This window comes from Podarcis filfolensis (assembly GCF_964270895.1).
Source record: "Podarcis filfolensis genome assembly, chromosome: 2".
Lineage (NCBI taxonomy): Eukaryota > Metazoa > Chordata > Lepidosauria > Squamata > Lacertidae > Podarcis > Podarcis filfolensis.
The window spans coordinates 118,399,360-118,469,998 of record NC_139605.1 but is presented as its reverse complement, the minus strand read 5'-3'; the positions used below and the strand labels follow the sequence as shown (position 1 = coordinate 118,469,998).

At 44.9% G+C, this 70,639-nt stretch overlaps 3 protein-coding genes and 1 pseudogene across 5 annotated transcripts in view; 3 read left to right on the top strand and 1 right to left on the bottom strand.

Annotated features, from left to right (window-relative positions):
• LOC310755878 (keratin, type II cytoskeletal cochleal-like) overlaps positions 1–10,561 on the top strand; it is a 13,395-nt gene extending 2,834 nt beyond the window's left edge. The window contains exons 2-9 of the mRNA XM_083599282.1: positions 1,399–1,613; positions 1,980–2,040; positions 2,930–3,025; positions 4,370–4,534; positions 5,509–5,634; positions 6,139–6,359; positions 8,971–9,005; positions 9,867–10,561. Of these exons, the coding sequence (XP_083455408.1) occupies positions 1,399–1,613; positions 1,980–2,040; positions 2,930–3,025; positions 4,370–4,534; positions 5,509–5,634; positions 6,139–6,359; positions 8,971–9,005; positions 9,867–10,156 (1,209 nt within the window). The 3' untranslated portion in view covers positions 10,157–10,561. The remainder of the gene's footprint in view (positions 1–1,398; positions 1,614–1,979; positions 2,041–2,929; positions 3,026–4,369; positions 4,535–5,508; positions 5,635–6,138; positions 6,360–8,970; positions 9,006–9,866) is intronic.
• A 3,987-nt stretch (positions 10,562–14,548) lies between these two features.
• Positions 14,549–25,368, bottom strand: ETAA1 (ETAA1 activator of ATR kinase). Of its 2 annotated transcripts, none has more exons than XM_083599195.1 (6): positions 25,119–25,368; positions 22,124–22,261; positions 21,022–21,098; positions 19,267–19,385; positions 16,429–18,434; positions 14,549–15,301 (listed from the first exon to the last, which is right to left on the bottom strand). In XM_083599195.1, exons 1-6 carry the CDS (start codon positions 25,258–25,260, stop codon positions 15,189–15,191), a joined length of 2,595 nt encoding a protein of 864 aa, XP_083455321.1. In that variant the 5' UTR covers positions 25,261–25,368; the 3' UTR covers positions 14,549–15,188. The 2 variants fall into 2 exon arrangements, with proteins under 2 accessions (XP_083455321.1, XP_083455320.1); XM_083599194.1 differs by having other exon boundaries at positions 24,971–25,347.
• Positions 25,369–35,980: 10,612 nt separating this feature from the next.
• LOC310755889 (keratin, type II cytoskeletal 75-like) lies at positions 35,981–52,608 on the top strand. Its single transcript, XM_083599295.1, has 9 exons — positions 35,981–36,515; positions 40,056–40,264; positions 44,212–44,272; positions 44,741–44,836; positions 46,002–46,166; positions 47,415–47,540; positions 47,802–48,022; positions 49,815–49,849; positions 50,318–52,608. Exons 1-9 carry the CDS (start codon positions 36,078–36,080, stop codon positions 50,542–50,544), a joined length of 1,578 nt encoding a protein of 525 aa, XP_083455421.1. The 5' UTR covers positions 35,981–36,077; the 3' UTR covers positions 50,545–52,608.
• A 92-nt stretch (positions 52,609–52,700) lies between these two features.
• On the top strand, positions 52,701–64,641 carry LOC310758144 (keratin, type II cytoskeletal 75-like; annotated as a pseudogene). The gene is made up of 10 exons (XR_014552295.1): positions 52,701–52,750; positions 54,520–54,835; positions 56,161–56,366; positions 57,966–58,026; positions 58,474–58,569; positions 59,672–59,836; positions 61,085–61,210; positions 61,418–61,638; positions 63,432–63,466; positions 63,935–64,641. The product of XR_014552295.1 is annotated as a keratin, type II cytoskeletal 75-like (transcript).
• Positions 64,642–70,639: the final 5,998 nt, after the last annotated feature.

Sequence of the window (70,639 nt, the reverse complement as noted above, 5' to 3'; positions counted from 1 at the left end):
ACTTTGTGGTTATTTTTGTGCTAGGCTTAACATCCTTTAAGAGTTACCTAATTTGTACTTAACTGGCTTTTTGTTGTTTCGATTTTGGAATTGGTTGTTTTATGTGCCATACATTTGTAAGCTTCCTAGAAATTGAATTGTCCTGTAAGGCAACTCCAGAAACCAACAAATGAACAACATAAATAAAATGGAACGTAAGTCTTGTTACCTGAACGATTTGCAGGAAACTAGCTTGTAACTCCTGCTGTTGTGCATGATCTAGGATGTCCTTCCAATCAACTGCAGTAAATACCTCCAGTATTTAGGCTTAGAATAATGCTTTAAAGTGGGACCCAAACTGTTGAAATTAATGGCCCAAATTAATGTCACCTTCCCAGCCCTTCTTTCTTCCTCAGCAGCAGAAACACACAAATACCAACACTGAACAAACATATGTCCCCCCCCCCATTCTTCATGTGAATATACCTAGGCAATAATAGAATTTAAACATGAGATACAGGAAGGGAACACAATTTAGAAGGGCCAATGTGGGAATCTGTTTCTTCAAGGGTCCTTCAATGGTGTGTTGCTGGCTTGGTAAAAGCAAGCAAGGAAGGAAGGTCCTCATTACGAGACTAACCCAGGCATGGGCAAACTTGGCCCTCCAGATGTTTTGGGACTACAGTTCCCATCATCCCTGACCACTGGTCCTGTTAACTAGGGTTGATGGGAGTTGTAGTCCCAAAATGGCTGGAGGGCCGAGTTTGCCCATGCCTGGACTAACCCAATAATATGTCAGGACTCACCTGTAAGGAGAGACTCCCACTTAGGAAAATTGGAAGCTGCCTTGTATTGTGTCAGGACAGTGGCCTATCTACCTTAATATTGTCTACACTGACTGGCCGTGGCTCCCTGGGGTATCAGATGAGGGGCATGCCCTTTCCTACCTTAAGATGCCAGGGATTGAACCAGTAAACCATCTGCGTGCAGAGCAGTTACTCAGCCACAGAGCGATGGCCCTTGCCAGTTTGTGAAACACTTGCTTAGCATCCCCATTGGAGTGTGACTTTTGTTTAGTTGTTTAGTCGTGTCCAACTCTTCGTGACCACCAGGCACTCCTGTCTTCCACTTCCTCCCGCAGCTTGGTCAAACTCATGCTTGTAGCTTCGAGAATACTGTCCAAACATCTTGTCCTCTGTCGTCCCCTTCTCCTTGTGCCCTCCATCTTTCCCAACATCAGGGTCTTTTCCAGGGAGTCTTCTCTTCTCCTGAGGTGGCCAAAGTATTGGAGCCTCAGCTTCAGGATCTGTCCTTCCAGTGAGCACTCAGGGCTGATTTCCTTCAGAATGGATAGGTTTGATCTTCTTGCAGTCCACTTTTAGAAATGGTTAATGATGCCGTAGGTCTTTCTGCTTCCAGGTGCGTTTCCTTGAACAACAGAACAAAGTGCTGGAAACAAAATGGACATTGCTTCAGGAGCAGGGCCAGAAAACGATCCGAAACAACATTGAGCCCCTTTTTGAAGCTTACATCAACAATCTGAGGAAACAGCTGAGCTGCCTGGAGAGTAACAAAGGAAGACTGGCTGGAGAACTGAGCAACATGCAGAACCTAGTTGAGGACTTCAAGCAGAAGTAAACCTCTCTCTCCCTCTCAGTTTGTTTTCTATGTCTTCCTTCTCTTCTACACCTCCTCCCCTTTCTGCTAAAGCCACAATTCACACAAGCAAACAGCTTAACAGCAACTTCAAATGCAACACGCACCATGTGGCAGTCTGTGCATGCACAGCATAACATCTGTCATGTGGTTTGACCACATGGTGGATTTCAACAGGCTTGGTTTACAGGCCCTCCAGGTCTTTTCTTTGCCAGTCGTGGTGCAAATTGGCCCTTTGTGATCAAGAATAACCTCTTAGATACCATCAGCGCCATTCCAAACTTCTTTAAGCATTGCAGCCATCTCTTAATTGTTTTTCCTCTCTGTCTGTCCTGCCCAAACAGATATGAAGATGAGATCAACAGGCGTACAACTGCAGAAAATGAGTTTGTCACCCTCAAGAAGGTGAGTGTCTGTAGATAGCCCATGGGAAAATAGTTTTGCTATGAGGGGTAGTAATCCTTTGCTATCGTATCCCACAAACCCTGCAGACAACTAAGTTTAAAATATGTTTCTACAAAGAAAGCTGTAATCATTCACAGTTGCTAGGCCACAGTCCTTTGTTTTTAAGAGACACATGTAAGTGTGTGTGTGTTGTTGTCCACAAAATGGACATATCACTCATTATTAGTGATGTAACTGGCATTAGCCAATAGGTGCCCGCCACAGTCATGCATCTGTACCCCACAGAGCACACTCATGGTAGTAAGTAATCAATTTAGGAGCTGGATCACCCTCTCTTATGCTTTAACTTTAGACTGTCTAGTTCAGGGGTGAGCAACCCGCGGCTCCGGAGCTGCATGTGGCTCTTTTACACCTTTGCCGCGGCTCCGGGGTGGATACTAGTGAGGGGAGGAGGCGCATTGTGTGCCCTGACACTCCCCACTGTGGTGGGCGCTGTACTGGCTGTGACGTCGCATGGGGGCGGTGCGTGCGTTAGTCACGCACCGTCCCGACATCACCTTCCCGCCCGCCCGCTACATTGTAAGGGGCATGTACGCTGGTCACTGCATGGAAAGGGGGCACGTACGCTGGTCACTGTTTTGAAGGGGAGTGAAGAGCACACACACACACAAAGGTAACTTGTTAATTTAACGTTTATTTCTGTGAGGAGGAGTAATTCTGAGGGGTCAAACAAAGAAATAATAATAAAAGTGACAAAAAAGTTATTTTTATAATGACGAGTTTTGCGGCTCCCAGGTTTTTTTTTCTTCAGAAATGGGTCCAAGTGGCTCTTTTTGTCTTAAAGGTTGCAGACCCCTGGTCTAGTTCAACAATATCTTCTTTTTTTCAGGATGTGGATACTGCCTACATGAACAAAGTAGAGCTGGAAGCCAGGGCAGATTCCTTCAATGATGAACTCAACTTCCTCAAAGCACTGTATGAAGCGGTAAGGATCACACCTATTCACTTTAGCTGAAGTGTCCTGTGCTGTACGGTTATTAAACGTGGACTGCCAAAGAGGCCATCTAGCCATCTGCCTTGCTATTCAGCTAGAAAAAGAGCCCCGTTTCAGAACCTCCCGTGGATAATAAGGACAAAATGAAGGTTTATCCATGGGCTTTTGTTGTCTCTCAACTAGAGCTGCCATCCATTTTGCCTAAAGTGTAATTTTGAAGCAAACTCTAAAGATTCGGGTTGGGTGAAAAACAACTTTGAAAGAAAGCGATTTCAAAGGAAGCAAAAGAGAGAGAAAGGGAATACTAGCAAAGTTTATCAGAAGGAATGAGATTTACCTTTACATAAATAACTTGCTATTAGGCTTCAACTGCTAAGGTAAAAAATAAAAGAAACACCTGATGGTATTTTTCTGGAAAATTACAAGTTTAAAAAATAAATAAATGAGAGTGAATTTCTTAAAGGGGTCCTCTTTCCAACATCTTTATATGCTAGAGGTAAAAGTATTACTCCTGTGAAAGGGCAAAAAATGTTGGAAGGGACTATAGGATCACGCCTTTAGCCCCACCCCCCAATGATATGAGGGTTTGTCCTCCCAGCCCTGCCTCAACATTACTCACACATTGAGGGAAGATCTGAAGGGGGGGTGTCTGAAAACACATAGGGAGTCCCCATGAGTCAGAACTTTGGAGTGCACAGAGTTCCAGCTCACAGGAACAGCCTGTGTGCAGCTCCCCCACTTCAGAGCTGGATCACATTGGGATCCAGGAGAAGCAATGGCAGGGCAAGTGCATTCAGTCCCACTATTAATCATGCAGAACACAGAACACCTGAACCCAGAGGTGTGTTGTGCTCATGGTGCTTCACTTCTTGGCAAGAAATGTATGGTGATGTTACGATCCTTTGTGAATTCCATGAGAAACTCATCTTCTTCCCAGCATACCATAGCACTAGTCTGTCCTGCTAAGTTTGAATGGGTAATGGAATTTTAAGGGAACAGAGAGAGCTACGTTGAAAGTCCAGGAATTATAGGGTGGGGTTTGAGTGTCCTGTACAGCGCCTTCTTTTAATTGCCTATGAATAATCATGGCTCCAATCCCTGCAATTCGTGTGTTCTATCTTCTTATGTTTTAAAAACCTATTTTCATTTTGAAAAAGAAAAAGAAAACAGGTGTTTTGGAAGCAGAATGAGCTATGTGTATGCAAGTTTGCTTGCTTGCGTAACTCCTTACAGCTGAAGGATTCGTTTGGGGCACAGTTTGGGCTGGGAATTTGCAGAGGATGCAGAATTCAGTATTATATGGCTTTGATTGAGATGTTGCTGCCTCAACTACAGGAACTTGCACAGATGCAGACACAAGTCTCTGACACTTCCGTGATTCTTTCAATGGACAACAACCGCAGCCTGGATCTCGACAGCATCATTGCTGAAGTCAAAGCTCAGTATGAAGACATTGCAAACAAGAGCAGGGTGGAGGCTGAATCCTGGTACCAAAGCAAGGTAAAACATCATAAAGGAACTAGAGAAGGGTGACTTTCCTGATGGTTCATGGCTTAGAAAATAAGCCAAGTTGCTTCTTCCCCTTATTTCTGAAATGACTAGGCTTATTTTCAAAAGCCACTGAAAAATTGCTTCCGAACCACCCCTTCTTCCTCACTAGTCTCCCAAACTCTTCCCTTTCCTTTAAACTAGATTTACTTGGCCAGGGAACCAACAGCATACTCAGGTCTTAGGGAAGGAGGGAGAGCTGATGTCTCCCTCCCTACTTCAGTGTGCTGGTAGAATGCCAGAAGAAAGGCCACCATGGCCCATGGAAATGTATTTTACCCAATGAGTATTGCAGTAATAGCATATCTAGCATATACTCATGCACCGGGCTTTTTTGTGACAGTACTCACCATTACAAGGTACCAACACCACTTCTTTGCTGCCCATCGCAGCCATTTTATGCTGGTAAAGGTAAAGGTAAGGGACCCCTGACAGTTAAGTCCAGTTGCGAACGAACCTGAGGTTGCGGCGCTCATCTGGCTTTACTGGGAGAGGGAGTCGCCGTTTGTCCGCAGACAGTTTTTCCGAGTCATGTGGCCAGCATGACTAAGCCGCTTCTGGCGAACCAGAGCAGCACACAGAAATGCCGTTTACCTTCCCGCTGGAGCGGTACCTATTTATCTACTTGCACTTTGATGTGCTTTTGAACTGCTAGGTGGGCAGGAGGAGGGACCGAGCAACGGGAGCTCACCCCGTCACAGGGATTCGAACTGCTGACCCTCCGATCGGCAAGCCCTAGGTTCTGTGGTTTAGACCACAGCACCACCCGAGATTTTATGCTGGTACTCAGAGCATTGATCAATATTTGAGTACCGGCACCTGATTTTTTTAAAATAAAAAAACACCCCATATGTATAGAAAATAAGAATGGGTGCTCCAAATGGAATTAACCTAATGTTGCTGTGTTTGCTTTCTGCCTATATTAGTATGAGGAACTCCAGGCTACTGCCGGAAGACACGGTGATGACCTTCGCAACACCAAGCATGAGATTTCTGAACTCACCCGACAAATCCAGAGGCTGCGCGCTGAAATTGACAATGTGAAGAAGCAGGTATGGCCTTGCTGGAAAAGATGAAATGTGAAAATGTGTTTAGAATTCTTTAAAGGAGAACCTTAAATGTGTTGGGGGGTTCTTCCTCCAAGGGATACAAGAGAGAATTTCCATAGGAGAACTTTGGTCCAATACATAACTTTTTACCTAGGCTTTCCCTGACTCATAAGATCGGGTCTTGTTAATCCCTGTATTTATCTGCTTTTATAATGCAATTTTACATTGTATTTTATCTCTGTTTTTATAATACTGTTTTGTAGTTTTTATGTTATATTTTTGCATCTCGCTTGGAGATTTTTAAATATTAAGTGGTGTAGGTATGCGTTTAAGTAAATAAATAAAATAGAGGGAGGAGAGTTGCTCAATATCATCTCATAATCATGCAAAATGGCTGATTATTTATTTAGTGCAGTCAGTATCAATGGTGGTTTATGGAGTAACATAAGGAAACAAGGAGCTTACCATTTAAGCTAACCAGTCTTTTCTCTCCCTACCTGCAAACAGTGTGCCAATCTTCAGGCAGCCATTGCGGAAGCAGAAGAGCGGGGCGAGCTGGCTCTCAAGGATGCAAGGCAAAAGCTTGCTGAGCTTGAGGATGCTCTTCAGAGAGCCAAGCAAGACATGGCCAGGCAGCTGAAGGACTACCAGGAACTGATGAGTGTCAAGCTAGCCCTAGATATTGAGATTGCCACCTACAGAAAGCTTCTGGAAGGAGAGGAATGCCGGTCAGTGAGATACAATCTTTGCAACCTTGTACACATCCCATCCTTTCTCCAATGTTGATAAATCTAAGATGACATATCCAATGTGGGGCATTCCAGATGCTGCTGGACTCCAGCTCCCATCAAGCCTGACCATCGGCCATGCAGGCAGGGACTAATGGGAATAGGACAACATCAGAAAGGCACCACGTTGGCTACCTCTGCTAATGATCACTGCGTACAGAAGGGAGAGGTGATAGCTCTTCATCTAAACCCGGGCTTTCCAAACTTGAGTCTCCAGCTGGTTTTGGAATACAGTTCCCCTCATCCTTGACCACTGGTCCTGCTAGCTAGGGATTGTGGGAGTGTAGTCCAAAAACAGCTGGAGACCTGAGTTTGGGAAACCCTGATCTAGACCAAGCGTGGGGGACCTTAGGCCATCCAGATGTTGCTAAACTACAGCTCCCATCATTCCTTCTCATTGGCCATGCTCATTGACTGATGGGGGTGTGGTAGAAGTTCAGCAACATCTGGAGGGCCAAGGGCTCTCTACACCTGGTCTCAGTAAAGAACTACCACCTCTGTCAGAACACAGAGCTGATAGTTGTTCCCTAGTCCTACTTCCGATCTACCATTATACCATTCTGGTTGTGACGTAATTAAAGGATATTAAATATCCTTGAGTAATCTTAAGTGCCTGTCTGTCTTGGAGCCCAAATGAGGGATAACTTGTCCTCAGTCAACAATAAAGTATTGTCTGGTGTGCTGCTCCAGTGGTTTTCCCATGTACAGCTACCAATGTCACATGGAACAGTCAAGCTTCCCAATTTTACTGTCTGGTGGGAATATCATAGAACAATGGTTTTCAACCAGTGTGCCTTGGCACCCCGGGGTGCCTTGAATGATGGTCAGGGGTGCCGTGGGCAACACTGGCCTCTGTCCCTCTTTCCTCCTTTTCTTATGTGTACAAACACAGATATCAGTCCGCTATTGATTGCACCCCATATGAAATGCTTTACAAAAAGAAGCCATATGTAAAACATTTCAAAATTTTTGGTTCAGAGGTATGGGTGCACACTTTGCAGAACAACAAACTGAGCAAACGTGGTGAACATGGTATTTTTCTGGGTTATGAAAAAGGTTCCTATCATGTGTTAATCACTGACACAAAGGCGATTAGGCTGACCAGAAGTATGGATTGTAATCCAAAATGGGACAGAGTTGGCCTTTTTCAATGTCATCCCATTTCAGATGGTGATGGTGCAAAAGCAGTTAAGAAAGAGGCAGATTCTGTTGTTGCTGATGATAATGCTGATGCCAACATAGATTCTGATGATGACACAGATTATCCAAGTCCAAAAGCCTCTCTTAAACAATCAGATGAGTCTGACACTGATTCAGACACAGCACCTTCATTTACATTAGGTCGTCATTCTCCCATCTCTGCCTCCAAAAGTCTTGTGCAGCTGTTTGTTGCAGCGGCCCTGGCTACAAGCTCCCCAGGCGAATGGTGCCTCTGGGGCTGGCCAGGGGGTGCTGGTTGCCAGGAGCTGAGGCGGCCTCGGAGTAAGCAAGCAAGCGGGTGAGGGAGCCCAGCCAGCCAGTCTGCCAGCCCTTGCTGTTGGGAATGGATGGACAAATGGGAGGCTGTGCTGGCCTTGGTTGTGCTTCCTGTGTGCAATGCCTGCCTGGGAGCTGGGTGGCTGGCAGCAAAGGGAAGCCTCTCTGCCATGCAGGCCTGGCTGTGCCTGCTGCTGCTGCCACCGCTTCCTCCCAGTGTGAGAAAGGTGCTGGCCTCATGTTCACTGCTAAGGCTGGGGGCAGCCTCTTCCCAGGTCCCTGTGGGGCAGCAGGAAAAGGCACTTCTCTTTGGGGCAGCAGCAGCAGCAGCTCAGAGACCAGGGGTGCTGGCAGCTGCTTCTTGGGGAGAAGGGGAGAGGAGGCTAAAGGAACTCTCCACAAGGGAGGATATTAGAAAAGGGGTGAGGGGGCTGCAGGGCAAGAGGTGACATAACTGAGCTACTGAGGCTCTGAGTGCATTTCCCCACAGGGGAGCCGCAGAAAGAATGTAGTTGCTCAAGGGAGCTGTGGACTCAAAAAGGCTGAAAAATGGTTGTGGAAGACCAGAGGAAGTTGTGCACACTGCTTTACATGCCACCTAAGGGAGCTTGCAGGGATGTGGGTGGTGCTGTGGGTTAAACCACAGAGCCTAGGACTTGCTGATCAGAAGTTCGGAGGTTCGAATCCCTGCGGCGGGGTGAGCTCCCGTTGCTCGGTCCCTGCTCCTGCCAACCTAGCAGTTCAAAAGCACGTCAAAGTGCAAGCAGATAAATAGGTGGGAAGGTAAACAGCATTTCTGTGTGCTGCTCTGGTTCGCCTGAAGCGGCTTAGTCATGCTGGCCACATGACTCGGAAGCTGTACACCGGCTCCCTCAGCCAATAAAGTGAGATGAGCGTCGCAACCCCCGAGTTGGCCACGAATGGACCTAATGGTCAGGGGTCCCTTCACCTTTACCTTTAAGGGGGCTTGCAGATTTCATCACAATGAACTGCACAATTCTGCTTCTTTTCAAACTTGCTCCAGTCGTTCCGTCTGGGCTTGAATCCTTACCACCCTCTTTTTGTTTTCTGACAGCCTGGCTAGTGATGGAGCAGGAACAGTGAACATCTGTAAGTATCCTGGGGAAATGTTTATAGCTTTGCACGTTGGGGAAAGGATGAAATAAATGATGCCTTGTTTCAGTTCACATTTGGAGGGCTGCACATAATGCTTCCACTCACCCATCTCACCATACCTCCTCTGTGCCCACATTTGTACACTGTAAAGCCCTGAATAGCTATGCCTATCCATTTGCACAGTTGCTGTTCTGATGCAACATCTTGGGTTTTCTCTGCTGGTGCAATGCTGCAGCTCTCAAAGCTGCTTAGCTTTAATGGGTTGTTCCCAAACGTTGCATACAACTCAGTGTTTTTTGCCCTATTCATTTTGTGCATCTGGAAGTTAGCCGTTCATAGGGATAGATAAGAAACTCAATTCATTTAATATTTAAAAATGAAGCTACCTAATTCATACTTTATAAACAATACTCAAAGCAAAACTCAGTCACCTTTCAAAATCTGTACTTTTCCTACTTTTGCAATGCAGTTCTCCAGCCAAGTAACATGTGCAGAAATGCATATTCCAGGGGAAAGTGTGCACAGAAATGCATATACATACTAGTGAAAGTAGCATGCAGAAATGCATCCCATTGCAGAAATATGCTTTGCAAAAAATGTCAGTATTAGGCAAAATTGCATGCAAAAGTGGAGAAATTCACAATGAAATGCTGGTGTATTTTCACTAGCACTTTTTTTTAAAAAATGCAAACTGATGTGGAAATGTGGAGTACTGAATTTAAGATTGGAAGAATGAGAAAATGATAGAGCCAGAATGGACAGATTTGCCCATTCCTACCCATTCATTCAACCCAGACACAGACAGACTGATGTGCTCTCAATGAGTCCTGATGACGTGTCCTTTCCCTTTCATAGCTGTTGTCTCTTCAACCATCGGACGTAGCGGTGTGGCCGCTGTTGGCAGCGGTCTTGGCTATGGAGGCGGATGCAACGTTGGCTATGGAGGCGGAAGCAGCCTCAGCCTGGGAGGAGGTAGCGGTTTTGGAGTAGGAGGAGGCTGTGTGGGCCTTGGGAGTGGACTTGGTGCTGGAGGAAGCAGCTTCAGCTCTGGGAGTGGAAGAGGCGTCGGAGGAGTGAGTCTCGGAGGCGGCAGCTGCTCTAGCATGAAATTTGTTTCCTCTTCTCAAAAATCCTACAGATCCTAAAGCTCAAACTTCCTTGTAGCCTTTGAAAACAAAAATGTAACTTGTGAACCATGTCTCACCTAGGCCTCCCTCTTGAAAGTACATACTCCTATTGTGAGTGGCTTGTTCAATACCATCCCTTTGTTTTATCACATTTGGGGGGAAATGTAAAACTCTACTTTTCAGATGATCTGTGTTGTAATGGGCTCTCTGCCACTGACAGAGTTTGCACCAATTTTTAATCTTGCTTCACCTCTCCACTTCATTGTTCATCCTTTCCAATCAGAATTCTAAAGTTTCAAATTTTGTATAAACCAGATCACCGTTTTCTGATTCTTGCTTTAATTCTTTGATGCCTGACTTCACTTTTTTGGGTTTGTGTGTGTGTTATTGTGTTCAATAAAATGCATATTGTAATTTATAAAATTTTCTAGTCCTTTTGAATATACATCAGTTATCTCAAATAACTTGAGCACTTGCACAACAGGTTGAAAGTTTCTGAAGTGCTTTACATTTCACTATTCTGGACAACAGTTCTGGGAAAGAGGCCAGTATTAGAGATGTTGCAGGTGTTGGTGTGGGGGGGAGGGAAGGGGTTAAGGTTGAGGCAAAAGTGGCTTTCCTAAGACTATCTGTTGGATGAGTTTATAAAAAAATTAACTAGGTGCTTCCTGGAATGAATGCAATTTCCATTCTGACCCGTGTTCATCACAATCAGCAGTTTCTGGCCCAGTGCAGTTAAATTCCCACTAAATGCTACATTGTCACTGTCTTCTATTGAATGTAAGTCATTTAATTTACTCCAATCTAAAGAAAATGTCAAAAACAACATTAAAAAGTCTATGTATCATTTGTGGGCTTAGAAAAAGGATGTGAACGAATACCAATCATATTCACTTATCTTTTCCTGACCACAAATACACAAACTGCAACAATTTCCACTTCCTTTTCTATTTTTGCTGGAGTTCTGACATCCCTATTTTTTAGCTCCTCTTGGCTGCTAAGCCAGCCTTCTGCAACGTGGTGCCCGCCAGATGCTGTTGGACGACATCTCCTATCATTCCTGATTATTGGCCACGCAGGCTGTGGTTGATAGGAGTTATAGTCTACTCTAAAACATCTGGAGGTCACAAAATTGGCGAAGGCTAGGCTAACCAGCCCTATAATAAAATAGATAGGGAGGGCTATCACATTTCAACCCAAATCTTTTAGATTTACACCTGGACTATTATATGGAGCAAAATGATTGAGGCAGCAGAAGGCTTATTCACAATGCCACATAAATTATTTTGCTTAAAATTATTCATCATTAAATTAAATTCTTGAATACAAGGTTGTAGCCTTTCAGACCTTTCCCATTGGTTGGGTCTGCGTTGCTCCCGAGGGGGGAGGAAGGAGTCAAGAGACACCAAGGTTTGGTTCAGAGAAAGAGTCTTTATTTCTGCTTTCTGGAGCAGCAGAAGGCACTGCGTGAATCGGTTCACAGCAAGCATACTTAAGAGAAGTTACACAGAGCTTATATCCCCTCCAGGTCCCCCTTCCCTCCTCCCCAGGAATCATGAGTTTATACACGTAAGTTTACATCCTTGAGCATGAACAGATATTCCTGTTCCTGTACTCTTATCTTACCCCCAGGTGTGGGGGCTGACAGGCCTGTCTTACAAGGTCTGTGCGTCAGTGTGGTCAGGATGTAAGATAAGACCCAGATGTGCCATCCCGGGTCCACTCGGAACTGACAAGGCCATCCACTAAGTCTTATCTTTGGAATGAGAGAGGAGAAGGCTTTGTTTATACAGCTGGGTTAGCTCAAGCTAATGGATTTTAGCTAATGGATCCATGAAATTAGGGAATTTTGGGGGAGTTTTGGGGCCTGGTGCAGGAGTTTGTACAGACAGGTTTGGGTAACCTGTTCCTTCAAGGTGGCCAACAGATTGTTAAAAACTAGGGTTGTATCCAAACTAAGTTGTTTCATTCGCACAAGGACTTCTACCTGCACAAGATAACCCCTCTGTCTCCTCTCCCCATGAGTCAATGAGCCCCATAAATCTTCTCTAGAAGGTTGGGGGGGCCTCCAGATTTGAGTTTTGTATATGTAATCGTAAGAATCCTTTCCCCAGCTAGCAGTAGGGAGATGGCAGAGAAGCCATACTCTGTAACCACCTACGTGCCCTTAAGTTATACTATGAATACGAGGATCCCTGAAAGGGTACAAGCTTCCCCCCCATTTCTTCCCCCATCAACATTATTCCTCACTAATGAATTGCTGTAGAGCTTGAGATCACTAAGGATTCTTCTCACCCATCTACGCTAGGTTCCTATGTGCAGAACAGCTTGCACCAGGTCAGGGTAAATCATTAGCCAGAGGCTAGAACTCACAAGTACTAAACCACAGGTAGGGAGCCTGCAGACCAGGGGTGTCAAACTCAAATTCATCGGGGGCCGCATCAGCAGTTTGGCCACCCTCAAAGGGCCAGTTGTATCTGTAGGACTATGGCATGCACTCAATATAAAAACAAGTGGAGGTTTCCTGTGTAGAACGGCCGGCGCCGCTAGAGGGCAGATGTTCTCTGGCTTGTAGGCTGCCGCGCATGCGCTGAAGAGGCGGCTTTCTTGTGTCAAAAAAAAAAAAAGCGAGAATAAAAGGTGAAGGCTGGCAGCCGGCGGCGGCTACACGGGCCACATGACGAGGTCTGGCGGGCCGGATTCGGCCCGCAGGCCTTGTGTTTGACACCCGTGCTGTAGACCCTCAAGCTGCTGGTGGACTCCACCTCCCATCAGCCCCAGCTGGTGAGGGGTAGTCAGCCAATGATCAAAGATGCAGGGTGCTGCAGTCCAGCATCATCTAGTGGGCCACCGGCTCCCCACCAGTGCATTGGCTGTCAAGCGTAGTCGTTCGCCATCCTGAGTAGGCACTGCTCAGCTTCAGAAGACAAGTGCAAGGGGGCCCAGCCCATTTGGACAACTGTCTCAGCTCCACAGGCCATTGCTAAGAGGCCTCCAACATCCTTTGCCTTCTGCATCCCCACTCAACCCGTAGAAATGAAATGAGACCACCACTTTCTTTGTGAAGCTAACATCACATAAGCCAGCCATGTCCAACTTGAAGTTGACTGTGATCATGGTCCAATATAAAAACTGGCAGTGATCTACCACCCAGGGATGGGTGCAGGGTGGGCATGCGTGCGGGGCTGCTTCCCCAACACTGGCTGCTTCCTCCAATGGGGCAAGGATGGGCATGTGTGCAGTGTCAAAGCAGCCCTTCCCACTAGAGGATCTCTGGAGGAGGCGGTGGCTGCTCAGGCACATCTCCAGTGAAGGCAGGTGGCGATCGACCAGAATTCATGCCAGGATCTACTGGCTGAGTACGGTTGACATCTTGTACATCTGACATAAGCCAATGAAAAAGCCATGGAGGTGCCGGATAATTCTGTGTCCAGGACAGCTGTCTACAAGGGCGGCTGTCTACCAGTTCCATCTGGTATGCTGGCTGAAACCCTACCTGCCTGCACTCTCTCACCAGAGGGTTATCTCCCACTTGGGACTACTGCAATGCACTCTACGTGGGGCTACCTTTGAAGGTGACTTGGAAACTACAACTAATCCAGAATGTGGTAGCTAGACTGGTGGCTGGAAGTGGCTGTCGGGACCATACAACACCAGTCTTGAAATACCTACATTGGCTCCCAGTATGTTTCTGAGCACAATTTAAAATTTGGTGCTGACCTTTAAAGCCCTAGATGGCCTCGGCCCAGTATACCTGAAGGAGCATCTCCACCCCCATTGTTCAGCCCAGACACTGAGGTCCAGCTCCGAGGGTCTTCTGGCGGTTCCCTCACTGAGAATTAAAGTCACAGGGAACCAGGCAGAGGGCCTGCTCAGCAGTGGCACCCTTCCTGTGAAATGCCCTCCCATCAGGTGTCAAGGAGATGAATAACTATATAACCTTTAGAAGATATCTGAAGGCAGCCCTATATAGGGAAGCTTTTTAATATGTAATGTTTTATTATGTTTTTAAGTATGTTGGAAGCCTCAGAGAGCGGCTGGAGCAACCCAGTCAAATGGGCTGGGTATCAATAATAAAATTATTATTATTACTGCTATAAAACATTTTGTTGCTAACAGACTTTGCTGTCGATATAGGGAACCTATGGGCCTCCAGATGTAGGGCTCCAACTCCCATCAGCCCCAGGCAGCATGGCCAATGGTGAGGGATGATGGGGATGATGATGGCCAATGGTGAGGGATGTTTTTGGATTACATCTGGAGGCCCATAATTTCCCCAGCTGGGCTGTAAGAGTTCATCTATTGGAGCTCACCACATAATGCAGGTAGCACAACTTCCTGGCAGGGAATATGATGCTGATTCTTTATATGAAGCATTTCCCACTTATGGATCCGAAAAGAGCAACGTGATAGAAGCAGTTGCCATTTTTAATCACATTTTACAAAGTATACGTAATTTACAAAGATAAATAAATCTTAGAAAACTTTCCTTCGTTGTACTGTCTGTTCACAAAATAAAAAAATCACTTCCCCCTATACTGCTGTGGCAACCCAAAAATTAAAATGGTCTTGAGCTGTGAATAGATGTCTAGGCTAAACATGGCAGTTTTTCATTTATTCTATGGCTACATGCCACTAACAATGCCAACAAAAGCCCTGGAATAAATGGCATAGGAGTTGCTTTGTATTGGGAAAGGGTTCGCAACCAGATTGCTATTCAATTCAAATACCTTGAGACACTGGACTTTTCACATATTCCCAGATAAAAACTGTCACATCTTTGACATGGCACAGCTGATGCCAAGCTTCTTGTTAAGCAAAGTAACTGAGTACCAGCAAAACCATTCACATATGTAAATAATAGTGTTTCAAAACTCAAAACAAAATAGAGCAGCTCCTTGCCTGTCAGTTATCGGTATTTCTTTTAAGAATCTAGACAGAGCAAGGTGAAAAAAATAGGCAGAAGGACAGAATAATAATGTCTGCTTAGTGTCTTTGATTATTCTCCTGCCCATCTTCTGCCAACTCCTCCATTTCCAAATCTGCCAGCTCAGGTAGGTGCTGTATTTTTGAGCAATGCCTGCATTTTCCATTTTCTCCGCTCAAGAGCTTCTTGCTTTTTCCTTGCAATTTCTTCCTGAGAACACTTTCTGCTTTTCTGTTCTGCAAAAGTAGACATGCATTAGTAACTGAATTATTAAGCGTCATGATCTGAAGGTAGTAAAGTTTGTCTTTCAATGCATTAATGCAACAAATACAAAGCCCGTTGCGTCGATGTCCATTGAGCAAAGTGAAGGTTGATGGTTCTAATGCATTTGTAAGTCAGCTCTTCAATTAGATCATAAATTACAGAAACAGAGTTGGAAGGGACCATGAGGATCATCTAGTCCAACCCCTGCAATGCAGGAATCTTTCACCCAATGTGCGGCTCAAAACCATGACCCTGATATTAATTCTCATGCTCTTCCAATTGAATGATTAGGAATCGGAATCCAAGGTACTGTCCAATACCAGAAAAGGGAATAGTGAAAACTGGGAAGAGAAACTTTTCTGGATTTTACAAAAGTATGGATCACGTATAATGTGAGTTTTAAATAAATATGATAACAAAAGTTGATGGGGGAGAAGACATAACCAGAAGTTGCAAGACTGGGACACGATAACCTAGCAAAACATTTATTTGCATCAGTAACCCACAATAGTACAAAAATTCCTTCCAGTAGCACCTTAGAGACCAACTAAGTTTGTTATTGGTATGAGCTTTTGTGTGCATGCACACTTCTGCAGATACACTGAAACAGAAGTCACCAGACCTTTATATATAGTGAGAGGGTGGGGAGGGGTATTACTCAGAAGGGTGATGGGAATGGGTGATTGGCTGATAGGCGTGGTAAACCAGTTGACGTAAACCTGAGTAATACCCCTCCCCACCCTCTCACTATATATAAGGGTCTGGTGACTTCTGTTTCATATTCTGATCTGTTGTCTAGAAATAAACCATAGTTAACTTGCCAGGGGTAGGTTTGGATATACAAACAAACCATAGTTGGCTCAATGTTTTGTGTGAACCAAGTCGCTGAGCTTCAAAAAACCAAAGAATTTCAGAAATCTTACGTCTCTTTGATGGATATCACGTGTCGACACGTGAGCAGGGGAATAAGGAAATAATTTTGAAATCTTGTTTTTCAGGACTGCCTAAAAAGACATCAGCTGACCCTGAAAACCTTTCCAGTCATTTATGCTTAAAATGAAATCTAAACTAACAGTCAGCTTGCTATTCTGAAACCTACCTGTTTCAGACTGGGAGAAACACTCAGAGAGGTGCCTCTTAAAGACTGGCTTTGTGTTCAGGTTCTTCACTGTCTGAAGCAGGACATTTGGTGGGTTCTTGCTTTCCCCCAACGCTACATTTGTTCTTGAAAGGTTGCCTGCATTTACATTTTTATGGTCCATTCCTAGGTCTTGGGAACTATAGCTCTTCCTGAACGCATACTTTGATTTCTCAGCTGGCACTTGATTAATACTGCCACTATTTTGTACTTTGCTTACATGGCACAGGTCCTTCTGCCACCGTATATTATTAACACTCAGACACATATTTGAGAGAGTAGTTGAGTCAGTTACAGAAGTGAAACAGTCTCCAGGCACTGAACTTGACCTATTGAGTTTCCCTGGAACACTGTTTATGTTGTTCGTGTTACACTGTGCCCATCTGTGCTTGTCAGAAGTATTTGAACAGCTCTCGTTCATACGTAGTGTTGTAGCTGTAGCAGGAGCATGGAACGAGAAGGTTTTCCTACCCATACGGCTCTTTTGAGGCTGTGGGACGTTAGAAAGTTCTTGCGTGGGTCCTGAGAGGCAAGAACCAACCTCTAACTTGGAAGCATTTCCTATCACCAATTTAGCTTTTTCATTCTCTTTCACCGCAACTTGGCTCAGACTAGTTTTTTCTACATCCCCACAGACTTGATAAAGCAAGTCATCGTCATCAGCATCATCACAACTTGTGCCCCAAAGACTATCGGAATCACAAAACAATTCTAAAACTTGATCCGAGAACCTAGGCTCGTTCCAATCATCAAATGAAAACACATTCCTCTTTGTCACTTCCATCTGCTTTAGATGACCTGTGCTGGCTTGCTTAGCCACTTTCCTTAGGTCGTGAGGCCTTGTATTGGCAGAAACCGTAGATGACTGATGGCATATACTGTGCATACCATTTCTGTATTTTTCAGTCCGTAATGCAGGGGCATCAGAATGTACTGAAAAAGCAGCTTTTTTTTCAGAAGAACTGGTGCCAGTGGCAGGTTTTAGTTGAGTAAAACCTTCCCATATACTCTCCTTTTCAGGTTTCACTGAAGCAGAAATTTTGTTTTGCCTTTTAGAAACGGAATTTAGTTTATTGGGTTTTAAATTATAATCGTCATGCAGAACACCCTTTGCCTTTCCTATCTTAACACTTTGCTTTTCCACAGCATGTGATCCTGGAACACTGTTAGAGGAATTTAAAACTGCACAATGGGCACCGTAAGGTCTCTCAGAATCTATAGTTCCTTCCTTTGTTTCACTGGTTTCGTTAGAAGTATGAGCTAAAGTATTTTGTGGAACATCGATCACTTCAGGGTTCTGAGTAATTTGCATTAGAAATGAATCATCTGGCAGCAAATCGGCACCCCAGTCATCAAAATCATCACCAACAATCCCATCAAGCTTATTTGAGACAACAGATTCTATCTCAGAAGAGACTGCACTTGGAACTGTTTGTTCAGAAGCCATTTTAGCTTTTTCAGCAGGCAAGTGTTCCATAGATCTCGTAGCAGGTGATGAATCTTGTCTCTGATGTGCATCTTCAATCACAGATTCAGGAGCAGCTGTGAATTCATCTGGAGGGCACCCTTCCTCCAGCAAACTATCGTTCAATGAGCAATCTGATAGCCCTTCGCTCAGCTGACCACTACATTGCTGGGTAGGGCCATCAAAGAGAGCATTGAGTGATCCTTCAACATCAAGATCTATGGACTTCTGGCTGCTGTTTTCACAGTGCTCAACTGTCCCAGCACTCTTCTTAACTTCTCCAAAGGGCAAGACATCATCAGTTTGGGGATGCTCTCCAAGGAAGTGCTGCTGATTTTCCATCTGTGCTTCATCTTGATGTTCAACTGATATCATTGCCTCTGATAAAATGTGGGTATTATGGCATGGAGCACTTTGATCCTGGATTGCATCAGTCATGCTTTTATCAAATTGCTTTGCCAACTTCATAAGCTCCTCTTCTCTGTTTCTCAACTGAAGTCCTCTAGGAGAATGAGCAGAAGGTGAAAATGCATTAGGAACACAATGCATTTTTAAATGGCTTGCTTGTTTTATAGCTATAAGAAAACATACAGTGTAACTCAAATGAGGCACATTTTTTTACTCTTCAGTTCATTATTTTACCCCACTTTTCTAAGGGTATTCAAAGCAGCTTACAAATAAAAGCACAGGATTACAAAATGAAATCAATCAACAAATCACCATCAAACAACCTAAAACTACAGTATCAGATAAGCAAATGAAAGTAATTAAACTAAGACAGCAACAATTAAGTCAATAGAAGATAATTTCAAACCTACATTCTATTAAAAATGGCCTCAAACTATAAGGTTTTCACTAATTGTCCAAGAGCTTGAAGTTCAATAAAGTTCAATGTGACTTACTCCTAACTAAGCATGCACAGTGGTACCTTGGGTTAAGAACTTAATTCCTTCCGGAGGTCCGTTCTTAACCTGAGACTGTTCTTAACCTGAAGCACCACTTTAGCTAATGGGGCCTCCTGCTGCCGCCATGCCACCAGAGCACGATTTCTGTTCTCATCCTGAAGCAAAGTTCTTAACCTGAGGTACTATTTCTGGGTTAGCGGAGTCTGTAACCTGAAGCGTCTGTAACCCGAGGTACCACTGTACTGTAATGCAGTCTAATAGCAGATATAGAGGAAGGACAGTAGATCTTCACCAGCAGAGTGTTTCATAATCATGGAGCTACCACTGTGAAGAGGGAAATCAATCTATTTTAGGTTACAAACTTTATATCTATAAGTTTTGTGGATTTAATTACCATTCTGAAAGAATTCATTTTGGAATAAAACACACCTTGCGCCATTTACTTTTGTTCTACATCGTACTTTTGGCATTCCAGGAGTACATGGAATTGCATCATCACCAATCCAAAACCCAAGAAGAGATCCTTCAGAGCAGGCAGGTTTTTCATCCTGAACAGTAAGAATCAAATATGTGAACACCCTGGATGTTATTAAAAGTGAGTATCAATCAATTGTACCAGCTTTCAAAACTATTTTTAAAAGCATTTATTTATTTATTACAACATTCATATTCTGCTTTTCTCATCAAAAAGTAGAAATAGTAACAGCAGTAATAACAATACTATTAACATAATCCAGGCATTACCACCAATACCGTTAATACAAACTTAATTTTATTTGTATGCCTTCTTTTCGTAGTTCAAACCACACTCAAGGGACTTACATGGAAAAAAATTACATAGTTATAAACATAACAGAAGTAGTCACAATTAATCAAAACATCAAAAGTACACAACTAAATTAAACAATTTCCGCTTAAATCATAATAAGATCTAAAATAAAGATACAAAACTTAATATTGACAACAGCAACCACCACCCCCAGCAAAACCCTCTAAATAATATCCTAGTCCAAGAGACACAGCCAACAACAGAAAAATACCAAGGGCAAAATTTCAAAATGACTGCAGAGTACGTCCATAAAACAGAGATTTAACTACCCCACTCCAAAATCCTCCTTAAAAAGCCACATCCCTGCTGCCAACTGAAAACCAAGCAATGACGTGGACAGGTGGGTCTCTCTATGGAGGATGCTGCATAACTTAGGAGCCACAGTTGGGGGGAAAATACTGTTATACTTCAGGTTGAAACTGGGGTAGAAGAGTAGGAAGAGAACACCATCAGTTCTTGAGCACAAAGTGCAGTGAGTAGGCATTGATGCCAAGGTCTACAACGCTGCAGAGGGCTTGGTGCCACTCTCTGGAGCCTTCTGGTCCTTCTCCTTCTTGCTCTAACTGCCTGTTCATGTCCCGTTTCTATGAGCATGCAAGGAATGACAAGAGTGAGGAGATGGAACAGCATCCTCTGCTTGCCTTGTACTCTTGCTCTGGGTAATTAGGCAGATTTGAGTTTGAAGAGAGGGCAGTCATGTTTCATGGCCCATGCAACTCTTTCCTTGTAGTCTGATGGTACTATTGGGCTGTATCCCACTAAGTTCTACTCAGAGTAAACCCAGTGAAATTAATGGATCCAAGTTAGCGATTTCCATTAATTCCAATGGCTTTATTCTGACTATGACCAATGCTGGATACAACCCACTCCCTTTAATACTGAAGTCAGGTTGTGGCTGCTGACAGGGTTAAAGAAACACTATGCTTTGGGGGAAAACAAAGATGAAAAAACAAACCGAAGAGGGCACCCCACATCACAAGCCCAACTGAGAACCAAGCATGAGTAGGAACCACAGAATGCTGATTGTTAATGACCTGTTTTGAGGGAATACCTGGCTAGAACTCCAAACAAAGAGTCCTCCTTGTTAAGAAAGAGAAAGCACTGCAATGGTTGGTTGCAGGTCTCACTTGTATCTCCTAAAGTGAAAAGGTACATGCTAATATTAACGATAACATCAGTTAACTCTACACTACTTGAATTTGTAGATATGGTTTACTTTTATCCAAGTTTCCTTTCTAACTATACAGACATTAGAATTTCTCAAGAAGAAACTCCTTTCACAATGAAGGCTGTTTCTGCAAAAGAAAGAAAATGGATTGGGACTATGCAGCTTTACCTTAGGAAGTAATACTTACATGGGGAGCAATCCGATTAACAATTTCTGAAATCTCTACCGTATGCCCGCTAACCAACTGCTTCTTTTGTCCATTGCCTGAAAAACAAAACAAAAACCTTTCTAGCAACTGCTAATCACTAGACGATGGAGATTTCCGTAACTTAGAAGCAGACTAGCCCCTGCAAATATTTAAGTGTATGGCTTCCTACACATTATAGTGTGATGGCAGTAAAAAAAATTAAAACAATGTGCTCCAGAGTTGGAATAGGAAATCAAAGTTGGTAAATCTTCTCTTCCATTTTTCAGTCACAAGATCTCTAAGGCGGTTTACAAATACTATACAAAATATCAATCCAATCCACAATTAAAATGCCATTTGACAAGAATCAGCATTGAGAGAGTGGAATGCCCTGTTTGGAAAGTACACTGGAGACCAGCAGACACTTTGATGGCGGATACACTGCAACATTTTGTTGCAGTCTCACTTGCATCTCCTAAAAATCAAGCACAGTGGTATCTCGGGATGCGAACGGGATCCGTTCTGGAGCCCCATTCGCATCCCGAACAGAACGCAAGACGCGACAGCGCTTGCGCGGGTTGCGTTTCGTTGCTTCCGCGCATGCGTATGATGTCATTTCGGCCGTCTGCACATGCGCAAGTGGCGCAACCCGGAAGTAAAGCGCTCCGTTACTTCCGGGTCACTGCGGAGCGCAACCTGAAAGTTTTCAACCTGAAGCGTATTTATCCAGAGATAAGTATACTTAAGTATCTAGATACTTGAAGAGGGAAAGAGACATGTTTTCTTTATTTTTAATTAGCACCCAGATACCAGCCCTATAGCGCCCTAGTGAAAGAACTTACAGAGTGAGTTCTACAACCAGGGAACCAGCACAAAGATAGTCCAACTCCTTGATGCTACTCACTTCCCCTCTGAAGTTAGGGGTGCCAACAGCAGGCCATCAGCTGAAGTTTTTAATGATTAGACAAGTGCATACAGAAACAGGTGACCCTTCAGACAAACTGGCACTTGACCATTTAGGTCTCTCACCAAATATTCCCAAATGATTAAATACTGATATAAATAAGGCAGCCGTGAAATAAGAATGATAATAAGTAGATACCTAGCTTATATGCACTTGGTGACTGAGGATCCCAGAAGATTTCTTGCTGTACATCAGTTTCATTTGAAGGAGAACTAAATATAGGCAAACGTGAACTGGCAGGCAGCTTTCGTTTCGGAGTCTTATATGAACTTGTTTCTGTGTGAATACATGCACAAACAAAAATACTTCTGTAGAAATAAGCAAAACTGTTACACGCGATTTCTGTACCCTAATGAAGCAGTTCAAGATGTGAAACTGATTGAAGCAGATTTACCAATACAGTGGTGCCCCGCAAGACGAATGCCTCGCAAGACGGAAAACCCACTAGACGAAAGGGTTTTCCGTTTTGGAGGTGCTTCGCAAAACGAATTTCCTATGGGCTTGCTTCGCAAGACGAAAATGTTTTGCGAGTTCCTGTGGGGTTCCCCCCCCCCTTTTCCCCAAGCCGCTAAGCCGCTTATCAGCTGATCCGCTAAGCCGCTTATCAGCTGATCCGCTAAGCTGCTTATCAGCTGAGCCGCTAAGCCGCTGAGCCGCTTATCAGCTGATCCGCTAAGCCCGCTAAGCCGCTAATAGCGCTAATCTGCTAATGGGCTTGCTTCGCAAGACGAAAAAACCGCAAGACGAAGAGACTCGCGGAACGGATTCTTTTCGTCTTGCGAGGCACCACTGTACAGGCAATATTTATCAACACAGGAAATTGTCTTAGATAAAGTCAGAACAATGGTCCATCTAGCCGAGTACTGACTACACCGAGTACACTGAGCGCCAGCTCTCCAGGGTTTCAGATACAAGTCTTTCCCAGCTCTACCTGAAGATACTGGGATTGAACCTGGGATCTCTTGCTCAGCGACACAGGTGTTCTACCACTGAACTACAGTAGGGTTCAATCAGTTTTCTTCTGCCCCATCCTAAATGTCTGATTGAGGACCAATCACATTGGCTTCCCTGGAGCTCTACATAACTGCAGAAGCTATTTGCCATTTTGAAAGAACAGAAGTGCAGCCCAGATTCTTAGAAGATGTTAACTTTCTAAGCCCAAGTCCAGGAATACTACACTTCCCGCTCTACAATTCTCTGATTCTAAAATGCAGACCAGGCAGTGGGGACTGGATGGACTTTTTTCAGCCCAAGGAAGGGTAGCCTTCCAAGGACTACATGGCAATGGAAAGCTGGGTCAGAGGCAAAGATATATGCATGTTTGTACAGCGGGCTGCAATCTATTCACATAAAACCAGTGAATTATCCTGCAGGTCTAGTAACATTAAAGGTAAAGGTAAAGGTACCCCTTAAGGCTCAACCTTTGCACGAGAATGTGATGAGAGGAGTAGTCTCTTGACAAGTACGCTGGTGTCTACCTCCATGGCAACATGGACAACTATTGCACCTGTGGGGGCAAGGGTTCTAATGGCAATATACCAACACAGCTGCCACAATCAATCAATAGGACACCAGCTATTCTTCTTTTTTCTCTTCTCTCTTACTGTAGCATATTGCAATGCTTGCTTTTTAAAACACTGGTTCTCAAGCTTTTCATGAACCACTTGAAAATTGCTGGGGGTCTTGTAAAACCTCCTAATAAAGTTGTTGTTCAGCATATCAAAGCACATATGCAACTCCTATTTTTTTAGCTTTTTGTTCTTCAGCGCTTGCTTCAGTTTTTAAGAACCAAGATGTTTATGAACTTTAGCTTGGGAGGGTCTGCCACTTTCCCAAGAGAGCCATTTGTGGGTCAATGGGCCCCTTGCAATTGAGGGCAGCAACAGGCAACTATGAATTTCGAATTAAAACTGATCTGCAAGTGTCCCTTAGCATTTGCACGAGATTTTTATTATTATTATTATTATTATTCTAGGTGCCAGGAAGCGCTCTTTCCTTCGGGCACATAGGCTCTTCTGCATGGGTTCTACGTATTAACGTGCAAAGAGTGCTGCAGCCTCTTAAAAGACTTACAAAACTACTGCAGCACAGACCAGCCTTTCCCAACTGGCTTCAGGCTCCTGCTTCCGTTACAACCAGCAAGCAAACCGGGGGCCTTGTATAATGCAAAACATCTGGAGGGCACCCGGCTGGTAAAGGCTAGCAGGTGTCGTAGTGAATTTGTTCTGTGAACTGCCCTGAGAGTGAGTGAGTGTGGGTGTATGTGGGTGTACATATGGGTGGGTGTACATATGTGGGTGGGTGTGGCTATGGGTGGGTGTATGCGTGTGTGTGTGTATATATATATATATGTGTGTGTGTGTGGATGGGTGGGTGCCTATGGGTGCGTTTATATATATATATATATATATATATATATATATATATGGGGGGGCTGTGTGTGTATATATATATATATATATATATATATATATATACAGTGGTACCTCGGGATGCGAACGGGATCCGTTCTGGAGCCCTGTTCACATCCCGAACGGAACACAAGACGCAATGGTGCGCCTGCGCATGCCGCGTTTCGCCACTTCCATGCATGCGCGTGACGTCATTTTGAGCGTCTGCGCATGCGGTGCAACACGCTCCGTTACTTCCGGGTTGCCACGGAGCGCAACTCAAATGCGCTCAACCCGAAGCACATTCAACTCGAGGTATGACTGTGCATACTGTATATATATATATGTATGTATGTATGTATACTTACATACCCATACACATATATATGTAGGGAAGTCTTTTAAGGCACAAGCCCCTTGCTGGCTTTCGCCTTAAACAACACACACGGCTGTCCCTCCCCGAGTTATACAATGAGGCTAATATTATTTTTCCCCCAGCCCGTGAGGAATGCACGTGCCAGGATGGGACCGGGACCTTTGGCAGAGAAACAGTAAGAGACCCTTCCGGGGGATGCTCTGCCTACGTGCTGCTTACTCGGGAGTAAACTCCCGCTCAGCCAAGGGCGGCTCGCGCGCCCATCAGAGGCGGAGGCGACGCCGAGGCAGGCGGGACCCGCCGAGGAGGTCGGTGCCTCGGGGGACCCGCGGGGACAAGGGGCGCTCGTCCCCCCACGGAGCCTCACCCTCGGAGCCGCGGGGACTCTCTCCATCCTGGGCGCCCTCGGCGGGTCTCCGCCGCCTGCTGCTGCTCCGCTTCACGGGGCTCCGGAGGCGAAAATCCTCCCCTTCCGCTCTGGCCGCCGCCTTCCGCCGCTTAGCCGCCATATAAGATCCCCGCGGCGGCGGCGGCGGCAGCGGCGCTTCCCTCAGCGAAGCGCGCCCAAAACTCACGGCGCCGCCATTTTGGCCGGCGTCACTAGCCGGCGCTGATTGGCCGACGCCGGCTCTCCGGGAGCCGCAATTGGTCAAGACTTAAGCTAAGGGGATTGGAGGAAGAGGAGCGATCAAGCGTTCGGATGTGCGCGCGGCGGATGTCGCATCCAGTAGGGAGGCAGCTCTTTTTTTTAAAGGGGCCACGCTCCTCTCACTGAACCCTGCGGGATGTGGGGTGGGGTCAGCCTCGAAGGCTTTAAGGGAGGGGCTCAGACACAGGTTAATAGATGCCACGTCTCTCTTGGAGTGGAGCTTCCATGTGCAAGTGCAGTGTACCGTGCCCTCCTGGTGGTGCAGCAATGAAACTGCTAGTACATTTCCAAAGCGAAGCAGGGTCAGTATGGTTTCACACTGAATGGGGGACCACATATTGAGATTCTTGCACTGCAAGTGGTTCGATAATTAATAATAATAATAATAATAATAATAATAATAATAATAATAATAATAATTGAAATATACTCAGAGTCGCAAAGTGATTTCATGCTCTTTATTCAGCTCATAGTGGTGAGGAGGAATGAATGAAAGTCCCCTCAAAGCATCTGCTTTATATACATTATTTACACAATGGGCTGCACATGATTGGCTAATTCCGGAATTCTACTGTAAGCCAATCAGGTTGTGGATTCACTTCTATCTGGAGCATGATTGGGTGGTTCCTGCCAACCAATCATACTGCTGCATTGTTCTAGGACCAATCAGACTGCTGCCTTTTGGATCCTATTGTTCTAGGACCAATCAGACTGCTGCAGTTTGGATCCTATTCAACTCAGTACATAACAATAATAATAAATTTATTTATACCCCGTCCATCTGGCTGGGCTTCCCCAGCCACTCTGTGCGGCTTCCCAAAAAATATGAAAATACTGTAATACATCAGACATTAAAAGCTTCCCTAAACAGGGCTGCCTTCAGATGTCTTCTAAAAGTCTGGTAGTAGTTGTTCTCTTTGATATCTGGTGGGAGGGCGTTCCACAGGGCGGGTGCCACTACCGAGAAGGCCCTCTGCCTGTTTCCCTGTAACTTGGCTTCTCGCAGTGAGGGAGGCCAGAAGGTCCTCGGAGCTGGACCTTAGTGTCCGGGCAGAACGATGGGGGTGGAGATGCTCCTTCAGATATACTGGACCAAGGCCGTTTAGGGCTTTAAAGGTCAGCACCAACACTTTGAATTGTGCTTGGAAACGTACTGGGAGCCAATGTAGGTCTTTCAAGACCCGTGTTATGTGGTCTCGGCGGCCGCTCCCAGTCACTGGTCTAGCTGCCGCTTTCTGAATTAGTTGTAGTTTCTGGGTCACATTCAAAGGTAGCCCCACGTACAACGTATTGCAGTAGTCCAAGCGGGAGATAACTAGATGACTCTTGGAGTCCCTTCTAACTTTACAATTCTATGATTCTATGTCCGGGTGAATAACAAGTGGGGCTGCCCACCCCGAGGCCAGGAGAGGCGACGGGGGCTGCGGATCCCAACATTGATCTTTCTCCTTTCAGTGACAGGGTCACTGACCAGAAGTTTGCTTCTTTTTTAAAACCAGCCACCCTCCCCTGCTTACAAAACAGTCCTAAGCTTTGCATTATATCAAACACTGTTTTAAGCAAGTGCAGCTGAGTTTAATAGAGCCCCCCTGGCAAATATGCATTAAAGAAAATGCCTTCATTTTCTGCAGCTCAACCCCTGAAATCTGTGGTTTAGGCTGCGCTTCTGTACAAACCTGTTGAACTCAATGAGTTGGTTTCTGAGTAGCCTTTCAGGGTTAAGGATGCTCTACTCTGTGTAGGGACACGGGTGGTGCTGTGGGTTAAACCACAGAGCCTAGGACTTGCCGATCAGAAGGTCGCCGGTTCGAATCCCTGTGAAGGGGTGAGCTCCCATTGCTCAGTCCCTGCTCCTGCCAACCTAGCAGTTCAAAAGCACGTCAAAGTGCAAGTAGATAAATAGGTACCGCTCTTGCGGGAAGGTAAACGGTGTTTCCGTGCGCTGCTCTGATTCGCCAGAAGCGGCTTAGTCATGCTGACCACATGACCCGGCTCCCTTGACCAATAAAGCGAGATGAGCACTGCAACCCCAGAGTCGGTCATGACGGGACCTAAAGGTCAGGGGTCCCTTTACCTTTACCTTACTCTGTGTTGGCTTAGGGGAACCTGTGGCCATCCAGATGTTGATGAACTACAATTCCCAGCAAAGCCAGCAAGAATAGTCAATGGCCAGAACTGATGGGAGCTGAATTTCAGCAACATCTGGAGGGTCAAATGTTTCCCACACGTGGATTACAGCCTTTCCAGCCAGATTCTATATGCATGTTTACTCAGAAGTGTAGCAGGAACCCCCCCACCCCAATCACTCTGTTTGTACAAACTTCACACACACACACTCACACACTACATTCGCCACATTTCTGTTATAAATTCATAGAAAATCAACCATACATCGGATTTGCACTGTTCCATTTTATTTTACTCCATATGACAAGAACTATCAAAGGGGGGTGGCTTGGTCCTGGTCAGCCATAATCCCTTCACCGTCTCAGCACATCCACAGGAGCCCTGCCCAGTTGCTATGCCAACCCTGATGATCCCAGACAGAAGACAATCAAGATCACAAAGAAGTTGCATATGGAAGTGGATTCAGCATGGACTGAAACAAAGGACAATGATCAGATCCTCCCTCTGGGGGCAGGAAACTGCAAACTCCCCTTTGTCTCCTGGAAGTGACTCATGGGGAGGGGGGAAAGGAGGAACTAGCCAGGTGACAAGACACTCAGGTTACCACCAACTCCTCCCTCAACCCCTCCTTTCTGTAATGTATGCATGATGTTTCTGGGGGTGGGCTTGACCTAGAGGAGGGGAATTTCAAAAAGTTTTTATAAGACCTTGCACACGATTTTTCGGGGTCTTTCCTCTCTCTTGCAAGTGAGGGGAACACCCTGTTGCAACAGTTCAATAAAGGCCAAGCCTACAGGCTGCTGTTTTGCTCCAAGTTATCCTGGTTGGTGTCTTTACTTTTTGTCCAAGGGAGCCCTCGGATATTTCCGGCAACAGAAGTAAGTGTGTTAGGTAGGGCTTACTCTCAGTTAAGTGTGCATAGGATTTACTGCTGAAATATACTCAGAGTCGCAAAGTGATTTCATGCTCTTTATTCAGCTCATAGTGGTGAGGAGGAATGAATGAAAGTCCCCTCAAAGTATCTGCTTCATATACATTATTTACACAATGGGCTGCACATGATTGGCTAATTCCGGAATTCTACTGTAAGCCAATCAGGTTGTGGATTCACTTCTATCTGGAGCATGATTGGGTGGTTCCTGCCAACCAATCATACTGCTGCATTGTTCTAGGACCAATCAGACTGCTGCATTCTGAATCCTATTGTTCTAGGACCAATCAGACTGCTGCCTTTTGGATCCTACTGTTCTAGGACCAATCAGACTGCTGCAGTTTGGATCCTATTCAACTCAGTACATAACAACTGCCTTAGTTAACCTTCTCCATGCACAATGACTCCCCTGTGTGAATTCTCATTAACAGATCTGTTTCCAGTGGGCAGAGATCCCTGCTCACTAATCAAACATACATAAAACATGTGGGGCTCTGTTATGGAAAAATCTAGGTGCGAGGCTGCTCAGTCACCTGGCTCTTCGGGCAGAGCCCGCGGGTCCCTGCGGAATAAAGGAAGGAGTCCAGCAAATAGATGTAGACCAAAGTTTATTGCGCAACAGGTTGAAAGAGCAAATTTGAACCCCGAGGATGGGGTGACAAAGACTTTTAAAACTTTCCCACCATATCCCAGAATACAGTTCGTACAGGATCATTGGTACATCATTGCTACATCACTGACATGTCACAAAAGGGGAGGAGTTAACCTTGGCAAACATGTCCAGACAAGTCTTTGGTACAAGATTAGCATAAGCAGACATGGCAGGGCAAGACTCAGGTATAAGATTAGCATAGACAAATATGTCTTAAGTACCCACCACCCAAAAGTACAATAGAAGTTCCTTTGCATGTCTGGAGCCTGAGGCGAGTCAGGTGATGAGATTTGGCTTCCCTTGGCTAGCAATGAGCCCAGCAATTGTCACCTCTGGGAACTTCCTTTTTCAAGGGGAAAATAGCTTTGGAATGGAGGAAACTGGGAAAGGAGATGCTTTTATATTATTTTTTAAGCTAGGTAACTTCCCTGAGCTGTCAAGTTGAAAGGATACATTCAGGCATAATATTTGTAATATTTAACTTTAAAGATGTGCCCCCACCCCGGTAATTTCCGTAACAGGCTCCAACCTCTGCTTTTCTAAGGTGTGCTGAACAGCAGGAGGAGGAGTGCAGGTGGGCAATGGGAAGAAGATGAGCTGATTTGCTAAGGAACCGATAACTCATATACCTTTAGGCAGGTGCAACTTATTCTCTGCACCTGCGCCATTAAATGACAAGCTTCACCTGCTAAAATTCCTGGCTTTATTTTTAATCATATATTTATTTTTAAAATACATCTTTCCAAAAGAAAAGGTGATATAGTATTTAAAAAATTGGGGGAGGGGGGGGAGTCCAGAATAAATGCAGTCTTTCCATCTTTCCCTTCCATAAGAACACAAGAAGAGCTCTGTTGGATTCCAGTTAATGACATGATTTCCAAAATTTCTTTTATTACTCCTAAACACGGAAGGAGGCAGTTAATTTTTACAGATTGCCCTGCAGGCAGCAGGTTAACGGGTACAGAAAATGCATAACGTGATACCAAAATGTGACTGAAATATACCCATTGCCCTCAGAAGTGGAGAAAAAAACCCGGCTAATTTTGCAGTTAAGTGTCTGAAGTATTTCATGAAGATGGATCTTTACAGCACCATTGTGAAAATGTGTACAGTTTTCCAGAGAATTCTTGGGTGATCTCTTGCTTCTTCTGGTCTGTGTATGTACAGTGGTACCTTGGGTTACATACACTTCAGGTTACATATGCTTCAGGTTACAGACTCCGCTAACCCAGAAATATTGCTTCAGGTTAAGAACTTTGCTTCAGGATGAGAACAGAAATCGTGCTCCGGCAGCGTGGCAGCAGCAGGAGGCCCCACTAGCTAAAGTGGTGCTTCAGGTTAAGAACAGTTTCAGGTTAAGAACGGACCTCCAGAATGAATTAAGTACTTAACCCGAGGTACCACTGTATATGATACTTGATCTCACGATCTGGCTGCCCCAAAAAGACATTAATTGGAATAACCACCTTTTTTGTATCTCTTAGAAGCCTGGTGCTGAAAGTTTATTTGTTCTCTCCTTCCCAGCACACCTTGCTAAAAACGCTCTTTTCCTGTAACCCCTCACACACACACCCATCAGCTTGGCGACCTCTGTCTGCCCAGGTCCAAAATTTGGACCTGGCTTGGAAAGGAAGCTTAGCCTCAACTGGCCTCCACTCTTCCCCTCAATACTCCAAATAATCAAAAACCTACCATTTATTATTTTTCAGGGTTTTTTGGGGGGGGCATGTCCCTATATATATGTATAAGCAAAATGTAGGACCTCATGGAGTCCACCTGTTACGTACTGAGTTGAATAGGATCCAAAAGGCAGGAGTCTGATTGGTCCTAGAACAATAGGATTCAGAATGCAGCAGTCTGATTGGTCCTGGAACAATAGGGTCCAGAATGCAGCAGTCTGATTGGTCCTAGAACAATAGGATTCAGAATGCAGCAGTCTGATTGGTCCTAGAACAATAGGATTCAGAATGCAGCAGTCTGATTGGTCCTAGAACAATAGGATTCAGAATGCAGCAGTCTGATTGGTCCTGGAACAATAGGGTCCAGAATGCAGCAGTCTGATTGGTCCTAGAACAATAGGATTCAGAATGCAGCAGTCTGATTGGTCCTGGAACAATAGGGTCCAGAATGCAGCAGTCTGATTGGTCCACAGGAGCCACCCAATCCAGCTCCAGGTGGAAGTGAATCCGCAACCTGATTGGCCTACAGGTGAATCCCGGAATTAGCCAATCATGTGGGGCCCATTGTGTAAATAATGTATATAAAGCAGACATTCTGGGGCAACTTCCATTCCTCCTCACCACTATGAGCTGAATAGAGAGCATGAAATCCACTCTCGACTCCGAGTATATTTCACCACCCATAATCTTGTTTTCTGTTTTTAAAAGAATCCTATACCTAGTTTTGTAAGAGTTGGCCTCATGGAGCTCAATGGGACTTGCTTCTGAATAGACATGTATGGGAGTGTCCCATTAAAGTAATCTTATATCCTGGGAAACAGAGGTGTTTCCTCCTGGAAACTGTTCTTGTTCGCTTTGTACTGTAAAGACAGTTGCTGCAGGGGCTAATAAAATATAAAGCAACAAGATCATCATAATAAGAAATGGAAATGTTCTGTTAAATGACAGCATTCATTCATTCCAAAGAAGAACAGAGTCCCCTGATGGTGGTTTGGTGAAACAGTACTGGGGTTATGTCCGAAATTCTCATCCAAACTGATCTCCAGCTTTTGGTGTTCCTGATGAACTTCCCCCATTTCTGAAGTGGGATTGATACTTCAGGAATTCTACATTTGATTTCCAGATTTGCTGCAGAGTATCTGTGCAAGTGTAATTTGTGCAGCTCTGAGTTCATTTGTGTCCCCACCCCACTCAAAATATTGCCATGCATTTGTTGTGTGCATTAATTAACACTACCCCAAAAAGCACACACACCAATTCTTTTTGTGTAGAGTTTGACCAATGCACAGTAGCATGTCTATGCATCCATAAAAACACAGCAGATAGGAATGTCAAGCAGTGGCTGAATTAAATGGAACCCCCTTTCTTCTGTTTTTTTGTTTTTTTTAAAAGATATTTATTGAGGTTTTACAAAAACATAGGTTTACAAAATAGAAAAAAGTCATATAGAAAGAAAAAGATACAAAAACGAGAGCATACATAAAAAAGAAGAAGAAAAATACGAAATACAAAAAACAAATAGATAAAAAAGAATTAAAAACAAATCCGTTTTTTGTAACTTTAAACTCATTAGCTTGTTTCCTTGGCCTCCTCACACCTCCCCTTTTTGTATTCCCATTTAAATAATCAAATCAGCAAATCCTTACCCTCTTTCGTTTATCTTAACTCTATATCTTAACATATTTAACTCTATATTTTCATCCATTATCAATTCATTTTTGCATATTCTTATTAACTTTGTTGCTAATGCCACTTATTTTCAATCCAACATCATTTTAACATTCATTAATTTTACAGTGTTTCTGCAGATAGTCTTTAAATTTCTCCCAGTCTTCTTCCACCAACTCTTCTCCCAGGTCTCGGATTCTGCCAGTCATTTCCGCCAATTCCATATAGTCCATCACCTTCATCTGCCACTCTTCCAGGGTGGGTAGCTCTTGTGTCTTCCAATACTTTGCAATAAGTATTCTTGCTGCTGTTGTTGCATACATAAAGAAAGTCCTGTCCTTCTTTGGCACCAATTGGCCGACTATGCCCAGGAGAAAGGCCTCTGGTTTCTTCAGGAAAGTATATTTAAATACCTTTTTCATTTCATTATAGATCATCTCCCAGAAAGCCTTAATCTTTGGAACCCCCTTTCTTCTGAGGTCTCCCACTATCACAAGTATTTTAAAATACAGTAAGATAGCATCTTGCATGCATTTAACTTGTGTGCTTTCAACTATGCATGTTGAAGGCAAGCAAGTAGGGGAGCTTGTGTCAAGAAAACTTGGTGCAAAAATAGCTTTTAAGCTCTCTAGTTCCTTTGGAGGCATGACTGTCTCCGTGTGCTGGGTCTGGGAAGTTCTTTCCAGATCTTGCAGGAACTTGAGCGGCCCCATGAGATCTCATGAGAGCATCCTGGGGCCATCCTGGAATCCCTGGGATGTTTGTGCGGGCACTGTTCCAAGGGTTTGAGTACAGTGGAACCTTGGTTCTTGAAAGACTTAGTTGATGAACAAATCGGCTCCCAAACGCTGAAAACCCAGAAGTAAGTGTTCTGGTTTTCAAACCTTTTTTGGAAGCTGAATGTCTGATGCGGTTGTTGGCTATTGTTTCTGGGGCGCCTGCGCCAATTGGAAGCTGCACCTTGGTTTTCAGTCGTTTTGGAAGTCAAATGGACTTCTGGAACGGATTACATTCGAAAACCAAGGTACCACTGAATATCCATTTTTGCATATATGTGGAACCACCCCCACCCCCACATAGGATGCAATTGTGCTTTATTGCAAAGAAATTTCTAAACTGATTTGGGCATATGTAGAATAGTCCTGTCTTCAGAGTGATTCATTTATTTGTGTTGGACTTCTTTCCTCTAAGCACAGATGAACACTGAAAGGATCACCAGAGGGCAAAGCAAACCCAGGAGTCTGTGCAGGACAGGCAGATATCACAAAAGTTGGGAAGCAGGGTAGCTGCTTAGAAAGGGTGCAAAGCACAACGGAGTAGGATGCCTATTCTAAAGAGTGCAGAAAACCAGGGATGGGGGAACTTGTGGGACTCCAGATGTTGGAGTACTGCTTTCATCACCCTTGACCATTGGCCTTGTTGACTGAGGCTGATGGGAGTTGGAGCCCAACAACATCTATGGGGTCACAGGCTCCCTACCTCAGATGCAGGCAGAAGTGGGGTGGGGGGGAGAGATACATTTCACAGGAGATCTCAGTTTTAGAAGGTCTTTAGAAGTTCTCATTTGTATTGCATGGAAATTCTTCTGGTCAGGGCTACAATTTCTTTGTTTGTTTCATAAGTATACTGCCCTATACCCGTAGATCTCAGGGCAGTTCACAACATAAATTTACAATATCAAAAACACATAATACATAATAAAAACAAAAACAAAGGCAAACTAATACTTTCCCCTTCCACAACACATTCAAAAGGGCATCAGATGTTAATCAGCCAAAGGCCTGTTCACCTGGCACCTAAAGATATGTAACCAGGAGTCAGCCAAACCTCCCTGGGGAGAGCATTCTATAATGGGGAGCCACAGCAGAAAAGGCCCGTTCTTGTGTTGCCACCCTCCAAACCTCTCATGGAAAAGGCACGTTGTCAGAGCTGCCCGAGGTCCCAGCTCACAAAGGACCAACGCCGCTTCGTTGTTAAGTAAGGAAGTCTTTATTGAAGTTCAGTTTCACTTCCAGAGCCGCAGCGTGCAGCTCTACGTCTCAAACTTCAGACCGCTGAAGCTCCGTCTGAATCTCCTCCCCCCAGACACCAGTTTAAGACTCTAGCCTTGCTCCACCTTTTCCTCTGCTCTTTCCGCCTCTGGTTCCGCCTGTCCATCGGGGTCTCGCCCTTTCTAGACTCTTCTGACGCTGAATCCCCTGAGCCTTCCCCCTCCCTCCGGCGGGCTTTAGGAGCTGGTTCCCAATCCGGGTCTCCTGCTGTCCCTCGCGCCTGTACATTTGAACTTGGCGCGCGCGCCCAGCCAGCAACTTTCCTCCTGACCGTTTCACTGCTGCTGTCACTGCTTCCCCCTTCGGGGAGGCTAGCTGCAACTGACCTCCCCTCCGTTGGAGGCGTGGTCAGCCCTGACTCATCTCCTCTCCCCGCTGGAGGAGACGCTGGTCCTGACACATGTGACTCTTCCCCCCCACTACGCTCTGGTGGGGAAACTGGTCCTGATCCCCTGCTGCTGCTTCGGGGTTCCCCGCTGGCTCCTTGTTTCTGGTGCGTCCCCCCTGGGACCCCCCTTGCCCTGACCATCGGTGCCTCCTTCTGGGAGTCTTCTGATTCGCTGGAGAAGCTCATGGAATCTCTCGGGCCACTGTCATACTCCCCTACGCTACCCTCGGATTCTTCCCCTTCGCTCTCCATTTCCTCTCTCCCCTGTGCTCTTGCTCCCGAGCCCCTGACACACGTGAAGAAGAGCCTCAGAGAGCCCAGGTAGGTTCAAATGCACAGAGGCGGTATACCTCAGTACCTTGAGGTATTGCGGTCCTGAGCAGTTTAAGGCTTTATAGGTTAAAACCAGCAGTTTGAATTGGGTCTGGAAACTAATTGGTAGCCAGTCCAGTCAGACCAGGATTGGTGTGGTATGCTCAAATTGTCTTGCTCCAGTGAGCAACCTGGCTGCTGAATTCTGCACTAACTGAAGTTTCCAAACCATCTTCAGAGGGAGCCCTACGTATAACACATTGCGGTAATCAACACGTTGCAATATGAGCACCTCCTGTTTCTCCCAGTGACAAACTTGAGTATGTGGGTCCACACTTGTGCTATCAATGACTTCACAATGGGTGTTGCACCTGACGAAGGAAGACCACAGGAATGTCAGAAAGAAAGAAAGAAAGATGTGCCTAGTTGAGAATCATTCTCAAGGGAGCTGCCTCAGCAGCTCTCGCTGAGCTTTACATAGCCTCCTCTATTCCCATCATGTTCAAAGAAGAAAAAGTCACTTGTTAATTTGTATGAAGTTAAAAGCAATGCCTTTAGGAAACCCCAGCACTGTAAACTACAGGGTTAGAAAATTCCGCTTGGTTTTACAAGTCCTCTTGATTTTACAAGTCGTCAGGACATTACGTTAGGTACAACATAATGGAAAAGGCCTCATGCCAGACATACCAAAGAGATTAATTCAGGCCAATTACCTGTGATCTCCAGCTGCCAAACCCAGCTCTCCAATGAGATAAAAAGGGGGAACGCGTGAGCATCCCAGAGGATCCTTTCACCTTGGCTGTCCAGGAGTCTTGTCTCATCTCTCTCTGTCTCTCTCTGTTTCCCCCTTCTTGCCCTGAGGAGGAACAATGGCTCAGAAATCAGTCAGAGTCTCTAAGAATTTTAGCACCTCTTCAGCTGTTATCCCAGGTAGCCGAACTAGCTTCAGCACGGTTTCGGTCTCCCGGGGAGGTGGTGCAGGCTTTGGACGTGTCAGTGGTGGCTTTGGCAGCAGAAGCCTCCATGGCTTTGGAGCAAGTAAAAGAATCTCCATGGGCGGCTACCGTACTACTGCCAGATCTGGATATGGCTATGGATTAGGTCATGGAGGAGTTGGGTACCGGATTGTTGGTGGTGGTGGCTATGGCTATGGAGCTGGCGCTGGTGGCATCCATGAGGTTACCGTTAACCCAAACCTCCTGGCACCTCTTAACTTGGAGATTGACCCCACCATCCAGAAGGTGAGGAAGGAAGAGAAGGAGCAGATCAAGACACTCAACAACAAATTTGCCTCCTTCATTGATAAGGTAAGTTTCTCTCTGGATGCCATCCTAAAAATTTTACGCTACTTTTAAACAAGCTCTACTGACAATATAGGGCAGCTGTTTTCTTTCCCTGCTTACTATATCCTACCAACATTTCATCGCTAGAAATAGAGACATCCGTGTACAGTGGTAGTTCGGTTTTCGAAAGTCTCTGTTGACAAAAATTTTGGTTTTCAAATGCCGTAAACACAGAAGTAATTGCTTTGGTTTTTGAACACGTCTCAGAAATCAAACATGCCATGCATCTTCCGTATTGAGTTTTCCATACTGAGTTTTCCATATTGAGGATTTCATATTGTTTGTTCAGTTTTCGAACGTTTCAGAACTCAAACCATCTTCCGGAAAGGATTACATTTGAAAACCGAGGTACCACTGTATTTGTATGTAGAGCATCCTTGCTCTCACACCTTGGATCACTTCCTGATGGTTAATCAGAGATGGTGAAGAACTACAAATCCCATTATTCCTTGTTATGAACAATGGCAGCTGGGTCTAATGGGAATTGTAGTCCAAAATATCAGGAGGACATCAGGCTGGGAAAAGAGCATCTCCTCCCTGTGATCAGAGACTAAACTTCAAGAGACCTGGTGGAGAGAGCAAAAAGGGTACGAGTGCATGTGTGTACACACTAGAGACATTTGAAAAGGCATCTCCAAAAGGAATGGGCACACACAAAAGTAGTTGTGCCTCGTTAATAGACATGATAGGACTAAATGTGTTACCTGTTTGGAAATTGCAGGGAAGCTCACAGGCTGCATTCGTATTTAAGCTGTTTTGTGCAACTTAAAAGCATGACTACGCATCTTAAAAAAGAAGTAAATCCTCTTTCATTGGTGGGAATGTGTTTTCCACTAAGGGTGCTTAAAGGTATCCCTGACCATTAGGTCCAGTTGCGGATGACTCTGATGTTGTCGTGCTCATCTCGCTTTACTGGCTGAGGGAGCCAGCGTACAGCTTCTGGGTCATGTGGCCAGCATGACTAAGTCGCTTCTGGCAAACCAGAGCAGCACACGGAAACGCGTTTACCTTCCCTCCAGAGCGATACCTATTTATCTACTTGCACTATGACGCCCTTTCGAACTGCTAGGTTGGCAGGAGCAGGGACCGAGCAATGGGTGCTAACCCCTTCACGGAGATTTGAACTGCTGAACCTCTGGTTTAGACCACAGCGCCACCTGTGTCCCGAGACCAGTCAATAAAAAGTGACCGACTGGGGTTGCAGCGCTCATCTCGCTTTATTGGCCGAGGGAGCCGGCGTACAGCTTCCGGGTCATGTGGCCAGCATGACAAAGCCGCTTCTGGCGAACCAGAGCAGCGCACGGAAACACGTTTACCTTCCCTCCAGAGCAATACCTATTTATCTACTTGCACTTTGACGTGCTTTCGAACTGCTAGGTTGGCAGGAGCAGGGACCGAGCAACGGGAGCTCACCCCGTTGTGGGGATTCAAACCGCCGACCTTCTGATCGGCAAGTCCTAGGCTCTGTGGTTTAACCCACAGCACCACCCATGTCCCAAGACCAGTCAATAGCTGGAGCTAAATCAGGGGGGTAGAACATTAGGTCATGGAGAGAAATTTCACTTGTTTATATTTTACTGACCTTAAAAATGTGTGACTAAAGAAACCAAGGTTTTTGCACCAAGTCACTTATGATCCTCAGTGTCTTAGAACCAGCAAAATATTTATTTAGTAACTCATTCAGTTTCAACGTGAACCAAGGTTGTTAGCATAGTGGCACCAGTAATTTGCTACACTGTTCCTTTTGAAATCAGACAGGCAGCTACAACCCTGATATTTCATCACCTGCTCTAAGCACATTTGTTTCATTATGTGTTTCCAGTGAATTGATAGGGATAGGGGGAGAAATTCAATTTAGTTTGCATTTAATGGCCAACGTACCTAATTTGCAGTTTCTTAAACAGTTACATGAACTGAAACACTGCTGCCCTTCACACTTCGCAATGCAATTCTCCAATGTGTACAAAAATTTGCACTTAAATACATATTGATTTACAAAATGTGTTTATTAAGGGAAATTGCATACAAAAAATGTGTACGTAAAGAGAAATTAGTGTTGAAATGCTGATGGATTTTCAAGTGGGACTTTTAAAAACAAATTCACAAAATGATTTGGAAATGTGTAGAACTGAACTTAAGCTTGGAATAAGGGAGCGAAGCTGAAATTGACAAGAGGCCCTCATTCCTGTGTTGATCATTTGTTCTGGACTTAATGATTTTATAATTGGATAATGTTATAGCTTTGTGATGTTTTAATGATTTTATTGTATATCACCTTGATATTTTTTGTGAGTGGCATGCTTAAAAATGGTATTATAATTAAATTTAAATAAATGACATGGATTGCCTCCTCACCAGCCCCTTCCCCTGAATTGCTATCCTTCATTCATTGGCTGGTTAGAGGGAATTCATACCAGCCTCAAATAATTGCATTTGAGTGTTTTTGAGTTAGCCTCCTATGTCCTTACATATATTTGATTTGTGGTGACATTTAAGTATCAGATGCAGGATTCCCTAGCTCTCAGGGGTCTAGTCTGCTGTAGCTCAAGTGTGGAGGACCCTGTGGATGTTGGTGAACTCCCGTAAGCCCCAGAAAACATGGCTCATGGCCACAGATCATGGGAATTGTATTTCAGCAACATCCAAAATGCCGAAAGCTCCTCACACCTGCTGTAGTTGGATCCAGTTTCATTCTCCTGCTGCAGTGCATTGGCACATGATGCAAGATCATGTCTGGTTCTGAAGGTCTGGTTCTTCAGCTAAAACACATTGTGTCAATGGAAAATGTTTAGATAGCTTTGTGTACCTTGCATAGTGTTCAGCTTTTGCTTGTCTTGTGAGAAAGACCTAGAGATGATGAAATTTGAACAAGGTGCTTCCCGTTCATAGCTCAAGCTCTTAAAATGCTTTATCCACTTGTGCAATATGTGAGAGTAAAGGAGAATTTAGCATGGGATTGCTAGGAAAAAATGAGAATATGAATAAAGATGGAGGTTGAAGTTGGAAGACCAGGTAACCGTGCAAGATATCAGACTCCACTGCTTGGTACCTACCGGCAGCTGAGAGCCCTGCTTTTATTATATAAAAGTCACAATTGATGATGTATCAGAATCCACAGAAAATTCACCATACTTTTTTTTAAAGCAACCAATAGACACAATTTGATGCATGTGACAAAAGATAACACTTCCCGGTTTCATTCCTATATCTTTCCATTTATCCACCATCTGCAAAGCTCCTGGACCTTCTGAATCATTTGATACTAACCACTCTTTGAGCTGCTATTAATACTAGCTCATTAGGTACAACCTGCCAGCTTCCTGTAACATTTTCTATGTAAAGTATTTGCTGTGGCAATTTCTTGCAATCTATTTAAAAATAGAAGGGAAAGATGTCAGGATATTACCTCCTTTGATGGTGGTATAGCTTAGCAACCCATATTCTGTTTTGTCTGTACACGATGCCAACATTCAACATATTTTTGTCTTGGTGGGATACATTCAGGTCCGTTTCCTGGAGCAGCAGAACAAAGTGCTAGAGACCAAATGGAGCCTCTTGCAGGAGCAAAAGATCACCCGGCGTAACCTTGACCCTTTATTTGAGTCATACATCAGTGGTCTAAAAAATCAGCTGGATCACATTCTGGGACAGAGACCACAATTAGAAATGGAATTGAAGAACATGCAGGATACAGTGGAGGACTTCAGGATAAGGTGGGTACTGTAAGATAATTATTGTTATCATCATTGTTGCACGGTAGGGGGTTAGACTAGATGATCCTTGGGGTCTCTTTCACATTTACAATTCTATGATAACCACAATTAATTTATAAATTGGCTTCTGCACAATTGTCTCAAGGCAGTGTGCAGTTAAAAAGAGCAAACAAAAAAAACCCCAATCAGTTAAAAACAACAACAGCAGATACATTTAAAAGAAGACAATGCAAATTAGACACTCAGGACAAAGACCAGTTTATCCAGTTAGGGAAGTCTGTTGGAACACAGTTGTTTCTGGAAAGTGCAGGTAGTGGGCGTTTTTCAAGAGGGAAGCTGTTCCACAACAGGGGCAGCCACACTGAAACCCCTGCTTCAAGTTACTTGCACATACTGCAGCAATCTGACTGAAGGCAAAAGATTGTAAAATAGACAAATGAAAAGGAGTCTGTCAGTCTTCTCCTACTAGCGATCTCCTTAGCTGACTGCTGATGCTCTAAATGTGAAGCAAAATCTCAGTCAGATGAAAATCTTATTTATTTTTGGTCACATGTCAAAAGTCAGCCTGGCTGGGCATCTTCTGAAGGCCCAAACCCCAGCAGCCCCCACCCACTGTCCACTGTCCCTCAGACCTTGTGGGGGGCCAGACTATATTTTTTTTGGGGGGGAATGAACGAATTCCTATCCCCCACAAATAACCCAGAGATGCATTTTAAATAAAAGGGCATATTCTACTCATGTGAAAACACGCTGATTCCCGGACCATCTATGGGCCGAATTGAGAAGGCGATTGGGCCAGATCCGGCCTCCAGGCCTTTGTTTGCCTACCCATGCCCTAAACACTGAAAAGATTATGGTGTCCACCATCTGCAGTTCAAAATAAAAAGAATACTAACTAGTAAAATAATGTTTTCAACAAACAAAAAACATACATTTATTGCAAACCATGACAGGATCTAGTTTCATTGCATTATTTTTATCTACATTAGTAGAAGGTCCCTTGGTTTAGGTGAGGCCAGGAAAATGGCAGAAGACTGGAGAGAACAAGAAGTGCAGGAAAGTTCTGATTTTGCCCACAATGACCGCTCCCCACATTAAATGGGGGGCACCCTTTGCGTGGTCGCACACAGCCCCCTGGACCCTATGCAGCTCCATTAGCACAGGCTTGGCTTTGCCTTCCCCCAGGTGGGATACCTGAAGGTCTCCGCCTACCTCAGTCAGTTGTCCAATCCCGCCTGGGGAAGCGTTGCAAAGGAGACCAGGCCAGGTAGGGGGAGGGACTACCTGCCCACACAATAGAGGGAGGATCTTACCTGGGAATCTTCAGTTGGCTCCAGAGCTTGATTTCTTTGATGCTTTTCCTGAAATGCCAAATGCCAAATTCTTTTATATATGTATATCATTAAATTGCTGAACACCCAAGTTCCAGCAGGTTCAGAAGAAAGCTATGTTGGCCAAGGAAAGTGGAAAATTGTAAGATGATTATTATTACCGACTCTTCGCCCTAACTTCCCATAGCAGGTCACAACAGGTTAAAATACAACATTAAGAATGGTTTAAAAGGAATCATAATGAGTATATATAGGGAAACACACACACACACACACACACACACAATATTGGTTCAAATATAAGCTGTCCCCCAATATAGGTCACAACCTTAAAATGAAAATGTTTTGAAAGGAATCTCTTAAATCTCCAGCACCATCCAATGTATTTTTGTTTGGCTTTTTTACAATCTAAAAATCAAATGCAAATTTTGCACTCGTTTCACAATTGACATAATGGGTGATCCTTTTACAAAAACCACTAAAGTACACCAAAGTTCTGCATGGGTCCAGAGATGGGCTTAAATCACAGCTTCTCTACTTGCAAGAGCACAATTATGGCCACGCTCAAGTTTTATACAAACCAGATTAATTGAGAATGTGCAGCCTGTATTCAGATGAATATGGAATGAACAGACACCCCCCCACACACACACCCGCACCCGTCTCTCATGGGGGTTTAGAGGTTGTCAAATGGCCTTTTCCCATTGCTTGGCTCCAGGGAACTAATGGCATTAAGACAAGCCTGCTGGATCAGGCTCACTGCCCATTTCATCCTGTTTTCATGACAGCCACCCACATGCCAAAACTGCATTCCCAGAAAGGGACTGTTTCTGCTGCACCTTCTGGCCGCTTCGTATTTGGCAAGGTTTCAAGAAAAGAAAGGTGACTGCAGACTGGTCTTGGCCTCTCCTCAAAGTAAAGTCAATAAAACTAGTCCGGGCGTTTTCATTTTTGAATTCCTTCAGAAAGACGTAACATCAACCAAGGCCAAAAGCCAAAACACCAGGACACTTCAGGGCTCACAATGCTCTGTTTTTGAGGATGAGTGTCTTTGTGGGCTTGTAATAGGGGCACAGCACATCGAATGCCTCTTGATCTGGGGTTGCATGGAGAATAGGCCTGAACGTGAGCTGCGCTTATCACCAGGATTGATGAGAAGACAGTAATTCTGGTTTATTGCGGTGTTAGCTCTTCTTACAGCCTTCCACTCCCTTCCTCAGGCACTGCAGGTCTAAACCACCACCATCCCACACGCTCAGTGGCGTAGCGTGGGTTGTCAGCACCCGGGGCAAGGCAAGTAATTTGCGCCCCCTAAACCGTGGATTTGCGCCCCCTAACCCGTGGATTTGCGCCCCCTCACCCATGGATTTACCCTAACCCCAGATGTTGCGCCCGGTGCGGCCGGCCCCCCCTGCACCCCCCACGCTACGCCACTGCACACACTCTGTGTCCTTCCCAAAGCCTTCAACCCAGGGGTCAGCAACCTTTTCCAGCCATGGGCCGGTCCACTATCCCTTAGACCATGTGGTGGGCTGGACTATATTTTGAAAAAATAATAATGAACGAATTCCTATGCCCCACAAATAACCCAGAGATGCATTTTAAATAAAAGAACACATTCTACTCATGTAAAAACACGCTGATTCCCGGACCATCCATGGGCTGGATTGAGAAGGTGATTGGGCTGGATCTGGCCCCCGGGCCTTAGTTTGCCTACCCATGCTTCAACCAGTGCTTCCCAAAGCCTTCTGTCTGAATTTGCTCTTTACTAGGGTCCCACCCCAAGAAAGCTGCCATAGATGCTCAGAGTTCAGCCTGGTCCCTGTGTCATTGGCGGGTTGGGGCTAGGGCCTCACTTGCTTCTGAGCCCTGGGGCACTCCAGTAGCCCCTTTCTTTAAGCTATGGGGCCTGAGAAGTCACACCAGCCTGCATTCCCAGCTGTTGTATCTGGGGTTTTAGAGAGCACCACAAAACCCCACCCCTATGACTATGTCAACAAATTGATACTTAACATTATTGCCTTAAAGCTCATAAATGACAGTTAAGCATTATCCCCCCTCAAAGCCTAATTTCCAAAGTGAAATTCTAAAATAAAATTTGAATTCTAACATTTTGATGGCTGCTAGCTTTAAATGTTTTGAAAGGATGTGAACAAACGAGGAAGATTAGTTTATGAAATGTTATTAGCCATGTTACCTAAATGGAACCTTCATGTTCAGAGGCAATATATCTTATATAGCAGAAATGTTGGAGACAAACAACTGAGGGGGCTTCTTGTGGGCTTGCTGGAGCCAAATGGATTGCTATTTATGCTGTGCTATATGGACACTGGTCCGATCAAGTAAGGATCTTAAGTACTTAAGCTGAATTTGGAATTTGTGTAAACTTTCCTCTTAACTTCAGCAAATATCAGTCTTCAAACAAGGATGTGCCTACTTTTTTGCACATGGGTTCCATCCTTCTACTTTAGTCTGGTGAAAGAGCCAAAGATTATTGTGGCAGGTGACAGAAGGCGATGGGAGACTTTTAAAAGAATTCTGTGAAAAAAGTGGGAAGGTATTTCCCCCCACTCATCCAGTGGTAATGAGTCACTCAATTTCCCCTCCCTCCGACAGGTATGAAGAGGAAATCAACAAGCGCACAGCTGCAGAAAATGATTTTGTGGTGCTCAAGAAGGTGAGTGGGTTTCCATGAGGCAAGACACAGTGATAACAGCAAGAACCTTGATTGAACTACATAACTGGGAAACAGGGGCAAAGCAACTGCTTATATAAATTTCTGAAAGCTTGGGCCACTCCCACTCCCAATGTGATTGGCTGTCTAAACTTCCGAGTTGCGAATCACAACTCAGAGTTCAAGGGCCAATGGCAGAGGTCCCAATCTTGAAACGTTCTGTGATTGGACATCCTGTATCGAATCAGAACAAAGGAGCTCAGAATCCTTAGTCCAGACTCAAGCTCAGGCAAACACAGACCACTGAATTCTTAACAGTAACTTCAGCACATTTGGCACAGAGTGATGGGGCCACCCCTTTAAACAAATGCATGCTTTAACCCTTGTACTTTTAGGAGAAACTTGTGGTTTCGTTTTGGCTCTCACATCTGCTGTGGTGTTCAGTGCTTTGATCTTTTTCTCTCTTTCCAGGATGTGGATGCTTCCTTTATGAACAAGGTTGAGCTGCAAGCCAGAGCGGATTCCCTAGCTGACGAAATCAACTTCTTGAGAGCTTTCTATGCAGAAGTAAGAACACCTTCTAGTCTTTTCAGGGAGAAAGAAAGAAGACTGTAGCAATGTGAACCAAAACCAGCTCTGGTTGACATTTTGCATTTTAAAGCATTGGTTGCTACCAACAAGTTCAATCTCTAGGGCTCTACTCAGATGGCATCCTAACAGAGAGGAAACCAGCTCCTTGTGGCTCAATCCTATACTACTCTGTTGAAGTCTAAGTCAGAGATGGGAAACTTCTGGCATTCCAGATATTGTTGGACTACAACTCCCATCATCCCTCACCATCGGCCATGCTAGCTGTGGCTGATGTCATCTGGAGTCTAGCATTTTCTGGAAAGCCACATGATTCCCCAGTACCAATAGGCTGTGTAGGCATCAGCATATGGGCCCCAAGCCTTTTAGGGCCCCTGAGACAACGGGTCAAAATAATCTTGATTTGATCTTGAAAGAAAATTGAAATCAAGCTTTCTTAGTTCAATGCTATCCCAGTAGAGCATGCGCACAACGGGGGTGGGCTGCAATTTCAACTGCCATCCAGCCTCCACAGGGCTTAATCCGGCACAGATCAATCGGTTTTGCCATTTGAGCAATTTTTCCAGCAGCATCTTTGCTGTTCCGCTAGAGAAGCTGTCCTAGAAGTGTACCTCTTGCTCACTACTGAAATATTGGGACCAGTTAACAGAATCCAGCTTAAGTCAAACTGTTTCTTACTTAATATGTCGCTCAGAGCCATAATAAAATACATTCCGGACTGAAAGATGAATGGATAGACAAAATACAAAGAGTTAGGCCTGACATGTAACCAACCAAGCACCAAGGAAGTTTCTTGAGGTAACTGCATCCTCAATATTAGCAAGAATTCGGTGTGTTTTTTTCAAGCAGGGTTGCAGACTGTTCTAGGGACTCACTTTTCCATCTAGTACAGTAGAGATGGGGGAACACTCCAGACATTGCTAGACTACCACTCCCATAATCTCTGACCCTTGGCCATGCTGGCTAGGATGATGGCAGCTGGAGTCCAGCAACATCTGAAGAGCCAAAGGTTCCCCATCTCTGAAATAAGCTTCAGGCTGCAAAGTTTCCTTACTCAGTGTGGACCAGTGCTTGAATGTGGTAGAGATGTGGGAGTCTTTCATCTTGGTAAGCCCTCTTTCTTCAATTCCTCCCCCTCCTGTAGGAATTAGCCCAGTTGCAGGCCCACATTTCTGACACCTCTGTCGTTCTCCAAATGGACAACAACCGAAACCTGGACCTGAACAGCATCATTGCCGAGGTCAAGGCTCAGTATGAAGACATTGCCAACCGAAGCAGGGCTGAGGCAGAATCGTGGTATCAAAGCAAGGTGAGCAGTTCTTAAGTGATGGGGAAATGGGTTTGAAAGGAGGAGCCAGGACTCTAAAGCTATGTATCTAGAGTGGTCATGTATCTAACTTTTACAGAAGACAGTCCCTATTTGAAGAGCAGTTGGAGGATATTCCTGTACCTCAAGGCATCCTCTGTTTGAAAGGCTGTCTGATCTAACTCCATGAAAAGATAAAGAACCCTAAGAAAGGAAAACATGGAGGATCTTGAAGTTGCCCATCACCAATGAGCACCTGGGCAGCAGACTGAGCAGGCATGAAGGTCACCTGCTCACAGCCTTTCCAATATGGGGAGATGTATTGTGTGCCTATTTGACCAGTATATATTATGTCTAAATTTACATCTACAGTCGTACCTTAGTGTAATGGTTATAGGGGTTGCTCGTGCGTATGTTGCCGCCACTCCTAGCTAGGTTGCCTGGTTAAAACTTTTCTGTCTGGACAGCCCTTCACTTCGTGGCTGTTTCAGTCGCTAGCAGAATCCGTCAGTGGGCGTTTCTTGAACCTCTTCCAGCACAAAAGTTCTTTGACGCCAGGTCTCCGCCTACTCTCCCTGCGCGGAAGTCTTCTGCGCAGGGTGGGTGTGGGTAGCGGAGGACCCGTGCTCTCCCCGTTGGTCTCCGGCGAGGAGTCCTGGAGCCCCCTCGCCGATTCCCCCATCTGCCCCCCTTTATCCCTGGTGTTACGCTGATTTCCTTCCCCAGCCAATGAGCTGTCTCTCTCCCTGCTGGGCCCTTCTCCAGCATCGCTTGGGAGCCTTGCCTGCGCCTCTGGCTCCGATGGCAGTTCCCTGACACTTAGTTGTTGAACAGAATGCATTTCAAGAGTCCGTTCAATTCCTGGAACCATTCAAAAATTAAGGCACGGCTTTTAATTGGCTGCAGGAGCTTCCTGCAGCCAAACAGAAGCCACAGAAGCCACACCGGATGTTTGGTTTCCGAAAATCGTTCGAAAACTGGAACACTCACTTCTGTTTTGTTATCGTTTGGGAGCCGAAACGTTTGGCAACTAAACCATTTGAGATCCAAAGTATGACTGTATATACATGTGCACATTTTATGCAAATCTGTGTCCTCCTTTCTCCTCTTTGGAGTTTTTTCCTTCTTTTGAGGAAGGGGTGATGCATTTGCTCTCTTTTTGGTAATTTAAAAGTGGCCACCCTATGTTTGCCTCCATCAAAGTTTGCACTTCAGTAATCTAAATAATTTCCCCGCTTTTTTAACTCTCAGTATGAAGAATTGCAGCTTTCCGCTGGAAGGCACGGAGATGATCTGCGCAATACAAAGACTGAGATCTCTGAGCTGAACCGCATGATCCAACGACTCCATTCCGAGATCGACAATGTGAAAAAACAGGTACTGCCATGCAGGGCTGCTTAAAATTGCAACTAAAGGAGTATTTAATGGCAAAGCTGGGAAGGGGCAGTGGCAGCTATGTTGGGGTGGGGGTGGGGGTGGTGGACTTAGAGGGAAGTAAAATAAGCTTTTTTTGTACCAGTCTTCAAATGCCCTCTTTTGCTGATGACAATACCGTGGATCCAGATATTTTACTTAATTCTAATTAAATTATCCTAAGTTGCTCCAAGCTGAGAACATTGTCTTTTCTTTTTCCCCTAGTGTGCCAGCCTGCAGGCAGCCATTGCCGATGCAGAGCAGCGCGGAGAACTTGCCCTTAAAGATGCTAGGATAAAGTTGGCCGAACTGGAGGAGGCTCTAATGAAGGCCAAGGCAGACATGGCTCGTCAGCTTCGGGACTACCAGGAGCTCATGAACGTCAAACTGGCCCTGGATATTGAGATCGCCACCTATAGGAAGCTGCTGGAAGGGGAGGAGAGCAGGTTGGTGGAACCCAAGTGGGTTGGGGTAAAGTGTAAAATGCACCGCTAGACTGCTGGTGGAAAAAGACCCTCTCTTGGTGTGGACACACCCCATCCTCCTCTTTGATCTCCACCAGGCTTCTTGCCAACCAAGGTATAGCCCAGGGATGGAGGATCTGTGGCCCTCCAAATGTCATTGGGCTCCAATTCCCATCAGTCCCCACCAGATTGGCTAGTGGTCAAGGATGATGGGAGTTTTTGTTCAACAACATCTAGAGGACCACTCCACAGCAGTCAAAACTACAACACACATATCTAATATAGTCCTCTGTTGACCAGTGGTCCCAGAGACAATGTTTACATTATGATGACGGGCTCTGAAAACTAAAGCAAACTTTTTGGCCAGCCTTCTGGGAAGAGAAGTTTAGCAGAAGGGCGCCCAGGCCTATCATTACCACCTGTAATCCTCTCATGGTCACTGGGTCCCTTGCTGATGCGGAGGCCTCTGTTGCGTGGCGATTCCCGCCCCCCCCCCCCAAGTTGGAATGAAATAAAGACACAGGACACCAGAATTTAAGGTTAATGGGCGAATATTGGCCACAACTTTATCGGTTACAGGTAAGAGCGGTATTGGCTTTAGGCATTGGTCCTATCAGACTATCCGGGATAAACCCGGAAGGCGTTAACACCAATAGGGGGAGCCCCTGAAATGCACATCCCTAGGCGCTCCCCGAGGGGTCACTGCTCGGGAGCGCGCTTTAGGCCCTAGCTTCCATAGGTTTCGGACGAGGCAACGCCCCCCCCCCCGGAATCCTTTATCGGACTACCCCATAATATTTGGGGGAGGTGATGGCACTCCTCCCCACAACTCATCAGCATAATAATACCCCTACCAATGCCTGACCGCCCAAACCAAAGGTGTTGTGACGTTTTGCTACGAGGTAGGCGAAAAAACCAAATGGCTCCAAAAACAATGCCAATTAGCCAAGTGGGAAAACTCCTACCAGGCCCCTTGCGGCGATCAACCGAGGTCCATAGTAAAGTCCGGGAAAAACCTAGAGGGTGGGTGGGTGGGAAACTGCAGCTGGAGCGTGGATGGAAAGGGGCGTTCTCGGGCCACGCTGACCTTAAATGACCCAAGCCCCGCCCCTGCAGCCAGCCGATTGGCTGGCTCAGGGTATGACGCAGCCTGAAGATTCCCCTAGTTGCGCGGGGACGCAGCCAGCCCCACGCGCATGAAGGTGGGTGTGAGCCCGCAACCCCCTCCCGATGTCGGGAGTGGCTTTCTGGCTGGAGTTTGCAGTTGCAATCTAAGAATGCTGCCATGGGTTTGTGGTAGCTGCCATGTTTTTTTTAAACCCACACTGCCATTGGAAAATGGAACTTCCTGGGCACTGCAGTTTGGAAAATGAAGGTGGCAGCTGCAACTATGGCTTCTGGGCCCCCACCAGACAACTCTGTGCCAAGCAGACCCTTGACACAACCCTTGGGCTACCACAGCTCCAAAGACCATTTTGATCTATTACTTTGTTGTGGTGGTGATGGGGAAAAGACAGGATTGCTTGACCTCATTCTAGTGATCATTTCCTGCACATGGAAAGCAAGTTGTAAATGAGAAAAAGTTTGCAGCTTCCAGTGGGATTTCTCTATGCACCGAAAACTAAAGCCTTGCCAATGCCTTAATGCTCTTGAATAGAACAGTGATCCTACTGGCAGTTATTAGTGCAGAATTGCATTTGAACCACTGCTATTGTTTTTCAAGCTGCTGGATCATAACAATTAAAGTGATTTCCTTTGCTCTCTCATTTAACAGGCTTGCTGGAGAGGGAGTTGGCGCCGTAAATATCTGTAAGTAATCAGCAAGTGAATCACAGAAACTCATAATCCCCTAATTAATTACCTCTCACCACTGATCTAAAGAAATAAAGGATCAAATGTTTTGTCAGCCTCAAAAAATATACCCTAAGAAATGCATAGTTATTGTATCAAAACAGAAATACAGTGGTACCTCGGGTTAAGCACTTAATTCGTTCTGGAGGTCTGTACTTAACCTGAAACTGTTCTTAACCTGAAGGACCACTTTAGCTAATGGGGTCTCCTGCTGCTGCTGTGCCGCCGGAGCATGATTTCTGTTCTCATCCTGAAGCAAAGTTCTTAACCTGAAGCATTATTTCTGGGTTAGCGGAGTCTGTAACCTGAAGCGTACGTAACCCGATGTACCACTGTATTAGGTTGTGGAATTCTTTATGCCTTCTTTGATGTTCCTCAGATGTTTTAATCCATGAACCCTGAACTTCTCCTCTGGTCCCTTTGCAGCTGTGGTCCATTCATCTGGAGGCATGAACTATGGCGGTGGAAGTGCCATGGGCCTTGCAGGCGGCGTTGGCCTTGGCTACGGAGGAGGCCTCAGCACTGGAGGAAGCAGTTTCACCTCTGCTGGTGGCAAGGTGCTATCTGGGAGCATTGGTTCAGCCCGGGGGAGCAGTTCCAGTATGAAGATTGTGTCAAAAACCTCCACCACCAGAAAGAGCTACCAGAACTAAAGGCGTCCTCGGCTAAGTCAGGGGTGGAGATACCTGTGGTCCTCCAGGTGTCGCTAGACTCCAACTCCCATCTGGCATGGCCAGCAGTGAGGGCTGATGGGAGTTGAAGTCCAACAACTGGAGGGCCACCAGTTTCCCCATCCCTGGAAGTAGTCAAATTAGGCAAGGCTGACTCGCAGGGGCAAACTAGGCATAAGAGTGATGAGTCCCACTCAGTGAACAAGCTGGAAGGGAGAAATACAGAGTGGGATGGAGAGAGAAATGAGAGAGATCTACGCAGGTATATCAATGCAGTGCATGAGAGATGAAGTAATGAGAACATCGCTTGTATTTTCATCGTGGGATCTTCCTGATCCAGCAGTTCTTACCAGACATTACAGGTGATCTAAAGTGCTTATTAACAGCTTCTCAATGGCAAATTTTACACCCACAGTTCCAGAGGTTCCGTTAGGAGATATTCCTAGCCCTATCTGGGTTGAAACTGGTATCTTCTGCATCCAAAGCCGATACTCTCTACTGCTGAGCTGTGGCCCTCCCTGAACTCCCAGAGTTCCCTGGGAAGATGGGTTGCTTGTTAACCCCATCTGGTATCTCTGTGAGGAGAATAGGTGTCTCCTAACAGCTCACAGCATCCTTAAAAAAACAACACAGTTTCCAGGGGAAAGCCATGACTGTCTACAGTGGCGCAACACTGATTAAATGGATAGCACTGCATCTGCTAGGGTTGCCATGCAGTAGTCAATTCAGATTTGCAATATGAAAATATATCTGATTTTCTTAGTTACTTCATCACCGCTCATGCATTGCACTGATGTAGTTATGTAATACCTCTGCCATTTACTCTTCCTCCCACTCTGACTATCAAAAGATGTGAGATCTGTTCTCCATGGGTATCAAGATTGGAGAATGCACACAGGGCATCTGTCTATTCTATATATTTCACTGTGCATCATGCAGTTCTGCCGTTACCATTTACTGTGTTTTTCATTGGCTAACCATATGTTTTTAAGTACATTTTTAATTTTCACATCTGCCATAAAACACACATTGAAGTTAAAATGCAATAATTGTCCCCTAATAAAAGCAATTCATTACTTTCTGAAAATAATGGGCATAATATGTATGGCTCTTCTGACAAGTTAATGGGATGGGGACCTGTGGTCTTGTTTTCTTCTATAGCTAACAATACTTTCTTGTGTGGGGGAAGAGTTGCAGGGCAAATGTTAAAGGCTTAAACCTCTTCCCTCAACACTGTAAACCTGATTCAGTTCCCCCTCAATATAGTCATTAAAATATAATCAGGAAATCAAGTAGTGGATTTCCCTTTTCATATTTAGTTTTACCCTTAAGAGTGATTGGGTAATGCTGCGTAAAAGCCAACCATCATGGAATGACGTTCATTCTTTCCATGTGAAATATCTTCCAGAGGAAATAAAGAAGGATTGTCATTTGTAATTTTGGTTTCCATAAAACATATTGGGTCCATTTCGTGGAAGGTTTTTCTCTGGAATAATGCAGAAAACACAAACCCTATCAATATAAATTTCAGGAAATTTGAATGCTCTTCAAAAGACAAACGTGTTTCAGTGGTTCATTGAAAACATTCTCGGTTTTCTATCAAGCTAAAGTCTTTGGGATTAGGAAGCAGAAATCAGTAAAAAATGAAGAAATTGTTTCAGTGTTTGCAGTAAAAATAGTAGCATTCTTTTGTGTTCTTTGTTGCTGTTTTCAAAACAATAACACGTCGACAGCTTAGCTGGCTTTACCCTGGCCTTGGGTGAATTAATTTTCCCAGAATGTTATGCCATTATGTATAAGAGCCTGGAAACAAGTATCAACACCAGAATGGTCTTTGCATAATCAATATGTAGCAGAATCACCTGGAATAAGCAAAAGGGTCATATCAGTTTATTGGCTCCATGACTGATGGCTCCTTGTAAGGAAAGGAGATGTATTTCTGGTCTATAATTGTAATCAAACCACCACAGCACTTGTGTTACTTTTGTGTTTATGTTGAAGTCTTTTGAATTTCATGCCATCTCCATAATAAAACTGCTGTCGATCTAAGCTGTGTGCATCGATTCTGACTGTGTGGGGCTCCTTTCATACAACTTGCTTTAAGGCCCGTTCTTGTGTTGCCACCCTCCAAACATCTCATGGAAAAGGCACGTGAAGAAGGGCCTCAGAGGATGATCTCAGAGCCCAGGTAGGTCCAAATGCAGAGAGGCGGTATACCTCAGTACCTTGAGGTATTGCGGTCCTGAGCAGTATAAGGCTTTATAGGTCAAAACCAGCACTTTGAATTGGGCCTGGAAACTAATTGGTAGCCAGTGCAGTCAGACCAGGATCAGTGTAGTATGCTCAAAGCATCTTGCCCCAGTGAGCAACCTGGCTGCTGAATTCTGCACTAACTGAAGTTTCCAAACCATCTTCAGAGGGAGCCCTATGTATAACGCATTGCAGTAATCATGGCGTTGCAATATGAGCACCTCCTGTTTCTCCCAGTGACAAACTTGAGTATATGGGTCCACACTTGTGGCATCACTGACTTCACAATGGGTGTTGCAACCTGACGAAGGAAGACCACAGGAATGTCAGAAAGAGAGTGAGAGAGAGAGAGAGAGAGAGAGAGAGAGAGAGAGAGAGAAAGAAAGAAAGAAAGAAAGAAAGAAAGAAAGAAAGAAAGAAAGAAAGAAAATGTGCCTAGTTGAGAATCATTCTCAAGGCAGCTGCCTCAGCAGCTCTTACTGAGCTTCAGATAGCCTCCTCTATTCCCATCATGTTCAAAGAAGAAAAAGTCACTTGTTAATTTATATGAAGTTAAAAGCAATGCCTTTAGGAAACTCCAGCACTCTGAACTGCAGCCTTCTATGGGATAATTATTCTGGAAGAATTTTGATGAGATAGTGATCTGACATGGTCAACTCTTCCTGTCTATCTCTTCCTGGCTCTATTTAAAGGTAAAGGGACCCCTCACTGTTAGGTCCAGTCGCAGACTACTCTAGGGTTGTGGCACTCATCTCGCTTTACTGGCCAAGGTAGCCGGTGTACAGCTTCCGGGTCATGTGGCCAGCATGACTAAGCAGCTTCTGGCGAACCAGAGCAGCGCACGGAAACTCCGTTTACCTTCCTGCCGGAGCGGTACCTATTTATCTACTTGCACTTTGACGTGCTTTCAAACTGCTAGGTTGGCAGGAGCTGGGACCGAGCATTGGGAGCTCACCCCACTGTGGGGATTTGAACCAGCGACCTTCTGATCGGCAAGCCCAAGAGGCTCAGTGGTTTAGACCACAGCGCCACCCACATCCCTTTACCTATGTTTATTACCTCCCTATTCTATCCCTTGTGAAAAGTCTTTGGTGTGTCGTCTGGTGGCAAATGGCTAAAAACATGCAGTGGCCAGTATGTGTCTTTGATGTAGGGCAGGGTGGCTCATAGCTGAGCCAGCATCTATAAAATATCTAGTTTTGGAGCATAGACGTTCAGAAATTCAGCATAGACTGTTGGACCCATTGCTATGCATCGAAGGCTACCCGGGATTCGCTTTGACGCTTCTTCAGGGCATTTCATGGCCAGATTTAAGTGCTGCTTGGTAATGTTTATTTTACTTACTGTTCAGAATAAAAACTGTAATCTTCTCACCCACTTGCATTTGTATTGCTTCTGAATCTAATTTTAAAAGAACCATCATGCATTGGGCAAGACACAGAGTTAGAAAATTCCACTTACCAGTTTTACAAGTCGTCAGGACACTACGTTAGGTACATGAAGTGATGAAAATAATGGAAAATGCCTCATGCCAGACATACCAGAGAGATTGATTCAGGCCAATTACCTGAGATCTCCAGCTGCCAAACCCAGCTCTCCAATGAGATAAAAAGGGGAAACACATGAGCTTCCCAGAGGATCCTTTCACCTTGGCTGTCCAGCAGTCTTGTCTCATCTCTCTTTGTCTCTCTCTGTTTCCTCTTCTAGCCCGGAGGAGAATTTTAGCACATCTTCAGCTGTTATCCCAGGTAGCTGAACTAGCTTTAGCATGGTTTCGGTCTCCTGGGGAGGTGGTGCAGGCTTTGGACGTGTCAGTGGTGGCTTTGGCAGCATAAGCCTCTATGGCTTAGGAGGTGGTGGTGGCTATGGAGCTGGCGCAGGTGGCATCCATGAGGTTACCATCAACCCAAACCTCCTGGTGCCTCTTAACTTGGAGATTGACCCCACCATCCAGGAGCTGAGGAAGGAAGAGAAGGAGCAGATCAAGACACTCAACAACAACTTTGGCTCCTTCATTGATAAGGTAAGTTTCTCTCTTGATGCCATCCTAAAAACTTTATGCTACTTTAAAACAAGTTTCTTCCTGCTACTGTTTAAACAAGCTCTACTGACAATATAGGGCAGCTATTTCTTTCCCTGCTTACTATATCCTACCAACATTTCCTTGCTAGAAATAGACACAGCCGTGTACAGTGGTAGTTCGGTTTTCAAAAGTCTCTGTTGATGAAAATTTTGGTTTTCGAACGCCGTAAACCCAGAAGTAAATGCTTCAGTTTTTGAACATGTCTCGGAAGTCGAACATGCCATGCGGCTTACGTATTGAGTTTTCCGTATTTATTGTTCGGTTTTCAAACATTTCAGAACTCAAACGGTCTTCCAGAACGTATTAAGTTTGAAAACCGAGGTACCACTGTATTTTTAGAGCATCCTTGCTCTCACATCATGGATCCTTTCCTGATGGTTAGTCAGAGATGGGGAAGAACTACAAATCCCATTATCCCTGGTTATGAACAATGGCAGCTGTCTATAATGGGAACCAAAGGCTCCACACACCTGCTGTAGTTGGATCCAGTTTCATTCTCCTGGTGTAGTGCATTGGCACATTATGCAAGATCAAATTCTCTAACACTGAAGGTCTGGTTCTTCAGCTAAAACACATTGTGTCAATGGAATATGTTTAGATAGCTTTGTGTACCTTGCATAGTGTCCAGCTTTTGCTTGTCTTGTGAGAAAGACCAAGAGATGATGAAATTTGAAAAAGGTGCTCCCAGTTCATAGCTCAAGCTCTTAAAATGCTGTGCCCACTTATGCAATATGTGAGAGTAAAGGAGTATTTAGCATGGGATTGCTAGGAAGAAATGAGCACATGAATAAAGATGGAGGTTGCAGTTGGAAGACCAGGTAGCCGTGCAAGATATCAGACTCCACTGCTTGGTACCTACCAGCAGATGAGAGCCCAAACTTCACCATGCTTCTTTTTTTTTTAAGCAACCAATAGACACAATTAGATGCATGTCTCAAAAGATAACACTTCCCAGTTTCATTCCTATATCTTTCCATTTATCCACCATCTGTAAAGCTCCTGGACCTTCTGAATCATTTGATACTAACCACTCTTTGAGCTGCTATTAATACTAGCTCATTAGGTACAACCTGCCAGCTTCCTGTAACATTTTCTATGTAAAGTATTTGCTGTGGCAATTTCTTGCAATCTATTTAAAAACAGAAGGGAAAGATGTCAGGATATTACCTCCTTTGAAGGTGGTATAGCTTAGCAACCCATATTCTGTTTTGTATGTACACGATGCCAACATTCAACATATTTTTGTCTTGGTGGGATACATTCAGGTCCGTTTCCTGGAGCAACAGAACCAAATGCTAGAGACCACATGGAGCCTCTTGCAGGAGCAAAAGATCACCAGGAATAGCCTTGAGTTTATATTTGAGTCATACATCAGTAATTTAAGAAGAAAAATGGATAATATTACAAGACAGAGACCACAATTAGACATGGAATTGAACATGCAGGATACTGTGGAGGACTTCAAGATAAGGTGGGTATTGTAAAATTATTAATATTGTTATCATCCTCATTGTTGCACGGTAGGGAGTTGGACTAGAGGATCCTTGGGGTCCCTTCCACATTTTCAATTCTATCATAACCACAATTAATTTATCAATCAACTTCTGCACAATTATCTCAAGGCGGTGTGCAGTTAAAAACACAAACGAAAAAACCCCAACTAGTTTAAAGCATCACGACAGCAGATCTATTTAAAAGAAGACAATGCAAATTAGACACTCAGGACAAAGACCCATTTATCCAGTTAGGGAAGTCTGTTGGAACACAGTTGTTTCTGGAAAATGCAGGTGGTGGGTGTTTTTCAAGAAGGAAGCTGTTCCACAACAGGGGCAGCCACACTGAAACCCCTGCTCCAAGTTACTTGCACATACTGCAGCAATCTGACTGAAGGCAAAAGATTGTAAAATAGACAAATGAAAAGGAGTCTTCTCCTTAGCTGACTGCCAATGCTCTAAATGTGAAGCAAAATCTCAGTCAGATGAAAATCTTTTTTTTTTTTTACAGAATAACAAAACTTTTTTTTTAAAAAAAGAAAAACACACATACATTTTCAATTACTTATTTTCTTTTAACTTGTTTCCCGGACCTCCTCATACCTCCCTTTTTTGTATTCCACCCCAAATTGTTAGTTCAGCAAATCCTTACCATTATATTATTACCTATTTATAATCCTTTTTTTCCCCATATCTCTTAACACTTAATTTCAATCCAACATCATTCTAACACTCATTAATTTTACAATATTTCTGTAGATAATCTTTAAATTTCTTCCAATCTTCTTCCACCGACTCTTCTCCCTGGTCTCGGATTCTGCCAGTCATTTCTGCCAATCCCATATAGTCCATGTCAGATTTTTGGTCACATGTCAAAAGTCAGCCTGGCTGGGCATCTTCTGAGGGCCCAAACTCCAGCAGCCCCCACCCATGACAAAAGCCCCCGAACCTCCTCCTCCTTCTCTTCTTCAGCATTGCAACCTGCCAGCATTCACCCACCTTTCTCTCTGGCCCAAACGGTGATGGAGGTGCTGAGAGAGAGAAGCAGTGGATGCCCCTGCCTACTTGCTCATTGGCTCTTTGCCAGGAAAGCAAGCGGGTGGCAGGTAGCAATGGGGGAGGAAGAAGGAGCAGATGGTGGCAGATGGCGGGGAGGTAGATTCATGGAGAGAGGGAGCAGGGCATGGAGGGTGTTCTTACCAGGGCCAACTTAAGACCTTTAGAGGCCCTAAACACTGAAAAGATTATGGTGCCCACCATGTGCAATTCAAAATAAAAATAATACTAACCAGTACAATAATGTTTTAAACAAACAAAAAACATATGTTTATTGCAAACCATAAATCATAAAAGGAATTATAATCACTCTTAGCTTCAGCAAATATCAGTCTTCAAACAGGGATGTGCTTACTTTTTTGCACATAGGTTCCATCCTTCTACTTTATTCTGGTGAAAGACCCAAAGATTAATGTGGCAAGTGACAGATGGTGATGGGAGGCTGTGAAATAGGTGGGAAGGTCTTTTCTTCCACTCATCCAGTGGTAATGAGTCACTCAATTTCCCCCTCCCTCCAACAGGTATGAAGAGGAGATCAACAAGCGCACAGGTGCAGAAAATGATTTTGTGGTGCTCAAGAAGGTGAGTGGGTTTCCATGAGGCAAGAACCTTGACTGAACTACATAACTGGGAAACAGGGGCAAAGCAACTGCTTATATAGATTTCTGAAAGCCTGGGCCACACCCAGCCAACGTGATTGGCTGTCTAAACTTCCAAGTTGCGAATCACAACTCAGAGTTCAAGGGCCAATGGCAGAGGTCCCAATCTTGAAACGTTCTGTGATTGGACATCCTGTATCGAATCAGAACAAAGGAGCTCAGAATCCTTACTCCAGACTCAAGCTCAGGCAAACACAGACCACTGAATTCTTAACAGTAACTTCAGCACATTTGGCACAGAGTGATGGGGCCACCACTTTAAACAAATGCATGCTTTAACCCTTGTACTTTTAGGGGAAACTTGTGGTTTCGTTTTGGCTCTCACATCTGCTGTGGTGTTCAGCCCTTTGATCTTTTTCCCTCTTTCCAGGATGTGGATGCTTCCTTTATGAACAAGGTTGAGCTGCAAGCCAGAGCGGATTCCCTAGCTGATGAAATCAACTTCTTGAGAGCTTTCTATGCAGAAGTAAGAACACCTTCTAGTCTTTTCAGGGAGAAAGAAAGAAGACTGTAGCAATGTGAACCAAAACCAGCTCTGGTTGACATTTTGCATTTTAAAGCATTGGTTGCTACCAACAAGTTCAATCTCTAGGGCTCTACTCAGATGGCATCCTAACAGAGGGGAAACCAGCTCCTTGTGGCTCAATCCTATACTACTCTGTTGAAGTCTAAGTCAGAGATGGGAAACTTCTGGCATTCCAGATATTGTTGGACTACAACTCCCATCATCCCTCACCATCGGCCATGCTAGCTGTGGCTGATGTCATCTGGAGTCTAGCATTTTCTGGAAAGCCACAGGATTCCCCAGTACCAATAGGCTGTGTAGGCATCAGCATATGGGCCCCAAGCCTTTTAGGGCCCCTGAGACAACGGGTCAAAATAATCTTGATTTGATCTTGAAAGAAAATTGAAATCAAGCTTTCTTAGTTCAATGCTATCCCAGTAGAGCATGCGCACAACGGGGGTGGGCTGCAATTTCAACTGCCATCCAGCCTCCACAGGGCTTAATCCGGCACAGATCAATCAGTTTTGCCATTTGAGCAATTTTTCCAGCAGCATCTTTGCTGTTCCGCTAGAGAAGCTGTCCTAGAAGTGTACCTCTTGCTCACTACTGAAATATTGGGACCAGTTAACAGAATCCAGCTTAAGTCAAACTGTTTCTTACTTAATATGTCGCTCAGAGCCATAATAAAATACATTCCAGACTGAAAGATGAATGGATAGACAAAATACAAAGAGTTAGGCCTGACATGTAACCAACCAAGCACCAAGGAAGTTTCTTGAGGTAACTGCATCCTCAATATTAGCAAGAATTGGGGGTGTTTTTTTCAAGCAGGGTTGCAGACTGTTCTAGGGACTCACTTTTCCGTCTAGTACAGTAGAGATGGGGGAACACTCGAGTCATTGCTAGACTACCACTCCCATAATCTCTGACCCTTGGCCATGCTGGCTAGGATGATGGCAGCTGGAGTCCAGCAACATCTGAAGAGCCAAAGGTTCCCCATCTCTGAAATAAGCTTCTTTCATCTTGGTAAGCCCTCTTTCTTCAACTCCTCCCCCTCCTGTAGGAATTAGCCCAGTTGCAGGCCCACATTTCTGACACCTCTGTCGTTCTCCAAATGGACAACAACCGAAACCTGGACCTGAACAGCATCATTGCCGAGGTCAAGGCTCAGTATGAAGACATTGCCAACCGAAGCAGGGCTGAGGCAGAATCGTGGTATCAAAGCAAGGTGAGCAGTTCTTAAGTGATGGGGAAATGGGTTTGAAAGGAGGAGCCAGGACTCTAAAGCTATGTATCTAGAGTGGTCATGTATCTTACTTTTACAGAAGACAGTCCCTATTTGAAGAGCAGTTGGGGGATATTCCTGTACCTCAAGGCATCCTCTGTTTGAAAGGCTGTCTGATCTAACTCCATGAAAAGATAAAGAACCCTAAGAAAGGAAAACATGGAGGATCTTGAAGTTGCCCATCACCAATGAGCACCTGGGCAGCAGACTGAGCAGGCATGAAGGTCACCTGCTCACAGCCTTTCCAATATGGGGAGATGTATTGTGTGCCTATTTGACCAGTATATATTATGTCTAAATTTACATCTACAGTCGTACCTTAGTGTAATGGTTATAGGGGTTGCTCGTGCGTAAGTTGCCGCCACTCCTAGCTAGGTTGCCTGGTTAAACCTTTTCTGTCTGGACAGCCCTTCACTTCATGGCTGTTTCAGTCGCTAGCAGAATCCGTCAGTGGGCGTTTCTTGAACATCTTCCAGCACAAAAGTTCTTTGACGCAAAGTCTCCGCCTACTCTCCCTGCGCGGAAGTCTTCTGCGCAGGGTGGGTGTGGGTAGCGGAGGACCTGTGCTCTCCCCGCTGGTCTCCGGCGAGGAGTCCTGGAGCTCCCTCGCCGATTCCCCCATCTGCCCCCCTTTATCCCTGGTGTTACGCTGATTTCCTTCCCCAGCCAATGAGCTCCCTCTCTCCCTGCTGGGCCCTTCTCCAGCATCGCTTGGGAGCCTTGCCTCCGCCTCTGGCTCCGATGGCAGTTCCCTGACACTTAGTTGTTGAACAGAATGCATTTCGAGAGTCCGTTCAATTCCTGGAACCATTCAAAAATTAAGGCACGACTTTCAATTGGCTGCAGGAGCTTCCTGCAGCCAATCAGAAGCCACAGAAGCCACACCGGATGTTTGGTTTCCGAAAATCGTTCGAAAACTGGAACACTCACTTCTGTTTTGTTATCATTTGGGAGCCAAAACATTTGGCAACTAAGCCATTTGAGATCCAAAGTATGACTGTATATACGTGTGCACATTTTATGAAAATCTGTGTCCTCCTTTCTCCTCTTTGGAGTTTTTTCCTTCTTTTGAGGAAGGGGTGATGCATTTGCTCTCTTTTTGGTAATTTAAAAGTGGCCACCCTATGTTTGCCTCCATCAAAGTTTGCTCTTCAGTAATCTAAATAATTTCCCCGCTTTTTTAACTCTCAGTATGAAGAATTGCAGCTTTCCGCTGGAAGGCACGGAGATGATCTGCGCAATACAAAGACTGAGATCTCTGAGCTGAACCGCATGATCCAACGACTCCATTCCGAGATCGACAATGTGAAAAAACAGGTACTGCCATGCAGGGCTGCTGAAAATTTCAACTAAAGGAGTATTTCATGGCAAAGCTGGCAAGTAAAATAAGCTTTTTTTGTACCAGTCTTCAAATGCCCTCTTTTGCTGATGACAATACCGTGGATCCAGATGTTTTACTTAATTCTAATTAAATTATCCTAAGTTGCTCCAAGCTGAGAACATTGTCTTTTCTTTTTCCCCTAGTGTGCCAGCCTGCAGGCAGCCATTGCCGATGCAGAGCAGCGTGGAGAACTTGCCCTTAAAGATGCTAGGATAAAGTTGGCCAAACTGGAGGAGGCTCTAATGAAGGCCAAGGCAGACATGGCTCGTCACCTTCGGGACTACCAGGAGCTCTTGAATGTCAAACTGACCCTGGATATTGAGATCGCCACCTATAGGAAGCTGCTGGAAGGGGAGGAGAGCAGGTTGGTGGAACCCAAGTGGGCTGGGGTAAAGTGTAAAATGCACCGCTAGACTGCTGGTGGAAAAAGACCCTCTCTTGGTGTGTACAGACCCCACCCTCCTCTTTGATCTCCACCAGACTTCCTGCCAACCAAGGTATCACCCAGGGATGGAGGAACTGTGGTCCTCCAGGTGTCATTGGACTCCAATTCCCATCAGTCCCCACCAGATTGGCTAGTGGTCAAGGATGATGGGAGTTTTTGTTCAACAACATCTAGAGGACCACTCCACAGCAGTCAAAACTACAACACACATATCTAATATAGTCCTCTGTTGACCAGTGGTCCCAGATACAATGTTTACATTATGATGACGGGCTCTGAAAACTAAAGCAAACTTTTTGGCCAGCCTTCTGGGAAGAGAAGTTTAGCAGAAGGGCGCCCAGGCCTATCATTACCACCCGGAATCCTCTCATGGTCACTGGGTCCCTTGCTGATGCGGAGGCCTCTGTTGCGTGGCGATTCCCACCCCCCCCCCCCAAGTTGGAATGAAATAAAGACACAGGACACCAGAATTTAAGGTTAATGGGCGAATATTGGCCACAACTTTATCGGTTACAGGTAAGAGCGGTATTGGCTTTAGGCATTGGTCCTATCAGACTATCCGGGATAAACCCGGAAGGCGTTAACACCAATAGGGGGAGCCCCTGAGATGCACATCCCTAGGCGCTCCCCGAGGGGTCACTGCTCGGGAGCGCGCTTTAGGCCCTAGCCTCCATAGGTTTCGGACGAGGCAATCCCCCCCCCGGAATCCTTTATCGGACTACCCCTAAATATTTGGGGGAGGTGATGGTGCTCCTCCCCCCCCAACACATCTACATAACAATACCCCTACCAATGCCTGACCGCCCAAACCAAAGGTGTTGTGACGTTTTGCTACGAGGTAGGCGAAAAAACCAAATGGCTCCAAAAGCAACGCCAATTAGCCAAGTGGAAAGACTCCTACCAGGCCCCTTGCGGCGAACAACCGAGGTCCATAGCAAAGTCCGAGGAAAAACCTAGAGGGTGGGTGGGTGGGAAACTGCAGCTGGAGCGTGGATGGAAAGGGGCGTTCTCGGGCCGCGCTGACCTTAAATGACCCAAGCCCCGCCCCTGCAGCCAGCCGATTGGCTGGCTCAGGGTATGACGCAGCCTGAAGATTCCCCTAGTTGCGCGGGGCCGCAGCCAGCCCCATGCGGATGAAGGTGGGTGTGAGCCCGCAACCCCCCCGATGTCGGGAGTGGCTTTCTGGCTGGAGTTTGCAGTTGCAATCTAAGAATGCTGCCATGGGTTCGTGGTAGCTGCCATGTTTTTTTTAAACCCACACTGCCATTGGAAAATGGAACTTCCTGGGCACTGCAGTTTGGAAAATGAAGATGGCAGCTGCAACTGTGGCTTCTGGGCCCCCAAAAGACAACTATCTGCCAAGCAGCCCCTTGACACAACCCTTGGGCTACCACAGCTCCAAAGACCATTTTGCTCTATCACTTTGTTGTGGTGGTGATGGGGAAAAGACAGGATTGCTTGACCTCATTCTAGTGATCATTTCCTGCACATGGAAAGCAAGTTGTAAATGAGAAAAAGTTTGCAGCTTCCAGTGGGATTTCTCTATGCACCGAAAACTAAAGCCTTGCCAATGCCTTAATGCTCTTGAATAGAACAGTGATCCTACTGGCAGTTATTAGCTCTGCAGAATTGCATTTGAACCACTGCTATTTTTCCCCAAGCTGCTTGGTCATAACAATTAAAGTGATTTCCTTTGCTCTCTCATTTAACAGGCTTGCTGGAGAGGGAGTTGGCGCCGTAAATATCTGTAAGTAAACAGCAAGTGAATCACAGAAACTCACAATCCCCTAATTAATTACCTCTCACCACTGATCTAAAGAAATAAAGGATCAAATGTTTTGTCAGCCTCAAAAAATATACCCAAAGAAATGCATAGTTATTGTATCAAAACAGAAATACAGTGGTACCTCGGGTTAAGCACTTAATTCGTTCTGGAGGTCCGTACTTAACCTGAAACTGTTCTTAACCTGAAGCACCACTTTAGCTAATGGGGCCTCCTGCTGCTGCTGTGCCGCCGGAGCATGATTTCTGTTCTCATCCTGAAGCAAAGTTCTTAACCTGAAGCATTATTTCTGGGTTAGCGGAGTCTGTAACCTGAAGCGTATGTAACCCGATGTACCACTGTATTAGGTTGTGGAATTCTTTATGCCTTCTTTGATGTTCCTCAGATGTTTTAATCCATGAACCCTGAACTTCTCCTCTGGTCCCTTTGCAGCTGTGGTCCATTCATCTGGAGGCATGAACTACGGCGGTGGAAGTGCCATGGGCCTTGCAGGTGGCGTTGGCCTTGGCTACGGAGGAGGCCTCAGCACTGGAGGAAGCAGTTTCACCTCTGCTGGTGGCAAGGTGCTATCTGGGAGCATGGGTTCAGCCCGGGGGAGCAGTTCCAGTATGAAGATTGTGTCGAAAACCTCCACCACCAGAAAGAGCTACCAGAACTAAAGGTGTCCTCAGCTAAGTCAGGGGTGGAGATACCTGTGGTCCTCCAGGTGTCGCTAGACTCCAACTCCCATCCAGTACAGCCAGCAGTGAGGGCTGATGGGAGTTGAAGTCCAACAACTGGAGGGCCACCAGTTTTCCCATCCCTGGAAGTAGTCAAATTAGGCAAGGCTGACTCGCAGGGGCAAACTAGGCATAAGAGTGATGGGTCCCACTCAGTGAACAAGCTGGAAGGGAGAACTACACAGTGGGATGGAGAGAGAAATGAAAGAGGTCTACGCAGGTATATCAATGCAGTGCATGAGAGATGAAGTAATGAGAACATCGCTTGCATTTTCATCGTGGGATCTTCCTGATCCAGCAGTTCTTACCAGACATTACAGGTGATCTAAAGTGCTTATTAACAGCTTCTCAATGGCAAATTTTACACCCACAGTTCCAGAGGTTCCGTTAGGAGATATCCCTAGCCCTATCTGGGTTGAAACTGGTATCTTCTGCATCCAAAGCCGATACTCTCTACTGCTGAGCTGCGGCCCTCCCTGAACTCCCAGAGTTCCCTGGGAAGATGGGTTGCTTGTTAACCCCATCTGGTATCTCTGTGAGGAGAATAGGTGTCTCCTAACAGCTCACAGCATCCTTAAAAAAACAACACAGTTTCCAGGGGAAAGCCATGACTGTCTACAGTGGCACAACACTGATTAAATGGATAGCACTGCATCTGCTAGGGTTGCCATGCAGTAGTCAATTCAGATTTGCAATATGAAAATATATCTGATTTTCTTAGTTACTTCATCACCGCTCATGCATTGCACTGATGTAGTTATGTAATACCTCTGCCATTTACTCTTCCTCCCACTCTGACTATCAAAAGATGTGAGATCTGTTCTCCATAGGTATCAAGACTGGAGAATGCACACAGGGCATCTGTCTATTCTATATATTTCACTGTGCATCATGCAGTTCTGCCGTTACCATTTACTGTGTTTTTCATTGGCTAACCATATGTTTTTAAGTACATTTTTAATTTTCACATCTGCCATAAAACACACATTGAAGTTAAAATGCATTAATTGTCCCCTAATAAAAACAATTCATTACTTTCTGAAAATAATGGGCATAATATGTATGGCTGTTCTGACAAATTAATGGGCTGGGGACCTGTAGTCTTGTTTCCTTCTATAGCTAACAATACTTTCTTGTGTGGGGGAAGAGTTGCAGGGCAAATGTTAAAGGCTTAAACCTCTTCCCTCAACACTGTAAACCTGATTCAGTTCCCCCTCAATATAGTCATTAAAATATAATCAGGAAATCAAGTAGTGGATTTCCCTTTTCATATTTAGTTTTACCCTTAAGAGTGATTGGGTAATGCTGCGTAAAAGCCAACCATCATGGAATGACGTTCATTCTTTCCATGTGAAATATCTTCCAGAGGAAATAAAGAAGGATTGTCATTTGTAATTTTGGTTTCCGTAAAACATATTGGGTCCATGAACATTTTTCGTGGAAGGTTTTTCTCTGGAATAATGCAGAAAACACAAACCCTATCAATATAAACTTCAGGAAATTTGAATGCTCTTCAAAAGACAAACGTGTTTCAGTGGTTCATTGAAAACATTCTCGGTTTTCTATCAAGCTAAAGTCTTTGGGATTAGGAAGCAGAAATCAGTAAAAAATGAAGAAATTGTTTCAGTGTTTGCAGTAAAAATAGTAGCATTCTTTTGTGTTCTTTGTTGCTGTTTTCAAAACAATAACACGTCGACAGCTTAGCTGGCTTTACCTTGGCCTTGGGTGAATTAATTTTCCCAGAATGTTATGCCATTATGTATAAGAGCCTGGAAACAAGTATCAACACCAGAATGGTCTTTGCATAATCAATATGTAGCAGAATCACCTGGAATAAGCAAAAGGGTCATATCAGTTTATTGGCTCCATGACTGATGGCTCCTTGTAAGGAAAGGAGATGTATTTCTGGTCTATAATTGTAATCAAACCACCACAGCACTTGTGTTACTTTTGTGTTTATGTTGAAGTCTTTTGAATTTCATGCCATCTCCATAATAAAACTGCTGTCGATCTAAGCTGTGTGCATCGATTCTGACTGTGTGGGGCTCCTTTCATACAACTTGCTTTAAGGCCCGTTCTTGTGTTGCCACCCTCCAAACATCTCATGGAAAAGGCACGTGAAGAAGGGCCTCAGAGGATGATCTCAGAGCCCAGGTAGGTCCAAATGCAGAGAGGCGGTATACCTCAGTACCTTGAGGTATTGCGGTCCTGAGCAGTGTAAGGCTTTATAGGTCAAAACCAGCACTTTGAATTGGGCCTGGAAACTAATTGGTAGCCAGTGCAGTCAGACCAGGATCAGTGTAGTATGCTCAAAGCATCTTGCCCCGGTGAGCAACCTGGCTGCTGAATTCTGCACTAACTGAAGTTTCCAAACCATCTTCAGAGGGAGCCCTACGTATAACGCATTGCAGTAATCAATATGAGCACCTCCTGTTTCTCCCAGTGACAAACTTGAGTATGTGGGTCCACACTTGTGGCATCACTGACTTCACAATGGGTGTTGCAACCTGACGAAGGAAGACCACAGGAATGTCAGAAAGAGAGAGAGAGAGAGAGAGAGAGAAAGAAAGAAAGAAAGAAAGAAAGAAAGAAAATGTGCCTAGTTGAGAATCATTCTCAAGGCAGCTGCCTCAGCAGCTCTTACTGAGCTTCAGATAGCCTCCTCTATTCCCATCATGTTCAAAGAAGAAAAAGTCACTTGTTAATTTATATGAAGTTAAAAGCAATGCCTTTAGGAAACTCCAGCACTCTGAACTGCAGCCTTCTATGGGATAATTATTCTGGAAGAATTTCGATGAGATAGTGATCTGACATGGTCAACTCTTCCTGTCTATCTCTTCCTGGCTCTATTTAAAGGTAAAGGGACCCCTCACTGTTAGGTCCAGTCGCAGACTACTCTAGGGTTGTGGCACTCATCTCGCTTTACTGGCCAAAGTAGCCGGTGTACAGCTTCCGGGTTATGTGGCCAGCATGACTAAGCAGCTTCTGGCGAACCAGAGCAGCGCACGGAAACTTTGTTTACCTTCCTGCCGGAGCGGTACCTATTTATCTACTTGCACTTTGACGTGCTTTCAAACTGCTAGGTTGGCAGGAGCTGGGACCGAGCATTGGGAGCTCACCCCACTGTGGGGATTTGAACCAGCGACCACCTGATCGGCAAGCCCAAGAGGCTCAGTGGTTTAGACCACAGCGCCACCCACATCCCTTTACCTATGTTTATTACCTCCCTATTCTATCCCTTGTGAAAAGTCTTTGATGGTTGCCTTTGGTGTGTCGTCTGGTGGCAAATGGCTAAAAACATGCAGTGGCCAGTATGTGTCTTTGATGTAGGGCAGGGTGGCTCATAGCTGAGCCAGCATCTATAAAATATCTAGTTTTGGAGCATAGAAGTTCAGAAATTCAGCATAGACTGTTGGACCCAGTGCTATGCATCGAAGGCTACCTGGGATTCGCTTTGACGGTTCTTCAGGGCATTTCATGGCCAGATTTAAGTGCTGCTTGGTAATGTTTATTTTACTTACTGTTCAGAATAAAAACTGTAATCTTCTCACCCACTTGCATTTGTATTGCTTCTGAATCTAATTTTAAAAGAACCATCATGCATTGGGCAAGACACAGAGTTAGAAAATTCCACTTACCAGTTTTACAAGTCGTCAGGACACTATGTTAGGTACATGAAGTGATGAAAATAATGGAAAAGGCCTCATGCCAGACATACCAAAGAGATTGATTCAGGCCAATTACCTGAGATCTCCAGCTGCCAAACCCAGCTCTCCAATGAGATAAAAAGGGGAAACACATGAGCTTCCCAGAGGATCCTTTCACCTTGGCTGTCCAGCAGTCTTGTCTCATCTCTCTTTGTCTCTCTCTGTTTCCTCTTCTAGCCCGGAGGAGAATTTTAGCACATCTTCAGCTGTTATCCCAGGTAGCTGAACTAGCTTTAGCATGGTTTCGGTCTCCTGGGGAGGTGGTGCAGGCTTTGGACGTGTCAGTGGTGGCTTTGGCAGCATAAGCCTCTATGGCTTAGGAGGTGGTGGTGGCTATGGAGCTGACGCAGGTGGCATCCATGAGGTTACCATCAACCCAAACCTCCTGGTGCCTCTTAACTTGGAGACTGACCCCACCATCCAGAAGGTGAGGAAGGAAGAGAAGGAGCAGATCAAGACACTCAACAACAACTTTGGCTCCTTCATTGATAAGGTAAGTTTCTCTCTTGATGCCATCCTAAAAACTTTATGCTACTTTAAAACAAGTTTCTTCCTGCTACTGTTTAAACAAGCTCTACTGACAATATAGGGCAGCTATTTCTTTCCCTGCTTACTATATCCTACCAACATTTCCTTGCTAGAAATAGACACAGCCGTGTACAGTGGTAGTTCGGTTTTCAAAAGTCTCTGTTGATGAAAATTTTGGTTTTCGAACGCCGTAAACCCAGAAGTAAATGCTTCAGTTTTTGAACATGTCTCGGAAGTCGAACATGCCATGCGGCTTACGTATTGAGTTTTCCATATTTATTGTTCGGTTTTCAAACATTTCAGAACTCAAACGGTCTTCCAGAACGTATTAAGTTTGAAAACCGAGGTACCACTGTATTTTTAGAGCATCCTTGCTCTCACATCATGGATCCTTTCCTGATGGTTAGTCAGAGATGGGGAAGAACTACAAATCCCATTATCCCTGGTTATGAACAATGGCAGCTGTCTATAATGGGAATCAAAGGCTCCACACACCTGCTGTAGTTGGATCCAGTTTCATTCTCCTGGTGTAGTGCATTGGCACATTATGCAAGATCAAATTCTCTAACACTGAAGGTCTGGTTCTTCAGCTAAAACACATTGTGTCAATGGAATATGTTTAGATAGCTTTGTGTACCTTGCATAGTGTTCAGCTTTTGCTTGTCTTGTGAGAAAGACCAAGAGATGATGAAATTTGAAAAAGGTGCTCCCAGTTCATAGCTCAAGCTCTTAAAATGCTGTGCCCACTTATGCAATATGTGAGAGTAAAGGAGTATTTAGCATGGGATTGCTAGGAAGAAATGAGCACATGAATAAAGATGGAGGTTGCAGTTGGAAGACCAGGTAGCCGTGCAAGATATCAGACTCCACTGCTTGGTACCTACCAGCAGATGAGAGCCCAAACTTCACCATGCTTCTTTTTTTTTTTAAGCAACCAATAGACACAATTAGATGCATGTCTCAAAAGATAACACTTCCCAGTTTCATTCCTATATCTTTCCATTTATCCACCATCTGCAAAGCTCCTGGACCTTCTGAATCATTTGATACTAACCACTCTTTGAGCTGCTATTAATACTAGCTCATTAGGTACAACCTGCCAGCTTCCTGTAACATTTTCTATGTAAAGTATTTGCTGTGGCAATTTCTTGCAATCTATTTAAAAACAGAAGGCAAAGATGTCAGGATATTACCTCCTTTGAAGGTGGTATAGCTTAGCAACCCATATTCTGTTTTGTATGTACACGATGCCAACATTCAACATATTTTTGTCTTGGTGGGATACATTCAGGTCCGTTTCCTGGAGCAACAGAACCAAATGCTAGAGACCACATGGAGCCTCTTGCAGGAGCAAAAGATCACCAGGAATAGGCTTAGGCTTATATTTGATCCATACGTCAGTGATATAAGAAGAGAAATGGATAATATTACAGGACAGAGACCACAATTAGACATGGAATTGAACATGCAGGATACTGTGGAGGACTTCAAGATAAGGTGGGTATTGTAAAATTATTAATATTGTTATCATCCTCATTTTTGCATGGTAGGGGGTTGGACTAGAGGATCCTTGGGGTCCCTTCCACATTTACAATTCTATCATAACCACAATTAATTTATCAATCAACTTCTGCACAATTATCTCAAGGCGGTGTGCAGTTAAAAACACAAACGAAAAAACCCCAACTAGTTTAAAGCATCACGACAGCAGATCTATTTAAAAGAAGACAATGCAAATTAGACACTCAGGACAAAGACCCATTTATCCAGTTAGGGAAGTCTGTTGGAACACAGTTGTTTCTGGAAAGTGCAGGTGGTGGGCGTTTTTCAAGAAGGAAGCTGTTCCACAACAGGGGCAGCCACACTGAAACCCCTGCTCCAAGTTACTTGCACATACTGCAGCAATCTGACTGAAGGCAAAAGATTGTAAAATAGACAAATGAAAAGGAGTCTTCTCCTTAGCTGACTGCCGATGCTCTAAATGTGAAGCAAAATCTCAGTCAACTCTCAGAACTGTTCGAAAACCAAGGTGCGGCTTCCGATTGGCTGCAGGAGCTTCCAGCACTCAGGCGGAAGCCGCGTTGCACATTCTCAAACCAGAACACTTACTTCTGGGTTTGCTGCGTTCAGGAGCCTGATTTGTTTGGGAGCCAAGCCATTTGGGAACCAAGGTACAGTGGTAC

What these genes read in the sequence shown, in the direction of transcription:
- ETAA1 (XM_083599194.1), bottom strand. Translation starts at nt 25,145, where the DNA reads ATGGAGAGAGTCCCCGCGGCTCCGAGGGTGAGGCTCCGTGGGGGGACG. An exon ending in ACAAAAGTAAATGGCGCAAG is followed by an intron (nt 18,435 to 19,266) that starts GTGTGTTTTATT and finishes TCATTCTCCTAG; the next exon opens with AGGACTTCAGTTGAGAAACA. An exon ending in TTTCTCCCAGTCTGAAACAG is followed by an intron (nt 15,302 to 16,428) that starts GTAGGTTTCAGA and finishes CTACTTTTGCAG; the next exon opens with AACAGAAAAGCAGAAAGTGT.
- LOC310755889 (XM_083599295.1), top strand. Translation starts at nt 36,078, where the DNA reads ATGGCTCAGAAATCAGTCAGAGTCTCTAAGAATTTTAGCACCTCTTCA. An exon ending in TTGCCTCCTTCATTGATAAG is followed by an intron (nt 36,516 to 40,055) that starts GTAAGTTTCTCT and finishes GGATACATTCAG; the next exon opens with GTCCGTTTCCTGGAGCAGCA. An exon ending in ATTTTGTGGTGCTCAAGAAG is followed by an intron (nt 44,273 to 44,740) that starts GTGAGTGGGTTT and finishes CTCTCTTTCCAG; the next exon opens with GATGTGGATGCTTCCTTTAT.